The sequence below is a fragment of the Blastomyces dermatitidis genome (genome assembly GCF_000003525.1).
Source record: "Blastomyces dermatitidis ER-3 genomic scaffold supercont1.8, whole genome shotgun sequence".
Lineage (NCBI taxonomy): Eukaryota > Fungi > Ascomycota > Eurotiomycetes > Onygenales > Ajellomycetaceae > Blastomyces > Blastomyces dermatitidis.
In genome coordinates, this window is record NW_025544781.1 from 672,967 (window position 1) to 745,055 (window position 72,089).

Consider the following 72,089-nt stretch of genomic DNA (forward strand, 5'->3'; position numbering starts at 1 on the left):
GAGAATAAGTCTTCTATTTCTGAAGATTTGAAAGTTTTTCTCTTTTTATATTTTTTTCTCTTCTTTTCTATGAATGGAGATCTGAGAGGTATTCTTCTCAGTTTTCTCAGAATTTTAAGCAGATTTTGAGATAGCAGATTTAAAGACAGTAGATTCTACTGCTTGAGTGTATATTTTCTTCTGATTTGAAGAAGAAGAAGAAGAAGTAGAAGATAAAGAAGAGTCAGTGATTGTACTAGAAGTTTTCAATGTTTTTTGAACTGTGTTTAAAATTTCAAGTTTGAACTTAATTATCTCTTATAGTTGTCTAGTCTGAGCATGAAGAATTAACAGAACTTCTTCATTCTTCTCACTCAGACACTGTTTTTCAAGAATTTTGCTTACTTTTTCAAGTTTCTGTATTTCAAGAACTTGTTATTTCTCTACTTCTTCCTTCTTTCTTCTCCTTAGAATTTCAATCTCAGTAATAGCATCTGAGAAACCATCTTTTTCCACATTAACTGAGTGTAATTTTGAACTCATTTTACTCACTGAATGAAAAGTTAATCACACTGTTTCAATTGAGAGATTTATTAATCTATTTTCAAATGAAAAGTTGATCAGACTGTTTCAATTGAGAGATTTATCAGACTATTTTCAAATGAAAAGTTGGTCAGACTGTTTCAATTGAGAGGTTTATAATCTATTTTCAAATGAAAAGTTAGTCAGACTGTTTCAATTGTGAGGTTTATTAGTCTATTTTCAATTGAAAAGTTAGTCAGACTGTTTCACAAGAAGAATGCAAGACTTTTGTGTTTAAAACACCTGATTTTTTTCACACTAGTTCAGTAACTAGGTTAGATTTTTGAAGAGAATCTAATAAACTAAAATTGATTTTTAAGATAAATTAATAAAATCTTTACAAACTCTTTCTTAGAATGCAGTGAGAAAAAGTATGATATTAATTAATAATAAATCAGATAATATGACAGTTTTTGAGAGAAAAACTGATAAAAAATAAGTCAATTTTTTACAGAGAAATTGATTAAAACTATTCAATTTTATTCTAAATCATTCAATTCTTCTCACACAACAAGTGTGCAACTCAAATCAGTTAATAGAGAGTGTAAAAAAGAATTAAGTATTAATGAAAGCTCTTCAGTCACTGAAAAAGTAATTCTTACTTAAAAGAATGTGAAATTATGATAGAAAACAGCTCTGTTTTTAATTCTTTGTAAGAATATTGTGTAAAACTCAGAGAAAAACATCTTACTTTTTCAAGAGAAGTAAAAAACTAATTCTAAGATCTTTTTTTTTTTCTTTTGCATTAACTGCTGCAGAAGAATGAGATAGAAACTGTTAAGATATACACTACTGTATACTCTCTATTAAGACTTTCTCTCTTTAGAGTCTTGATATTATAGAGAATATAAGTCTGTTTCTATATAATAATATAAATATTGTCAGTGAGATGTAGAGAAACTGGTTATTTATATCTCAAAATAGAAGACTTTGTCAATAATTATATTAATATAGAGTTAATTCTCAAATTCAACAGAAATCTCGTGCTGCTGTTCTCAATCTCTTGCAGAATCACAAAATCTCATAAAAGAGAAAATAGTTTGAAAGAGATATGAATATTCTCTGATAGTCAAGCTGCTTTAAAAAGACTTAGAAATAGTCAGATTTATAATAGTCAAATGAATCTTGAACTGATTTTAAACTCTGTTTTGAGAATTTAAAAAAGAAGAATATCAAAACTGATAATTCATCTACACTGAATTTCAGCTCATATGAATATTCATGGCAATGAATTGGCTGATTCAGCTGCAAAGAAGAGTTCAGAATTAAGCAGATCTATTCAAAAAACAGTGTCCTGATCTTTCATAAAGAGAAAGATAAAAGAATCTTGTTTAAATAAGTGAAATGAAAGCTGGCAGAAACAAAAGAAGAGCATACATTATTTCAGATTTGAGATAAAATCAAAGTGAAAATCTTGTTCAATTAAATGTAAAAAGAAAATATTCTCATCTATAATTCAGCTGAAACTAGAACATGATTATTTCAAATCTTATATACAAAGATTTGATGATAGATTTGATTTAACAGAGTACTCATTCTGCAATGCAAATGAAAATCCTGAGTATATTGTAATGTATTATGCATTATACAATAGTCTCAGAGTCAGATTGAAGAAGAAGTATGATTTAAATTAATTAAATACGAGATTCTTATTCTCAACTGAGACAGGAATTAAATACTTAATAGACTTTCTATCAGAAACTCAAGCAGCTATAAGAAAATGACTAAATTCAGAAGTATCTGAATATGAAGAGGTGGAAATTGATTAGATATAGTCTGTTAAAACAGCTATACACTATCTTTTAATATTTTTATTTTGTTATAGTCTCTCTTTACTGTACTTGTTTCTTTCTGTTCTTTTCTATTCATCTATCTAATGTGTCTATCTTTAAGACTATATTTTGTTTTTCTTTGTTATGATATTTTCAAATGATTTCAAAGTATTAAAAGGTGTTGAAATACTGTAATTTATAAACAGTTTTTGTATTCTGAGCTGGAATTTTTTAATTTTATATATCTGAAATTGATAAATCTATAATAGTTGACTCTATAGATATAGAAAAAACTTTGAGAACTAAAGATTCTCAGATAGATGTCATAGTCTCTGACTGCATATATTTATAATTGAAGAAGAATAATAATAATAATCTTGCAGAATCTGTTGAATATTGAGATATTAAAACTAGATTTAATATATCTCACTGTGCAGAGATCAAAGACTCAGTCAGACCTTGAAATATACTGATTTTATAGTTGTCATATCTGTTGATTATATATCAAAGATCATTGACAAGGTATCTTTTTATATCTTTCTTCCGGAGATAGGCCAGGTTGAATGAGATGATACACAAGTGGGACTTGGCGTTGATGTCTTGATACATCAATAACAGACATGAAGATTGCACTTTAAATGTGTCTGTTGATTATGTGCTTGATAGTACTGCCAAGGTATTTTGTATCTTTCTGCCAGAGGTGGGCCAGATTGAGAAGGGCGGTATGTGGGTGAGACTTGGCATTGATGTTTTGGAACATCAAAGATAGACAGAGTTTTCACAGAGATTGCTTCTCAGATATCTCCACAATTACAGATCAGGGATCTTCCAAAATCAAGGAGATTGATGCATATGGCTAGGTCTCTTCACCTTACAATTTGTATGGCACTTTGGCCCGGGGTTGTGGTGTGGTAGGGGTGAACAGGGGATAATCCCACACAGGAGTTTCGAACAATGTCTGGTTCACATTTGGCTGGATAGCTCCACCACCACACGGGGTATGCGGTCGGCGATGGGGTCAAAATGTTCGTATGGTCGAGCGCTTTTCAATGGATCTATCAGCGGCTTCTTATTCGAAAAATCGAGCGAGTTCGTGGTGGAGCGGTAAGATGTATGATGATTCAGCTGTAAAAAAGAGTTCAGAATTAAGCAGATCTATTCAAAAAACAGTATTCTGATCTTTTATAATGAGAAAGATAAAAGAATCTTGTTTAGATAAATGAAATAAAAGCTGGTAGAAACAAAAGAAGAGTATACATTATTCAAGATTTGAAATAAAACTTAAGTCAAAATCTTGTTTAATTAAATGTAAAAAGAAAATATTCTCATCTATAATTCAGCTGAAACTAGAACATGATTATTTCAAATCTTATATAAAATATCTTAATGCACATAAGCCTCTGTGTGCAAAGATATTGCAGAGCTAAGCTCAAAACAGAAGACTCTGCAAGATTGATTTTACAGCTTATTATTAATAATAATAGAAGGGATAGAACTGTAAAAACATATAGAGATGTGATTCAAAGGTTGCTTAAGCCAGCGTACGATTACAGGCGTACACCGGCTTCTTATATATTGTAATATCGTACGCTAATTTAATTAGCAGCCGCTATGGCCCCTTTACACTTGTATGTGTATGCTAGTAGTTCGGAAGCGGCCGCGGTATTATCTGATGGTTGTACATTCTTCCGAACCACATCCTCTCTCACCAGATTCAGTCATGCCCATGTGACCATGTTGTACACCCTAGCTTCATGCGGATTAGCTCGCCACTAGTGTTTTGTGATTGTGTGACCTATTCCTGATTCAGCTAGTGTTCTGTGTATGCCCTCACAAAGAAACTTCCACTATATTACATCACTCATTCACTAACTTTTCCCATCCTTCAACCATCTTCTTCATTCCATCATCATTGAATGCCATCATCTCATTCAAGATTCCTACCCCTTCTTCTGTTCAACTCCTTTCATCTATCTCTCTATCACATTGTACGTGTTCCTGGCAATGGCCCCCTGTTCCCACAACAAGCGTCATTGTAGTGCCCATACCAGGCAGTTCATTAGCAGTAAGTGTAATGCTTCTTCACCTCCTCATACACCCCCAACTGTTTCCTTCTCAGTGAGTTTTCTGATTGTGTTTTTCTGGCACAATTTTGCATGGATGCAGATGCTGATATGTTTGTTTTTATTTGTGTAGAATCTTCACATGTTGACAGATCTGTGTCTGCTGATGATAGTGAACCCGATGTTGCATTCTTGATTGAGAACTTGAAGAACATGATAATGAAGAAATTGCTCATGTCATGTGTGGCCGGGTCTCCTGTGTCTTCCCTTGCCCCTTCTGCTGCTTCTTTCTCTGCTGCTCCCCTCTCTGTTCCTTTCTCTGTCACTTTTCAATCTTCTACACTTGTTCCTGTGTCTGGTTCTCCCGCTCCCGCTACCCCTGTTCCCGCGACCCCTACTCCCACTACTCCTGGTTTTACTGTCTCTGCCTTTGTTACTAGCTCTTCCTGTTTCAAGAAGATGTTGTATAGACTCAGTGAATCACATCTCTCAGCATGTACACTTTCACCCTTCTTACTGACTCTCAGAATGATTTATTATATAAAGACTGTGTATAACATGACTTTCTGAAGCTCAGTTGTAGATGTCTATTATTATATTTATTTTAAATATTTGTGATGAGAGAATTGTTCATTTGTATCAGAGAATTATCTCTCTCTTTAACAGTATTGAGATTGTAAGTCTTTTTCTTTTCATCTTTTTTTTTCTGATACTGATTTTTCTGTTTTTAGAAGAAATTGTTATGAGTTTTGCTGTGTATGAAGTCATGATGTTCACAGATATCAAGAAACTTTTTATAACTGTTAAATTCAATATTATGAGTATATTCATTCTGACTAATATCTTCAGAATGATTGACCTGTATCAGTCTATTCTCTGACAGTTGTCATTTAACTTCATGATGCAGATGAAGAATATCTGTATTTTCAGGAATGAAAATGCAGATATTGTACTCTTTTACACTCACAGACATGAGACTCATATGCCTTATCTGAGATGTTGTCATGAAAATGAGCTGTTCATACACTGCATTCTGCTTCCTGCATTTCTCTGTATCTCTCTCTCTCTTTCTGAGAAGTCTCATGTGTGTTGTAATTACACATACAACTCTAAGATCAGTGAGTGTTTATTCAGTAACTGTTCCCACCTCTGATTTTGTGATTTTCATATACTAACAATGATTCTTAGTTGCTCTGATGTCAGAGATCATTCTGATTGAAGATGATAATACTGCTGAGACTACTCTCTTCTATTCTCAAGCTTCTTCTGTCACTTTCTCTTCCTTCTCTGCAGGGAAGGTTGTGTGCACATCAGATCATAAGTGTTCAGTCTCAGATAACTCTCACTGTCATTCATCTGATTCTGTATCTTCTTCTTCTTCTGTTTCTTTCATCTCTGCTCTTCCTGCCCTGGCTTCTGGTTCTGTGAGTTCTGTGCTCTTCTTCAATTTCTCTACACATACATGTGCGCATTTCTATATTGGCATTTCAGTCAATCTTGTGATAAATGACATTAATGTCATACACAGAGTGATAGAGAAATCAGAGATGTGTACAGTGTTATTATAAGAGTGACTTACAGCTCTCAAATCTCTCACAGATCTTGAGTTTTGAGATTTCCTTTGTTTTTAATGTTTTTCAGATGATGTGATGTTGGAAATAGATTAAATGTGTGATATATAAAAATGAATGAGATGTATATAATAATATTTGTCTTTTATGACTGACTCTTATAATTGATAATCAATCTATTATCTCTTTTCTTATGCTTTTTCTTTATCTGCTAGTCACTACTCTTATATAATCTCTATATAATACAGTGTTCAGTGACTAGGTTCAGCAGCTTTCAACTTTTGTGATTCTGTCTCACACATTATACTGTCTCTCTTTACCTGCTCAGATCACTACAGTGAACAGCTCATTAAAACTAATCTCACTCAATCTCTGAGCATCTTCAGGGGTTGAGATGGCTTGATCTCACATGTTTGCAGATGTTTCAGATAGTTTGTCTTCTGTGATCTCTGTGATTGAACTGATATAAACAGTTGAATTCAACTCTGAATTTCTTTTTCTTCTGTGATCTGATTCATGTGCAAGTCTGCTGCTCTGAGACTGCTCTTTATCACATTGCACTCACTGTCTGCAGCATGTTATCATACAACCAGCTACAGTCTCATCACTTATTGAAGTGTGATATTTGTCTGATTTCTTCATTTCTTCTCATTCTTTTCTTATAATCATGAAAAGATTGAAATAAGTGAGATCATCTGATTCATAAGTGTCTATGATTTCTCTTACTTTGTAAGACTTTTCAATTGTAAGCTTCTTCTTTTTCAATGCTGATAATAGTGCTGTAGATAATCATAATTCACTTGAGTCTTACACTCTTGCTTTCACAAGTTATGAATCATTGATTAAGTTGTATAAGATCTGTTCCTCTGATTCTTTCAATGCATATATTCTCAGAGAATGTAATTTGAGTATTTTATATGACTCAAATCACCTAGATTGAAACTTCTCAGAACTCTCATTGTATATGAGAACTTATGTTCTTATCTTGAGACTCAATTTCTTAACAAGTGAGTCTCATATTCTTTTCAATTGAATTGCTCAGTTCAGGAGTAACTTGTTAGCTTTTGTGTGTGTGTGGCTGATCTTTTTCAATCTTGGTTCTGCATCTGTAACTGTTGCATTCACAACTGCTGTTTCTGCTGTGTCTGTAACTGTTTCCTCTCTCATCTTTTTCAAAGCATTCTCCGGGATGCGCGGATGCAATTCATACAACAGATAGAATGATGAACACTTGAAGACTGCATGCTGTTGAATCCATGTGGTCAATAGCACCTGCCCGAGATATTCATCTCATAGTCTCATAGGCTTGCTCACTAGATATTTCATCAGCATATTGCTCAAGATTTCATTCAAGTGTTTCATCTTTCTATTCATCTGTGAATGATATAGCATTGTTCTACAATGTCTTGTCTGTAACTGGCTCATGAAATGCCTCACTGCTTCTTCTATGAGATTTGCACTGTTATCAGTTAGAATCTCACACAGCATTTCATAGTTAACATAGATCTCATCATGTAGGAACTTTGTTATTACCTTCTCTGTCACCTCTGGAACTGCTTTCGCGACTGGCCAGCCAGTAGTGTAATCAATAGCAGTGATTATTCATCAATTTCTATTTAGCATTTGTAGCAATATGTCTATGAGGTTCATTCTTCATTGTTCAAACAGTTATATCATACACTTTATCTGATATTATGCTTTCTCATGTTCTAATCCTTTCTTCAATCCTTTTGTGACCTGGCAATTCGGGCACTCGTGAGTGTACATCTGAATGTTCTCAGCCATGCTTGGCCAGTACACTCTTGATTCAAGTACACTCATGAGTTCAGAGCTTTCTAAGTGACTGAATTCCTTGTGCATGTGAGTCATCAAGTCACATTGAAATGAAGATTCTAGATAGAGAGCTTCTGTGTATTCTAGATTGTGATAAAGCATAACATCATTTTTCAATTTTCTCAGCTTGAAGTTCAGAAGCATCTCTTCTACTACTTTCATAAGATACTTGTCATTCAACATCTTGTCATTCTTCAAGTGAGAGATTATGACATTCACTCATTCTGATTCCTTGCATCTTCTCAGTGTGTTTAATGTGAATGTTTCTTATACCTGGTTTGCAGAATTCTCACTCATGAAATCAGGTCTGTAACTGATTGTGTCAGATATCACTATGTCTGATTCTTTTCAGTATTTGATATGAAGATTGTACACTTGAAACTCTGAGATTCAACATGCTAAGTATTTGAAAGGTTTTATTATTGATTATAGATAGACAAGACTTTCATGATCTGTGATCACTGTTGTCATATACCTGTTATTGATATATCTATCTCATAACACCAGTGTGTGCTTGATTACTAGCAATTTCTTTTCATATACTGAGTAATTGAGCTCAGCGCCTGATAGTTTCCTATCATCATACATCATCAGATGCAGCTTGCTGTTCTTACTCATCTGTAGAAGAGCGCCTCTGATAGCTCATTTAAATGTGTTTATCTCAATGTAGAAAGATTTATTACAATCTGATTGAATAAGTACTGAGAATGTTATTACATGTTCTCTCAGTGTGAGAAAAGCCTCTTCACACACAGCATTTCAGATGATTGAATAAAACTTCTTCTTTCACAGATTTGCATTCATTTCTCTTAAGAGATCTGAGAGTGATGTAGATATTCATGTGAAATCCTTGATGAATCTGCAGTAATATGAGATCAACTCAAGAAACTGTTGTACATGATGTATGTTTCTCAGCTGCAGTCAATTCACTATGACATTCAATTTCTCTGAGATGAGGTGTATACAGTCATCACTCACTACATGTCTCACAAACTTCAACTCTTTCATTTCAAATACACACTTGATTGATTTGATGTAGAGCTTATGCTCTGCCAGAGTTGTAAGCACTTCATCAAGATACTTCAGATGTTCATTATATGAGTTTGAAAAGACTAGAATGTCATCAAGATATATGAGACATGAGGTTTCATTCTGTTTATGAAGAATTGTATTCATCATTATTTGAAAGATGATGAGCACATTTATCAGACTGAATAGCATTGCTAGGAATTCAAACTTCTCTTATTATATATTAAATGTGGTTCACAGAACTGACAGTTTGTCTACACAGATCTGTCAGTATTCTGAGAGAAGATTGATCTTTGATAGATATCAGGTGTTTTCAACTGTATTCAACTGTTGTTGAATCTGTGACAGTGAATATTCATTCTTGATTATAAGCTTATTAAGTGCTTGATAATTGATACACATCTGTCACTCTTCACCTGCCTTTTTCACAAATAGAACTGAAAAGCCCCATACACTTGATGAGAATTGTATGAGATCATGTTCTAGAAGGTCAGTGATCTGATGCTTCTGTTCTTCAAGATGTGTTTGTGACAGAGAGTATGCATTCTGGTTGACTGATTTTGTGTCCCCTGTGTCAATCTTATGTATGAATTCTTGTTCTGATGATAATTCCAGTGAAAGATCTGTTCAGAAGACCTTTCTATACTTCTTCAGAAGCTTCTTCATACACTTGTTCTCTCATATATTCTTTATCTTGATTTCCTTCACTTTCAGGTTCTGTATGACATACAGGATGCTTTCAGATAAGGTCTTGCAAATTGTTCTCTTTGCTTGTTAGTGTGTAAGCAGATTTAACTCTTCTATATCAGAGATGTGGAATGTTCTTCTCATATCAGTTGATAGAATTGTATGAATCATTTTCTTCCTATCAGTCAACTGTATATGGCATGTATGTCATTAAATCTGTGAATTGAACCTTTGAAATCAATTGAGTTCAAGAATAAGGTCATATTCCATGTTCTGCAGCTCTCACGCTCAAATATAGCAAGATCATTCTCTGAAGTGCAAGGGAACTCTTACTCTTGCAGGTGATATCAAATATCAGTTATCAGATAATCTTATATATCAGGGATTCTTCACTTAGTGAACCTCTTTCAATCTTCAGATTATATGATCATTAATATATTGTATAGAAGCTTCTGTGTCTGCTAACACTTTTGCAGCTATCTCTTGATTCTTATTCAAGTGCTCTCTATACATTAACATTTCAGGCCTCAAGGCATTGAGATGAGTGTTCACTTCATCATTCTCATCTGCACCTCATTTAAGAGCCTGCTTCTTCTTTGCATTTGCAGGATTCAGAGAGTCATCTAATGCAGGCATCTCTTTCACTTTGAAGACTTTTCATAGAATATCAGCAAGTGTCTCTGAGCTCACTGATCCTGCTAGTTTTTTAACTTTCTTGCTTCTCTTGACTGCACACACTGAGTGCAATCTTTTGCATCATGATTTTGATGTCTGCAGTTGAAGCAAGCTTGATGCTTACAACATCAAGATTTCCACCCAGGGGATCTCTTTTTCAGAGAATTCAGTGCTTTAGTGATGGCATTCAGATCTAGATTCATCATGTCCAGGTGTGTGACTTGTGTTGTAGAAGTCTGATTATTCATTCTCTGCTGAGACATACTCAATTGCAGTATTTTCTGTCACAATTGACTCACTTGTTCTCATATGATGAGGATGTTGTATGCTTCTTTCACTGTGCCTGGTTATGAGGTTAAGCATTTTCATTTCACTCTCAACTTGAGTGTAAGATCATGAATGAAGATCTGTAAACAGAAAGATGTTGAAAGCTCTTCATTCAATGTGAGATAGTGTAAACTGAAGTATGTGAAGTATGATATAAGATTGCTCACTTGTCTACACTCAGTGAAGTATTCATAACACTTATCTCACACATTCACTTTCTTAAAGTTGTGCAAGATTCATTTGAAAAACTTATTTCATATTCATGGAAATGAATATTGCTTCAGGTCTGTGAGATTCATCTTTTTATCAGTTATTCATAATGACTTCACTTTTCCACATAGAAACATGACAGATCTTAAGACTTGTTAGAATTTCATTGACTGTCTGTCTGTGAGTTCACATTTAATCTGATAATATGATTGCATCTGACTTAGCCAGCTGATTGCAGCATCATTTTTTCAGTTGTCATTGAAGCTTGATGGCTTCAACAGATCTCCTGACTTGATGTATTTCATGCTTAAATTCTCATTCTGCACAGTGGTCTTCAATGATGTGTACACTTCTGAAAAGGTCATGAATAATCATAATGAAATCTTCAGGTTCAGTATAGTCACCTGTCTATGTAAATGTTTGATCTTCTGCTGCAGGCCTAAGATCTGGTTTTCTCTATTCTTATTAATGATGGTGATTGTGTCAGCGAAGCTCTTCATAGTGAATGCTTGATTCACAGTGAATGTCAATTGTTGTTTAACTTCTGTCTCAGCCTGTCACTGTGTATACAAGACCTTGATCTTGTTTAGAATCCTTGTACATATATGAAGCTTCAATTCTAGTTCAGTGATTTCAGCTGCTTTTCTTACTGCTTCAAGTAATTTCTCTGAGAGGTTCTGCATACCTTCTGGTTCAGGTAGCAGAGAAGGGTGTTGTTTGTATTAGCTAGAGAAGATATTCATTTCAGTGGTTTTCTCATTGATTATACAATGTCTATCATTATATCACTGTATCATTATATTGTTATATGATTTCTGTTATCATTATATGACTCTGGTGATGGCCATCCCTCCCTTTTTATTCTTCTTCTGGGTAGGAAGTGAACTTCTTTGAATCTGGTTCATCACTCTCATTCTCTTTCTCACATCTCATCTGTTCGCATCTCATATGTGGCATTCATCTGGGCATGGAGTTTTCCCCCAACAAGTGAAGCAGTATTAATCAAATGCTCTTCCACTCATCACTCTTTGTATGCTATCTTTTGAGGTGTTCTAGGACCACACTGACATAATAACTACAAATCACTTTGTAGGCGGAATTATCACACTCTGGAGGAGCCTGCACTTCTCACCAGTTTTTAGACATGCTATCAGATGTGATTCAAAGGTTGCTTAAGCCAGTGTACAATTACAGGCATACACTGGCTTCTTATATATTGTAATATTGTACACTAATTTAATTAGCAGCTGCTATGGCCCCTTTACACTTGTACGCGTATGCTAGTAGTTCGGAAGCGGCCGCGGTATTATCCGACGGTCGTACGTTCTTCCGAACCACAGAGATTCATTTTTCAGTGTAAAAGCATTATCTAACTAAGCAAGAAAAAAAACAAAAAATACTCTGCTCTGCCCTGCTCTGCTGACTTATATATCATTCTCAAGAATAGTTTAAGTGATCTGAAGAAGGCTTATAATAGTTCTGAATTTGATCTTCAGAGCTGTATTCTTCTTATACACAGTCTCATTTTCAATACAAAGAGTCAAAATCTCAATATTATAACTGTCAACTGACTCAATACTTACTGTCTATTTTTTCAAGATTCTAGCTTCTGTATTCTCAGCTGTAGAATACTTTTTAAATAAGCTCTTCTTCTTAACTTTCTTTCTCTTATCATTCTTCTGCTTCTTTTCTTTCACTTTATTATTCTTCTTACTGATATTGACTATGTATAACTATTAGTTAATTGTATTAAAATTGATATATTTCATGTTGAAAAGTAACTCACTTCTATGATAAGAGCAGCAACTTTCAGTGTTATTATAATGACAACTGATACAAGCTTCATAACACTGATTCAGAGTGCTGATACAGATGGTAAAAGAGCCTTCTTCTCTGACACAGTGACTGCAGAAGACTGTAAAAACAGCATAACAGAATTGTAGAAGAAGAGTTTTATAATTTGTATTAATTTTTATATTAATCTGACAACTCTTTCATAAGACTGACTTCTGAGAATAGAATAATTTAATGAGAGTCTGTAGCTTCTTTAACAGCTTCTCAGACATTCTTTCAGTTAAATGAGTCAACAGTTGACTTGATGATCTAGAATCAGCAGATGCAGCAGAGACAGAGACAGAGACAGATACAGGCGCAGATGCAGAACTGAGAATGAGATTGACAGCTGACAGCTCAGCAGACTGAACAAGATTATTAAGAACTGTGCTGACTGTCAGAATTGCAATTTTTATTATTTTAAAGAATCTCACTTACAATGAATATGTTTCAAGATATTGTTTTCAGTTATAATAATAGTATTGATGATTTTTTGAACTTCTGATGAATTAATAGAGATAAATGACATGATTTCTGAAAAAAAAAAAAACAGCTGATAGAGATGAAAGATGAGAGATAAGATAGATTCTTCAAAGAGAAAAGAAATACTCTGAGATTCATTCACTTCTTCTTATACATGTGTTGATAGCTGTAAGAATTCAATATTTCTTATCATATAATATAACACAGGTCTTAATAACACAGATCTCAGAAGATTCTTGATCTCTCAAATCAAAGATGTTATTATATTAAATCTGAGCTATGTAGATTAATATTTAGATTGTTTCAATATCTTCTATAGACTGCTAACTACTCATTCTTAGATTCAGTGATTATAATAGAATTAACTGTAATAAATTCATCAAGTTCAATGATTAAACTCAGTGAATCTGTGAGCAGAATAGATAGAGAGAATAATAGAACAGAGAATAAAGAACTTACAGTAATGAAGAATGAGTGAATAAACAGATTAAATATAAACTGTGAAAAAGATGAAATAAAGAGTGAATAAATCTATATAGAATATAGATTAGCAGAGATCTATAAAAAGAAAAGAGATATAACTTAGTTATCTGTTAACTTTAATATCTTATATAATCAATCTTATATATCTGCATGCTTCTGCTCACTTCATCATCAGGTCAGTAAAATCTGAAATAATCAAAGAATTACTTAAACAGAAGATCTTAATATATTTTAACCTGTGAAATTGCAACATATGTGAGACCAGTCTGGAATTCAGTCTTGAAAATATCAAGAACAGCCTGATTAAGTGATAATTCTTGAGATTTATGAACTGTAATAGTATATACAACTGTAATAGAGAACTGCATACAGCTGCAGACTTGATTAACATGAGAAAAGTTATAACAGCTGTGAAAGATAGACATAAGTTTAAGATTCTCTCATTTCAAATAAGCAGGGCTGTTATATCTATCAAAATTGATTAGCAGTGTAAATGAAGAATCTTGACAGAGATTCTTCACATCTGAACTTTATACAATGTTATGAAGAATTTTAAGAGCACTGTTAACAAGGCTGCAGTCTGTTCAAATATTCTGTAGAAGTATAATTTAGTAGTCAATAAAGAGAGAAAGATTCTGATAAAGATTATTAGTCTTATCAGAATCTAACTGAGAAGTGTCTATATCAATATTTATAGTCTGAATATTAATAACAGATTGTTTATGACTTTGAATAATATCATTATTATAGACATGAATATGATACTTCTTAATGTAAAGATGAATTGCATTCTCAAAGATCAGAGTTTTATAAGAGATAAGAGCCTGCACATACTTTGAAAGAAACTCTTAATCATTCAGAGTTAACTGATCAAGCTGAAGATTTTTCAAGATCTCACAGAACTGATAGCTGATGATATCTTTATTCACTTATTATTGAATCACAGTAAGTTAAATGATTTTACTAAAAGTCAAGTAGATTTGACAGCTCTGAATGTCTTCTTTATAATCAATACACTCATTATAATAGAGCAGGGTTTGAAAAACAGATAAAAGCTGATAGAAATCTTCACTGAGAATGACACTGAGACCATCAAAATAAGCATTCTTATGAGAGAATATGTAATGACAGGTCTGATCAATTCATGAAAGTTGTTATAAATTAATCATTAACCTTTCATCAATTAATAAATAGTGAATATCCTTAAAAAGAGCCTGCAAAGATCAAAGATTTTGAGAATTGAACAGTTCATATAACATGTTCTTGTATATAAGAAGCTGAAATAACACATGCAAGGTTCAAGTATTAATGAAGTAAGCAGCTACATCAGTTGATACAGCTTGAATAATTGAGATTGAGAGATCTTGAGCCTCTGCAAGATTTTGAAGAGTTGTAGACAAAGTTATAATCAGATAAGTTTTATCAGTATCATCTTCATTATCTAGATTAATTAGTAAAGAATCTGAGAATCTGCTGTTAAGAATCTCAGTATAATGATAGAGAATAGTGTCATGAAGAAGACATTGATCAGAGTCTAGAGTCTTGAGTGAGTCATATTCATGAAGAGTAGTGTCTGCAGAAAAGTCAGTCTTCATATTGTTTTAAAATTCTGTATCAAGATTGATATAAGTGTTAACATGAGAGCTTCAATCATAGTTGAAATCTAAGAACTGATGATCAAGCTGTTCACAGTTTCAGGTATCAATGAGATCATTATTATCATACTGTGAGTTTTAACAGATGAGTAATACTTAAGAAAGATCAAGCTTCTCTTCATTATTCTGATTATCTTCAAACTCAGGTTCTGATTCTGACATGTCTTCATCATAGACATCAACTGAGTGATTATAAGAAAGATGATAATAATTAAAGATCTCTGTAAAAGAGAATCAAGAAGTGAAGAGATTAATAATCTTGAGATCTTCAATTTAATAAAAAGAATGATGAAGAAGAAGTTTGACATGAGTATAGTTCTCTAAATCAGTTTCAAACTGATAAATAGAAAAGTAGATCAACACTCAGAGTTTTACATGAGAATATCTCTTAATTTGATGACTATGAGAAAAGATTTGAAGAAATTTAAAAAATAAAAGATCTTCAAATTTAGTTAACTGCTGCTTATATTTTTTTAAAAAGAATGAATTACATTATAATTCATCAGATTCAAGAATATAGCTATGATAATATTGAGATTCAGGCTGATAATCAACTGTAATTGACTCATGAGAACTCATTTGTAAAGAAAGATTTAAAAGAAGATAATAAATCTTCTGAGCAGATCAATCATACTCATTAATGAGCTGATTCATAAGTTTAACAATCATAGAGAGCAGTGAATGACTTGAACTGACTCTTGAAATCACTTATTAAACAATCTGATGATAGAATTCTGTGTCTGTTTCAGCCTTGACAATATACTTAGACAGATAATCAAGAACAGCACAGCTGCCAGTGTAGGAAGCAATGTCAGTATTTACTAGTCAGCTAACTGTAATCAATCTGTTATAGTTATTGAGAATTGAGTCATTATAACAGAGGTGCAGCTGATAATATCTACTATTCAAAGATTTGAGAATAGCACAGTCAGTTCAGTATTTATACAGGAAGTAAAATTAATAATATAGATTATCAGTGATCTGATATTTATAAATACAGTACTTTTCACTACAGTGATAATATTGAACACAGTTGAGAATCACAGATAAATATTCAATGATATTCATCTGATTAGAATGACTGAGAGAAAGAAGTGATTATACATCTTCAGACTGAGTGTGATTAGGCTCAGAATTCTCAGTCATAATAATGAGATCTCAGTAGTTAGCAAAGACTTGATAGAAGTCTTTATTCATATCAAGTTTGAGATTCAGTGCATTCTTACACTAAAATATACTATGTGAGTGCACTGATCTATGATCTTGTCACTTGTAACAAGTTCAGTGATCTAGAATTTTGAATTTCAGATCTAGAATCTTTTTCTTGAAGATTATAAGTTATAAATGAAAGTAATATGTGACTATAGTGAAATAGTCATAAATATCTCTTACAAACTTCAACCTCTTAAGATCAGTGTCATACTTTTAAATAGCATAGTCAGAGAGATGATGTATCAGATTATCTCAGTGATGATCTGCAGCTGAGAGAGTAAGAAATAGATGTGAAGATCTAATATTTCAAACATAGACTCATAGCTGACAACATTTTAGATCTTAAAAAGAATGAATTTCACAAAGACTCTCTGTAAATCATGTAAGTGAATTCAAAATTGTAACAGATTATGAAGTGTCAGCAGTAAAAGCAGTCTGCAGCTTCTCTAGAATAAGGTTCTTAATAAGAGAATTAGTTTGATTGTAGAAAAAGTGACTCTGATTATTAATCTGTCTATGAAATAGAGAATTGAAAAGAATATATCAAAAACAGCTATAATAAGCAAAGCAGCTGTCATGATATTTAAGAAGAAACTGTGTGTAATCTGTAAGACTAATTATTCTTTATCTAGAGAGAATGAATTCAGCTTCATCTTATAAGAAAAGTGTTGAAAAGACTTAAGAAAAGAGTAAATGAGTGTTGTTAAACTCACTAAGTGATGTATTACAGACTGAAGACAGAGTGAGATAATCAATCTGTTCTCACTGTGATATTTCAAGTTCATAGCAGAGTTGCTCAACTTCAGATCATGAGATTAAAAGATCTGAAATATCAGAGTATTCAGATGAGATATTCAAGTTATCAAGATTTAAATAATTCTCATTTTCAATGACTGTCAATTCTTGCTTATCAAGCTTATGAAAAGAAATCTGACCAAAGACATCTTTATTTTTAGATAACTGATTTTAAGTCTCTTCATCAATTACAATGTTCTGATAACTGAGATGATTTTTACAGAGATAGATTAGTTATTGAGTAACAGCTTCTTTATAAATCATGAAATCTTGATAAAACTGATATTATAAGTGAGAATCTGCATTTGAATTTGAAGACTTCAATATAATAATATCAAGATTCTTAGAAAGAAGTGAGAGAGTGTCATAAACACAGCTAGTATCTCTAAGAAAGCTAATAACATAATCTTTATACTTATACTGATGTTCTCTGACTTAATGAATCTCAATGAAGATATGCATGTGTGAAATTAACATCTCTTCAATCTAACTGAGGACAGGGAGATCTGAATCAAGATTACTGAAATTAAGATTATTCTCTTGAGAGAATAAAAACAGCTTATCAGACAGTTATCTCAAATCAACAGTATAATAATGAGTATAAACATTATCTTGAAGATTCATTCTGAACTAGTAAATTTGACAATGACTACAGATCTTCATCTGTAAATCTTCAAGTATATGATGAAATTTCTGTAAACACTGTTAATTATCAGAATTAACAGCTGAATCTGTAAGATAAGTAGAACTCTGAGAATTCATTGAAGAATCTGAGACAATTGCAGCCTGTAACTGATTATATTTCTGAAGAATTGTGAGAACTTCTATATTTGATATGTCAATTGAGCTTTCAGATCATATAGAGTGCTGAGATATCAAGAGATTGCTAACACTTCTATTAAGCTAATTAATGAACAGATCTGCAGAACTCTGAGAAACAGAACTTTGAGAAGTTAAGAGTAAGAAAAATAATGTAAAAGATGTCTGTAGCAGAAGCATGCCTGTAAAAGTGAAATGAGATTAACTTGAGAATGAGTTGAATAATAATACAGATGATTGATGAAAGACTGAAGAGAGATCTGCAGAACTGAGAGATAAATTAATTATCAAAGATAACAGCTGCAGCTGTTTTCTCAATTGAGTTAAGAATGAAGTTGATGAAACATGTTCTCTATAACATCTGACAACACAGTGAGCTCTTTGAATGACAGTTTTCTTTTTACAGATTACTGTCAATGAAGATGTATCAGAACTATGAATTTCATAGTAATAAAACTTAATCTCAGATGACATGTCTGTTTCAATAGACTGTTCACAGGCTTGAGAGGCTGCTGTTGATTACATGAAGTGTTAATATGTCTGAGATGACAGAGAGAGTTCAGGCTCATTTATTACAGAATCTATGACTGTAGAAGAATCTGATTTCACTGCACACATCTGTTTACAGTTCTACACAGTGTAAAGAGGTAATCAGTGATAGAAAAGATGTAATGAGAGAAGATTTCAATACCTGAGTTCTCTGAGTGTGGCATTGAAGGCAGACAGCTATAGAAGTAGTAGAATGCTGTAAAGAAATGAATTGATCAAGACACTGGTTTCACAAGCAGCAAATGCAGGCTTTTGACATGTTATTCATTCTTGAGAATCTATGAAAGATGCTTAATCAGATGCGTTATCTATTCAAGAATCTGTACAGAGTAGGTAGTTGATGAGATGCGTGATCTATTATTCAAGAATCTGTACAGAGTAGATGATATGATTAATGAGATGAAAGATGAACGCGTTGTGAGTGTGTAGAAGTCATAGTGCAATGTCATGAAATTGTGCTTCACTTAATTCTACATCAATCAGTGAGCTGTATTCATGCTAAGAACTCTAAAAAGGAAATTCTCCACTTTTAATAACCAGGGTTTTCATCATATATTTGCTTCGCTTCGCTCTGTAAACAAAGATTTGATGATAGATCTGATTCAATACAATGCTTATTCTGCAATGTAAATGAAAATTCTGAGTATATTGTAATGCACTGTGCATTATACAATAGTCTCAGAGCCAGATTGAAAGAGAAGTATGATTTAAATCAATTAAATATAAGATTTCTATTCTCAACTGAGACAGGAATTAAATACTTAATAGACTTTCTATTAGAAACTTAAGCAGCTACAAGAAAATGACTGAATTCAGAAATATCTGAATATGAAAAGGTGGAAATTAATCAGATATAGTCTGTTAAAACAGCTATATACTATCTTTTAATAACTTTGTTTTGTTATAGTCTCTCTTTACTGTACTTTTTTCTTTTCTGTTCTTTTCTATCTACTTATTTAATATGTCTATCTTTAAGAGTATGTTCTTGTTTCTTTTGTCATGACATTTTCAAATAAGTTCAAAGTATCAGAAGGTGTTAAAATCCTGTAATTTGTAAAGAGTTTTTATATTCTGAGCTGAAATTTTCTGATTTTGCATATCTGAAATTAGTAAATGTATAATAGTTAACTCTATAGATATTAAAAAACTCTGAGAACTAAAAGTTCTCAGGTAGATGTCATAGTCTCTGACTGTATACATCTATAATTGAATAATAATAATAATAATAATAATAATAATAATTTTATATTGATTGTAGAGATATTCTTCAAATACTGTTCATATTCTCTCTCTTTAGATAGTTTACTTATTTATAAGTCTATAAGAGATTCAAGCTTTTCTCTGCAGAGAGATATCTTCTCATGATCAACTTTCTCAATATTTAATAAAGAAAATTGATTTTTAATCAGTGAATATAGTCTGTAAAGTTGAGAAAGTATTTTCTTTGAAGAATTATTTTCATTTCAATTAAGAAATCTATTCTAATTCAGTTCACTTTCTGAGTTAATTGATGAAAATGAAGAAGAGACTCTTTCTCTGATTATATAATTTAAGCTTATCTTTATAACTCTCAGAGTATAATTCATACAGGTCTTTTCAAATCTGATAGTTAAAGACAGAATTGAAGCTTCAATTTTCATTACTTTAATAGAAGATGATTTGAATACTTGTAGACTTCTTCTCAAAGCTCTGTTTTGCAGAGTTTGAAATAGTTCAGTAAAATTTCCTTGATTATTCTATTAAACTTGAACTTTATAATCAGCTATTGAGATAATACAGACTATGTATAACTGTCTCATAGTCTGAAAGAATAGATCTCTCTCAGTATTTGATAGTCTGATTACACTATTTAGTAGTCTCTCTATCTTGATAATTCTTTGTTGAATATGATATTTAAAATTCAACTGGGAGCTTAATCATACTTCTAGTCATTTGACATTCAAACTGAGTTTAATCTCTTTATTCAAAAGAGTCAGACTTAGTTCTTTCTCATTAAATCTGAGGAGAAAGTGAATTAACTCAGTTTTATTCATATTAAATTGAATTAGATTATTATCTGCTCTAACAAAGATTTTCTTTACTACTTTTTCAATCACTTCTAAATTCTCTTTGATTGTCTTTGAACTGTAGACTAGATCAATATCATCTCTATAACTTAAAGATCTTACAATTTTCATCTCTCTATTCTTGAATAAATATGCAGTGTATATTGTAAATAAAACAGATAAGATTGAAGATTCTTGCAGTACTTTTATTTTTTATCTCAGTCTTATCTTATTTCATCTTCTCAAAGAATCGTTGTATGATTCTTTTAGATATAAAACAGTTAACTTATTTTATTAGAGAAAGTGGCAGTTTTAACATCTTCAAAGTCTGAATCATCTTTGACTTTGAAACATGATCAAATGCATCTTTTATATTAATAAAAACTGCAGTTGAGACCAGATCTTCATACTTTACTAGTTAAATGTCATAAATAACTGAGAGAACAGTGTCAATTGCAGAGTATTATTTTCTACCTCTCATTTGTTCACTAAATAGAAGAGAATTACTAACAGAGAAAAAATTCCTTGTTACTGTGAAGAAAAAAGAGTCTATTACTTAGTTTTTTATTCTGTAAGATTCTTTATAATCTGCAGATCTTTTTCTGACTATATATAGATTTATCTTACATCTTTTATACAGAAGAGTTTCAGTTAACTCTTAATCATTTTCATAAGATTCTTATATAATTATCACACAGATTCATTTTACATCTTTTAATCTAAAGAGTTTCAGTTAATCTTCAATAATTTTTCTGTAAGATTCTTATGTAACTGTTACATAGATTTATTCTGCTGATGAATCACTTTCTGTGAGATCACTCTTATTAAAGAGAAGTATTTATAAGTTAATCTTTTACTTATTCTTATAAATCATCATTCTTTGACACTGTAGAGTTATAAGGAATTTTTTATTCTTTTATTAACTCTGTAGAATTGTAGAATCAAGATATTTACAGTCTGTAATCACTTTTTATAGTTAGATAGAAAGATTCAGATCTGCAATCTATAATAATTCTTTATTTACTAAAGTGATCTGACTGTTTCATAGAATCACTTATAGTATAAACAAATTTCTCTAAAGTAGTATAAATATCTCAGATCTATCTATAGAATCTTATCTTCTTTTCTCTTTTTCTATAACAGCTCTTATTTTTATAAACTGTAAGTATTCTCATTTCTCTGTGAAGTGTTTTCACTCAGATAATAGAGAGAGAGTGTTTAACAATATTTATATATTAATTCAAGAACTTCTCAAGAATAAAATTTTTTTTTCATTTTAATATCATTATAAACAATATCTGATTACTGTTAAGCTTCTTATGAGTATTTCTATAACTTCTCTGATTACCTTCTACTGACTGATGAAGCAGAGATATTATTACTTATAATAGTATCTTTACTCTTTTCAGATCTGTCACTGTATCTGATCTTCAGATCAGTAGTTAATTCTGAATCTTTCTTATATCAGTCTCTAACTCTTAGCAGTGTGGTTCGGCTCTTTACTGTAAGTCTCTATATAAGTAATTCTTACAGATTCAAGCTGACAGTTTCTGTGAAGCTTCTGATACTGCTAGTATTCTCTGCAGTCTCACAGATCTATGATCACTCTCTTTCTACTCACACAATCTCTGATCAGATATATGTAATATGTCTAGATTTTCTATTAATAGTTCTCATACTGCAGTGCATTTCCACAATTCTGATATTAGTAGAAGATGAGTCTCTGAGTACTTATAAAATTCAGATAATTAAGACAATGTAAATACTATAAATTTGTGATAAAAGTCAATCTGAGTAGATAAGTCTTCTCTCTGCATCTCAATGATTTTCAGACTGAATACTTCAGTATAACTGAGAAAGTGAATATAGCTTTGTAAGAGATATCTGATAATATATATAGATAATCAGTTCTCAAGACTCTGCTATAACTGTATATACTCTGATATATGACTTTTTTGAAGTCTGTGCATTTCTGATGACTTTTGTATCAAATACAATAATTATCTATACTGTGAGTATAATACTCTCTGCTTCTTTGAAGAGAGAAATTGATAGTTACAGAGAAATTAAGTATCACAGATATTAAAAATATAAATATAAGTTTTCTTTATTTTTTCTATATTAATCTTTAAATTGTGTTTGCAGTTCTGTTTTTATTTTTCTTTATTTTTAACTTTAATAATAACATGATTTCTTCTTCTTTTTGCATACACTGCAGACTGTTTATCTCAGTAGAAACTTATTATCTTTATAGTCTAGAGTTTATAAATAACAGTGTTAATGTCTTTATCACAATCAGATTCTTAGTAAAGACTATGTCATTCTGACTTACTAGAATTTATAGTATGAAAGTTATATCTCAGCTTCTATAGATATCTTATCTATCTGAATAATTCTCAAGTAAACTTATTTATCTTATCAGAATACTCTTATCACTGAATCTTGAATCAGAGCTTATAATCTTACTTCTCTGAGTTAATAATTTCTCTTTTAAGAATTTCTTATATTTATAAAGTAAAGAGATATGAAAAACATTGTATATCTATAACTTAGATAATAGTTTTAATCTATAGAACTGTAAACTAACTTTCTTTATAATCTTATAACACTCTATCTGTAAGAGATTCAGCTTCTTACTAGATCTCTGTGTAATAATATTTTTTAGACTTAGTCAGACTTTATTATCTTTCTTGAAACTTTTTATAATATACTTAAAGTCATAGTATCTCTTCTAATACTCTTGAGTCTTTCTCAAGAATTCACAGACTTTTTTCTGAATATTCTGAATTCTCTCAGCTCATTCACAGACATCATCACACTCTATAGTATACTCTTATAAGTTTATTAAGATTATTTATGAATAAGTCTTAGTAAGTATCTTAAAGAGGGTTTTATCTGTACTGACATGCTTTAAGTTGTTGTATATAAACTCTATGAGTAATAATCAATACACTCAGTTATTCTAATTGTAATTAATAAAGCACTGTAGATATTATTTTAATATACTTATTAGATATTCTATCTGATCATCTGTTTATTGATGAAAAGCTATGCTTAGATCTTGTAAGATCTTCAGTATAGTTATCAGATCAGACTAGAACTTTCTTATGAAAATTAATTCTCTATCTGAGATAATATTTATAAGTAACTCATACAACTGAATCATATCATAAATAAAGATATAAGTTAAATTCTTTAACTTTAAGTTCTTATAAGTGAATATAAAGTGTGTTATCTTGATGAAGTGATCTACTATCATCAGCACACTGTCAAAGCAGGTATTATATATATTCTTACTTTCAGAGAGACTTACAAGAATGTTCATTTCTAACTATTCTCAAGATTCTTATAAAATAAGTAGAGAAGTGAGTTCTTTATATAATCTGAATCACACTCTCTATGAACTCTGATAAATAGTATAAGAATTCACTATTTTCTTCACAAGTTCTTATATCTTCAGTTAGAAGTATTTTCTTATAAGTAACTTATAAGTTCTAGTATCTGTAAAATGATTCACAAAAGAAGAGTTATAATATTTTTTAATAAGTTCTATATATAGAAACTTATTTACAGATATTTAAATCTGACTCTCTCTTTATAAGAGATTATTTAAGTCTCTTTAACTCTTTATTTCTGTAGAATTGATCTCTATTATAAGCAGTTTCTGAAAATACTGAGTGTATTCATTCTTCAGTTATAGTTCTGATAATCTGAATAGAAGATCTTATAAAGACTTATACTCTGTTTTCTCTTATATCAGATCTTCTATAATACTTTTCAAAGTTTACAAACTCTTCAGATTATAGATACTCTCTTCAAGAATTCTTACAGAGATTTTCAGAGTGTTAACTCTCAGTGTTATAGAGAGTAGTTATACAGACTTCTTCTCTCTCTTTCTCTTCTTCTCTTATAGAGAATTGAAAGACTCTTCAGTCAATTTCTTTATAATACTCAGTCTGAGTATTTTATAAAGCTTTTCTGTCTTCTCTAGTCTCTCTATATCTATTATTTTGATCTTCTTAATATAGTCAGATCTGTGAGAGAATCTGTCTGCTGAGTTCTTAGTTCTCTTAATATACTCTATCTTAAATCAGAACTCACTCAGTCTCTGAACTTAGTAAATCTGCTACTACAAGAGTTTCTTAATTAAAGTAAACTGTTATAACTTATAAGCTATTATAATCAGTGCTAACAGTAATCACTGTTATAAGACTCTTAAAGTAGTGATATTAGTAATGAAATAATTTCACTATTATAACAAGCTTCTGATTATAAATATCATAGTTAATCTCTGTAGATTGCATCTTTCATAGAAAAAAGATCACTGAAACTCAGTTTTTATTTAACTATAGTTATAAGACTATTTCTGAAATTATAAAGAAGAAGATATCTATCTTCAATCTGATTAAAAGTAAGAAATTAAAGTGAAATAGTATTACTGTATTTATAAATATCTGTTTTAATCTTATAAAAACTCTATGAGCTTCTGAGATAAGAAAGTTCTTACAGCTCTTTCTTCTTAATACTCCTTTCATTCTTTATTTATGATATGACTTTTTCTTATTTTCACTCTTCAGTATATCTGTGAGAGTTAAGAAGATTCTTATAAATATACAGATAAACTATCTACAGAAATTCACAAAGTTCAGAAAGATCTGAATCTTATGAATACTAGTTAACTTCAGTTATAATAGAATAGTCTTAATTTATAAAGATTTTATCTGAATATCATCTGTAGTGATTATATATTCTAGAAAATTAACTCAATAGATACTGAAGTTATACTTTATAAGCTTAATATTTAGTTCTATCTCATCTAAAATCTTTAACACAGTTTATATATACTCAGTGTGTTCTTTCTTCTTTACAGAGTATATTATCACATTATTCAGATATATTATTATAAAGATATTCAGATATATATGAAGTATTTTATTAATAAAAGACTGAAATACTGTGAGAGTATTAGTCAAATTAAAATATATTACTAGATATTTAAATAATTTCAGTACAGTTTTAAAGATAGTCTTTTATTTATTCTCAGACTGTATTTATAACTGTGTATATATATTAATTATATTCAGTTATGTGAATATAACTAGACTGGCCGGCGGGACCATGAATTTCACATTTGGTCCCATTTGGTCTGGTCTCATACATTTCTTGGCGTGAGTCCCACCAGGACCAAGCCTCAAAAAAATCTGAAAATGGACCATTTCTGAGAGAAATGGCGTGAAAAATGACCAGATTTAATTCAAGAACAGTGAAATGGGAGTAATTTTCCAGGATAAACTGTGAAAGATGATCATTCTTTCAAAATCAGAATGAGACTGAGACTGAAGATCAAAATCAGTCTCATTCAGTTCATTCAGTGATTGCTTATATAATCAGAATTTGGTAATGATTATTGATAACACTCATGAAATAACTAAATACATTCTTGTGCAAGTTTATTCTTCACTTTCTCATGAAAACTACACTTCTCTGATATACTGTGATCAGAGGTATTAAACTGTCTGATAATTTCATGTTTTACAATCATGAGTTTCTTGATTATTTCTTCTTGTAATTGTCCCTGATGATAGTGACAAATATCTCAACTTGAGTTGAACTTTCACTTCATTCTCACCTCTGTTAATGGAATTGTCAGAATATCACGCGCCATCAGTGCAACAGTTGAATATATACTCTCAACAATTTTTCATAACTCTAGAATTGATTTAGCGTGTAAATTTGTCAGATCATCTTGAAGATAGCAGTCAAATTCAGTTTTACAAGCATGTAGTTTTGCCTGATTTTCAGTTGCAATCAATGTATGTAAGTTCTGTTTCAAAGTTAGTATTATAGTTCTATGTGATATGAAGTGTTATTAAAGATTATTACTTACTAGGGAATTGTATTTCACTGTCTTCACATCTCAAACATCTGCTTGTTCAAATCTCTGATAGTTGATATTGTAGTAGTCTCAGACTAATTTGACATATGAGTCTCATTCCTCCTCTGTTCAATCTTGAGAAGTGTAGATATTAACTCAATAGAAGGGATCTAGTAGAGCTGCTACAGCATAGTACTCTGCAAAAGATTGTTTCATTTTGCTGTAGTAATATGTCAGTTTATCTCTTGCAGCAACAATAGCCTGCGCTATAGCATCATTCCAGACTGAATTTCTTTTTGAGTGATTCAACTGCTTCTCAAGATGAGTAAATAAACTGTTATACACTCATCAGGCTGACTGCAGCATTGGTGTACAAGTGATTGAGACTGTCTTTGTTGTCTTATAAAACTGAAACAGTAAATCAATCACATATTTCAACTGAGTTCACTTCATATCAGAAAGTTTCAATATCTGAATCTTTTCTCAATCAGAGTGTTGCACTCAATGATCAATTATCTGATACAATTGAAGAGTCTGAACAGCTATCTCATATGTTGAACTTCACTGTGTTCTAACATTCTGTATCATATTCAGTGATGTGACTGATTTATTTGTTTGTTGAATATCATGAAATTGTTATTATTATTTAGAAGAGATACAAATCACATTAGCAATGTTTTGAATCTATGATATTTAAATTATTAGTCAATCTATTCAAAATTAACAGTAGCATTATCAAAAAGTGTTATCAAAAAGCAATATTAAAAAGTGTTGTCAAAAAACATTATCTTTTGTAAAGTGAATACAAAAGTTACTTGAGTAATCACTTTCATCTCATTCTCATCTCAAGAACCAGCTATCTCATTATTCTTTATCTCAATGTTAAGATTCTTTACCAGTGTTTGCATCACAAGTTGAACCACATGAGCAATGCAGAGAATATGACCTTGTTTATCATTTCAGGAATGCAAAGCCAATTTTTGCTCCAAGCTCTTCATCATAGTGTAGTTATTTGCAGCATTGTCAGTTGTAATTGTAAGAAGACTGAGACTAATATCTCAATAGTCATTTTTAATCACAGTCATTAATACCTCTGTTATATAATCCTCAGTATGACTACTGATCAATGATTCAAATTCAATTAATGTCTCTTAATAAGTTCAGTTCTCATCAATGTAATAACATGTAACTCTCATAAATGCAAGATTGTTTGTACTAGTTCATGCATTCACTGTGAGAGACACTCTTCAATGATTCTTCAACTCTGATTCTAGATATTGCATATTGACTTTGTAGTGTGTCTTGAGGTTGGACTGAAGACAGGATTGATGTGAAATATGAAGATTTGAATTAAGCATTTGAAGAAGTGTTTGGAATTCAGGGTTTTCAATTGATCAAAGAGAAAGATTCAGAGATATACACATGCAAAGTAATTGTTCATGAAAGTTATCAGATGAGAGTTGTGAAATCAGAGTACTGATACAGGATCATTTTCACATGATTTCCTTCAAATTAGAAAGTTAGTGTTATCAAAAATCATTACCTGGTAGAGCAACTTACCAGCTCAGTAGTAATTTTCTGATTATTTTTCTTTTATTGTCTGCATTCTGATGACTTCAGATGTTGAGAAATTTCTCCAGAGCCATGATCAGTTCATGATGAATGTTTCTGAATGAAGTTACAGTAATTGCAGCAAAGAGATGACTCTTCAGTAATCTGCAATGCAACCTGTTAATAATTATTTCATAGTTCATCTTGATGTTTGTGTTGAGTTTTTCATAAATTTTGTGGCCTGGAATCAGATGTAAAGAATGAAGTGATTATTCATCATGATTGAAAGAGAGCATTCTGTGTTGAATTGTAAACAATATAGACTTTGTGATTCACAGTGATTTCTTGAAGAGTTTGTGAATCTTCAATAGAAGTAAAAGAAGTGAAAGAAGTGAATTCAGAAGACATGATAATAATTTGAGAAAGATGATAATTTATTTTCAATAACTGATCACTGATGTGTGTAAGAAGAATTAATATAAGAGAAAATAATCTTGTTTCTTAGCTTAGTTATAATTTTAGTACTAACTCAGATTGGATATCATTGATGTATAAAAGTAAACAAATAATCTTGATTAATCTCTGTCATATTTCTTGAAATATATTAATATTGTGAAAGAGAGTGTTATCAAATTGCATTATTAGATGATATCATTAAAAATATATTAATATTATGAATATCAATGTTGAAAAAATGTTGATACTTATACATTATAGTGATTTGTGAATCATGATAGTTAAATATATATATATATATATATCATTCCTGACTTGATTACAACTTGTACAATAATTTTTAAAAACTCAAAATCAATTTTAATTATTAATAATTAAAAACTTAAACTTATAACTAACTAATATAAAAAGAAAAAAATCTACTTCTTCTCTTTCTCATTCTTCTTATCATTCTTCATAATTCACTTCTCATTCTTCTTCTTCTTCTTCTTCTTCTTCTTCTTCTCCTTCTCATCTGAGATGATAATCATCTCAAAATCTCTCTCTACTGTCTTCTCAGAGAAGGGTTTTCACTGCTTCCCCTCAGCCAGGTCAACCTGTGCTTCAAAATCCCACATTTTCTGATCTACTGTCTCAGGTTCCACCTCAGCAGCAAGCAGATTGACATGCTCAGAGAGCAGGGCTGCCTTCTCAATGTCCTGAATCATGGAGCGCATTCAAGACCTGAACAAGGCCTCAATCCCCTTCTCCTCTATCAGCTCCTGCTAATCAATTAGAGAACAGAAGTGTTATCAAAAATCATTATCTCTCAATAAAAAACTTATCAGTTTTGACTTCTTTGTCTCTCACTTCAATACCTTCTCAATCTTCTTCTGCTGCTGCTTATTTACAGTAACACTCTTCTTCTCTCTCTCTCTCTTCATCTTGACCTCAAATCATTCTCAGAACTTCTCCTGATTCCATCACTGCTGCATGAGGCTCTTCACTATCTTCTTTTTCAATCTCTCACAGACAGCATCATCTGCATTATTCCTATACTTAGTTCAGTCTAAATCTATCAGAAGTGTTACTTAAAATTGTTATCATTCTGCTCTCTTGCAGAGCCTCTTCAAGGCATCATAATGTGTCTTGCAATCTGTCTCCTCATGCTTGAATGCCTTCTTCTTCTCTCTCTCTAATCTATGACAGTGCTCACGCGCCTTGATGGTCTGCAGGACTGCAGAATATTTGAAGAGGAATGACATGATTGGTTTTGATGAGCATTGAGAGAGAGGTGAAGGCAGGCAATGATATGATAATGATGATGATGATGATAATGATAATGATGATAGTGATGATGATGATAATGATGATGATGATGATGATGATGATGATGATGATGATGATGATGATGATGATGATGATGATGATGATGATGATGATGATGATAATAAAAGAGGAAGTGCATCGGAATATATTATTAACTTATCAAACATAAAGAGACAAAGAAACTATTAACAGCTTTCAGAGATGTACAGAAACAGCTACAGTGTTGCATAGCAACATTATCTTCATTCAATACATGCACTATTGGTATTCTTTGTATGCATTTATCATATAATCTATATCAGGGATACATGCAGAAAACAGATCTTTGTTGCTAGAAAGAATGATTGCAGTGATTCTCTGTTTTCATATTATAAAGATAAGTTATTCTCATTTCTTTCTTCTCTCTTTTCTCTTCTTCTTCAACTCACCACTAAGTTCAAGCTGGTATGAAAACTATTAAAACACTCATAGAAACCCTCAAATTGAAGAGTATAAACTAATCAAATTTTAAATGCAGATGAATCAAATTAATTCAATAATACTAATTATTCATTCCTTTCTCAATAAAACAACAGTCGCATCTTCCTCTCCCCCCCTCCTCAAATGAAACATGGCTCGCGAAAAGCGAGTACCACGCCAGGCCATAATGACCAACATGGCCCCAGCACACAGGGCTGCATACACGCAGCGCATGCTGGACTGGGAGGCTGCCTGGGTTGCAAACTGACAGCAGTATCCCAGGGAGAGCCGTGCAGCGTGGGAAAGCCACAACCCTTGGCCACATGCACAGAGGATGGATCACCGCAGTAAGTGCATGTGCATTGCATGGAAGTAACACTTTTTGATAATACTCAGTCTCTGATATCATGAAAATAGAGTCTCTCTGTGAGATCTGTTTTTATCAGAAGTCAGAGAATCTTATATTTCTTAAGACCATCTTCACGCGCCTTGTCTGTGAAATTGATGAGAGAAATCATCAATTTCAGTGTTCTGTCCTTGATGTCATTCAAGTGACAGCAGAGTCCACTCTGGCCACACTTTTTAAGTGTATGTTTTCTAATTATTCACATTTATACAGATATATACTGATTATTTGTTAGATGATGTTAAGACAATGACTCATCACAGCTGTGTTACCCTCACTGTGAGAGATACACAGTTGGTGATGAACATTGCAAAGACTCTGAAAAGTGAGTATTTTAAGAATGCTGCAGCCCTGCAACCTTGATTTTTTTTATTTTTATTTTTTATTTTTTTCTTTTCCTTTTCTTTTTTTTTTTTTTAATGTGATTTTTTCTTGTGTTTGTTTTGTTTTTTGTTTTTTGTTTTTTTTTGTATTTTATGTTTTTTTTATAATTAAAATTATATGAATTATGATCTGTGTTTAGAAAAGTAATGATATTTAATAATACTCTCTGTTGAATTTTCAACAAATGAGCACTATGTTATGATATTATGTAAGTGAGAAGTGATTTCATAATCTCATTTAATGCCATTCTCAATAATGAGATCAGAATGAAAATGTGACTAAGAATTCAAATATATTCTTTATTCAGAACTAGATTTTTATTTGAAAAGTGAATCTGGGATCTTTAATATTTGAAATAATGTGATTTGGGATCAATGTGATGAACACAAACCATGATCAGAAGTAATGCTTTTAGGCAATGTGACAACTGTAAAGTTTGATCCTGGTCCCAGACACGGTCACACGGTCAGTCTAAATATAACAGCTCTTATGAGATGATTAATTACATTCTTAATCAGAGATAGAGAGTAGTGACTCTTTATAGTCTTAAAGTTCAGATTATAATAGTTTATATACAATCTGAAATCTTTATTCTTCTTCTTTATAAATATCACAGAGACTTCTGTAAAGATCTATGAAGATTAGATAAAGTTATTCTTCAGATTCTTCTTTATATAAGTCTGTAAGATTTCTGTCTTATAATGAGAGAGCTTATAAATTAATCTTCAGAAGAGTTTCTACTCTTCTATCAAATTTATTATCAGATTCTTCTTATAGTGAGATAAAAGCTTAGCTGTCTTAGCTGAACTGAATATCTCTATAAGATCTTAGTATTTCTCTGATATTTAAAGCTCAGTTTTCATAACTGTGAAGTTCTCAGATATTTATAAAGTTATTATATAGATAAGCTTATCTTCTCTAACTAACTTTACAGTATTAACTGATTCTATCTTTATAAGTAAGTCTGTCAATATTGATCAAAAGTATAAATCTTACTTATAAACAACTATATACAGATTGTGTCTTTAAAGATATACAAGTCTCAAGTATATATTATCTGTGATGTTTATAATAATCACAGTTTCTGTAAATCTTTTTCAAGTTTTAGAGATATCTTATAATTCAAATATAACTTTTATAACTTTCTCAGCTCTCAGATCTGAGTTCTCATACTCTGCTTATTATAAGAGCAGATTCTCAGTTTTTATTATTCAGTTTATTCACTTCATAAACTTTAGAAACTCTATAGTAACCTGTGATTCTGAGTTTATTAATACTTCTCATACTTATGATATAATAGTACTGCAGTGCAGTCTCTCTCTATAAGTATGTATTTTTATCAGAGAAGTAACAGATTCAGATATCAATTTTAAGACTCTTAAGAAGACTGTTATCTGACTCTATCTGTAACTTCTGAAATTTCTATTTTAATTTATATGAATAGTTTGTATGAAGATATTCTGATTTAAAATAGATAAAGCAGAGACTTTTTTTCTTAATCTCTTTATTATACACTCTGTTTATAGAAGCTTATAAAGCTCTCTCTCTCTACTTAGTAGTCAGATATGAATCTCTCTATATCTTATTATCTTTTCTCAGTAAATCTGTTCTCTGTTATTCTGACTCTTACAGAGCTGATTAGTGATTCACTCTTCATAGATCTGTAATTCTTACAGTAATCTGTAAGTGATGAATAAGAGTTATTAATTTCTTCAAAGTTAAGAATTTAGAGTCTTACTTAATGCGCTTATTCTATATATTTTTATTCAGTCTCTTTATAAATATTATTATTCAGATCATATTTCAGAACTCTGTTTTCACAGATTTTAATTTATATTATAATTCTATGAAGTGCTATAAGTAGTCTTTATTAGATTTCTTATCTCTTTTTCTAATATTAATAATTGCAGTTCAGATATTCTCTGTTCAACTTACAGAGTCTCTTAACTTATTCTCTAGATAGATCTTGAGAACAGATCAGTAAAATCTCTTATAATTATTCTCTAAATAATTCAGTTCATTCTTGACTTTAATATAGTAGAGATCTGTTATTATATAGATAAGAGCTTCTTCATCTTTTATATTACATAGTCAGACTTATAAGTTAATTTTAAATACAAACTTATAAAAGCTTTTATAGATTGTAATTCAGTAGATAGTCTTAAGTGATTACAGCTTAAGAAAGTTTCTTTTCAGTTTATAAGTATTTCTGAAGATCATGTCTAGAGACTCAGTTCAAGAGTGTTTACAGACAGTAAGTATTTCTTATAGAAAAATAGCTTAATTCTGTGAGAGATGCTCAAGAATATTCTTCACTGAGATTTATTTATTTGTAGATTCAGAGAGTTTCTCTATTACAGATACAGAAAATGATATTCTATAAGTAATTAATAAGTTCTCTAAGACTTCTTTAATAAGAGTTATTTATGATTCAGATAGCTGCTTCTAGACTGACCGGTAAGATCATGAATTTCACATTTAATCTCATTTGATCCGATCTCATACATTTCTTGATATGAGTCTCATCAGAACCAAGTATTAAAAAAATCTGAAAATGAATTATTTCTGAAAGAAATGATGTGAAAAATAACCAGATTTAATTCAAGAACAGTGAAATGATAGTAATTTCTCAGAATAAACTGTGAAAGATGATTATTCTTTTAAAATCAGAATGAGACTGAGACTGAAGATTAAATTCAGTCTCATTCAGTTTATTCAGTGATTGCTTATATAATTAGAATTTGATAGTAATTATTGATAATACTTATAAAATCACTAAATACATTCTTATACAAGTTTATTCTTCACTTTCTCATGAAAACTACACTTCTCTGATATACTGTGATCAGAGGTATTAAACTATCTGATAATTTCATGTTTTATAATCATGAGTTTTTTGATTGTTTCTTCTTGTAATTATTCTCAGTGATAGTGATAAATATCTCAGCTTGAGTTAAACTTTCACTTCTGTGATAGGCTGCGCCCGATCAATTATATAGACTATTCCGTACACTTCATAGATTTCTACCGCCCCATTCCCGATCGCCGATCCTCAGCCGCCACGAATGTGTATGTTTCAATCACTGATCCTCGGCCGCTATGAACATGTGTATATTCTTCCACCCTGAAGCACCACCGCGTATATCACCACATACACATATAAATATTCACTTCAATCACTGATTCTTGCACTTTCTCTTTCTTTTCTTCTCTAACATTTTTCTCTTTATTATATAAGATCTATTAATATTATATTAATCTATTCAGTGTAGATCTCTTACACTAGAAAAACATTCATTATCTTCTTATTAGAAAACAATTATTCATGCATCATCTTCTCATCAGAAATGATTATTCATTGAGAGATATTTAAATATATAATAATATGTAACAAATAGAGAAATAGTTAAATAGTTAAATGAACACTGAGTTCTCAGATAGAAGCTTGTTTATCAGTCACTCTGACTCTATAATAAGATTTTATAAAGAGAATATCAGTGAAAGATCTGAGAGTTCTGATACTCAGAAATATAAGATATTCATAAGATTACACTTTTCCAAGATTTCACAGATATCATATACTCAATAAATGACATGTCTAATGACAATGTAAGAGAACTCTTAAATGTGAGTATAGAAGTAATATCACAGTGACTCTAAGCAATATTGAAATTATAATAGTAATAAATAGCTGATATGCATGCAACTTAACAATACTAATATGAAGAGATTCAATAATTATTATAATAAGAAATTCAGACAATTTCAATATCTACAGAATTAAATACAAAAGCACTGAAAAAATGCTTAAATACTTCTATATATTTCAATACTTCTGATCTCACTCTCTACTCATTATAAAGAATGAAAATACTCACAAAACTGAGTGTGAATGAAGATGTCATCAGTTCACTAATCAATCAAGATTGATATATCAATGAATGATTAAATAATCATATGAAATAGAAGTTTCATTCATGAATGAAAGCATGTGAATCAGTGTTATAAATATCTGACAATATTATCAAATATCTTGATATTCTGTTCTGAGACACTGTCATGCAATAGAAAGTATTAGATTGATTACAGAGTGCTTAACAGAGAAACACTTCTCTTATAACATTTATTTCTAACTTTAACATTAAAATTCTAGAAGCAGGAGATCAATCTTGAGAGAATTGAATGAAAATTAGTATGCTTAAGAAGACATTAACTTTTGAACTCTTACAGACTCTTGTAAGTATAGACAAAGATCAGACTTATAAAAACTTCTACACACAGCTCTGAACATTGAATAACTATCTTATCAAGCTCAAGAGTATACAGAACAGTGATAGAAGATATTACATCTCAGTGACTTATACATCTGTGCTGAAGAATAACAATGATGCAGATATTATGAATTGAGTAGACTTAAATATCTATATATAAGCAAGAGTCTCTGTCATCTGAACAGACTTTTGAGTTTCTGAGATCACTTCTGAAGAAGTCACTGATTAATATTAATAAGAAGTGTGTATCAACTGTAACTGATCAGAGCACATTGCTTTCAACTGCTAATTAATCTATGTATCTTCTCAATTAAGAGAAAGATCAGTGTCTTCTTATTTAAAAGATGAATCAGCATCTGTCTGTGTCAATCATATTGCAGTGAAGAAAGATTCAGAAGATAACTATGAGAATACTTTGATAAAACAAAGAAAAGATTAGCTTCTATTTAAATTTGTAAACAGAAGCTTGAAGAGATCAGATGATAATGATTTAAAGAGAAAATAACAATGAATATAATTCTTGTATCTACTGTGATTGATAATATATATAATATAAAAGTCATGATAGACAGCAGTCTATATCACTATACAATGATAAAATCTTTAGTTATAAGATATTATAACCTTCAGTGTATCTCTTTATCAAAATTCTGACTTCTTGCAGAATTTAATGATCTGAAAGATGTTTATATCTGTTATATAATGAAACTAAATATAGATATGAGAGAATATCAATATGAAGATATCTATATATATGAAGTTGATAATCTCAATTATAATCTTATGTTAGAACTTATCTAGCTATCTGAATAAGACATCTTACTGAATACTTGAAACAGAAGCTTGATATTCTCTAATGATGATAGAATTCATGAAGATGATATTCACAAGACTATGAATCTTACACAGATCTCTGTCAACACTTATAAAATACTCTGAAAAAGAAGTTATCATTAAAATCACTGACAGAGTCACTGATAAGTTCACTGATAGCAGAATTATATATCAATCTATTTCATCAGTCTGATCAATATTAAAAAGACTCTAGAAAAGTTATTCTGTGTGATAATAACAGATTCTTATATAAAACTCTCTTAATAATATCATGAATATCTAGATATCTTCTGATAAGATAATATTATAAACATATCTCTCTTACAAGATTCTGAAGTGAATCACAGTATTAAGTTAGAGAAAAAGAATGATAAGAACTCTGAATCATCATAAGACTCTCTTTATAACATGTTTCAAAATGAACTTCTTCTTCTTTAAAAGACACTCAATAATCTGTTAAATAAAGAATTTATACATATTAGTAACTCTTCTGTTACAGTCTCTATTCTCTTTACAAAGAAATCAGATGAAGAACTTCAGTTCTGTGTGAATTATCAAGAATTAAACAGATTAATAAAGAAAGATCATTATTCTTTATCTCTTATCAATGAAACTCTAACTCATATTGAACAAGCTTAATAATTTATAAAGTTAGATGTTATCACTGTGTTTCATAAGATCTGCATTACTGAAGAAGATGAGTGACTTACAGTATTCTGAACATAATATAATCTCTTTGAATAAGTAGTCACACTCTTTGAACTGATCAATACTCTTAGTATATTTCAGAAGTATATTAACTAAGTACTCTGAGACTTTCTTAATGAATTTGTAGCTACTTATCTAAATAATATTCTCATCTTCACTGATGAATTCAGAAAGAAATATCAAGAGTATGTATAAAGAGTATTACAATGACTATAAGAAGTGAGACTATTAATTCATATTAATAAGTGTCATTTCAAAGTTAAGAGTACTAAATACTTAGATTTCATTATAGAAGCTGATAAGAAAATCTGAATGAATTCTGAAAAGATCTCTGCTATTCTTGAATGAGAGACTCTGTACACTGTGAAAGATATATAAAGCTTTATCAGATTTGCTAACTTCTATCAGCAATTTATACAAAACTTCTTAGATATTATGAGATTATTTACAGAACTCATTAAGAAAGATACAGTATTTCAATGATCAGCAGACACTGAAGCTGCATTTATATAGATAAAGAAGATATTTATTAATATCTCTCTACTAATAATATTCAATTCTGATTAGAAGATAGTTATTAAAGCTGATTTCTCTGACTATATAACAGAAGAAGTAATATTGTAATATAATGATAAAGATATTTTATAATCATATATTTTCATATCTAAGAAACTGAGTTCTGCTGAATGCAATTATGAGATCTATGATAAGAAACTTCTTATAATTATACACTGTTTAGAAGAATGAAACTCTAAACTCTAAAGTATCTCTGAATTTGAGATAGTCACAGATTATAAGAATCTCAAATACTTTATAACTACTTATAAACTCACTGAATAATAGATGCAATAATCTGAGTTCTTAAGCTGCTTTTATTTTATAATACACTACTGTTCTGACAGTCAGAACTTGATGATAAATGCTCTCTTATAATGAGAGTAAAATATGTCATTCAATGTAACAGATACTTACTGAATGAACTAAGAGCATCAGCTCTTGAATCTGAAGATACTAGTTGATCAAGATGAAACAACTCATGACACTATATATACTTCTCTGATTAGAACACTCTCTCTCTGGACTAATATTGATATTAATACTGATATCTCAACTTCTTCTGAATCTACACTGAATGAATTATAACATGTAACAGCTCAAACTGATAAACTTCTTCAAGCACTCACTGAAGCAGTATATCAAGAAGAACTCTGATTTCTCTCAGAACTATATATAAGAACTGACATCTCAGAATGCTTAATCAATGATAATAACACTCTATAGTTTTATAAGTGATGTTGAGTTCTCTACTCTGAACTCTTATACACTCAGATAATGTAAGAGATGCATGATTTATATATAATCAGCTATTCAGATTATAAATAACTGTATTAAATAATCTTCTGAGAGTTCTACTGATCTGAGATATTAAATAGTATCAGACATTTTATCTGAAACTGTAATCATTATTTCTCTATCATCTTATAAAAGAACTATAGAAAAGATCTGCTGAAACTGCTTAATATCTCTGATAGAATCTGATAAGATATGATAATTAACTTCACTGTTAATCTCTCTGAGAGTAAGAACTGTAGAAATGTTCTGATCATTGTAAACTGATTAAGTAAGAGTATTATATTAAAACTCTGTAACAAGATAAATACTGAACAAGTTATTAAAGCTTTTCTAAGAAGTCTATTCTATCAGATGCATGAATTACTGAGATCTATAGTATTGAATCAGAGTTATTAATTTGTAAGTACTCTCTGAACAAGAATCTGTCAAGTTCTCAAGATTATATACTGTCTGTTAACTATCTATCACTCTGAGACTGATAATGAATCAGAACAGATAATTCAGACTGTAAAGAACTATCTCTATAAGTTTTATAATCACTTATAAAATGATTGATATAATCTGCTTCTACATGCAGAGATTGCTATCAGTGAATAAGATATTATTTCAACAGATATAAGTCTGTTTTTTCTTATATATGATTATCACATAAAGATGTTGAATCTTCTAGAGATTACACAGTTCACACTGAACTTTCACAGTCTGATTCAGATCACTGATAATATAGTAATAAAACTCTGAGATGTCTGTGATTAAGCAGAGGTCTTTATAATAACTATAAAACAAGATTAAGAGAATTAAATCAATATTCACTGAGACTCTGCTGAACAATATAAGATAGAAGATCTAGTATGATTGAATCTTAAGAATATACAAATCACATGTTTATCTTATACACTAGATTACTGTTATATTAAGTATAAAGTGATAGAAGTTCTAGATAGTCATAACTACTGTCTTAACACATTATCAGAGATTCATGATATCTTTCATACAAGCTTGCTTCATCACACTGTCACTGACTCATTTTCTTCTCAACTAACTTCTGACTGACAGCTGCCAGAGATCATAGAAGAAGATAATAAGCTTAAGTAAGAGATTGAAGATATTCTTGATAAGAGATCATACAGCTGCAGTTAACAATATCTTGTGAAATAAGTCAGCTATAATCAACTGATCTGAACTCTGAGTTCTGTGTTATCTGAAACAGTGACTCTTGACTGATGAGAACTGCTTCTGAAAAGAAGGGACTAATGTGGCAGGCTGCACCTGATCAATCATATAGACTATTTCATACACTTCATAGATTTCTACCACCTCATTCCCGATCACTGATCCTCGGCTGCTATGAACATGTATGTTTCAATCACCGATCCTCGGCCGCTACAAACACACATATATTCTTCCACCCCGAAGCACCACCGCGTACACCATCACATACACATATAAATATTCACTTCAATTGCTGATTCTCGCACTTTCTCTTTCTTTTCTTCTCTAATGTTTTTCTCTTTGTTATATAAGACCTATCAATATTATACTGATCTATTCAGCATAGGCCTCTTACAACTTCATTCTCATCTCTGTCAATGAAATTATCAGAATATCATGCATCATCAGTAGACTGACTGCCGGAATTATGAAATTCACATTTGATCTTATTTAATCTGATCTCATACATTTCTTGATGTGAATTCTGCTGAGACTAATCATTAAAAAAACATGCAAAGTGACTATATATCAAATCTCAAAATAAGATCATAACTTAGAAAAAATAAGAAAGTAATCTTATTTAATTTCATTTAGTCTCATTCTTAGCATAAAGTACTATTTTTAGACATTTTAAGGTTTTTTTAGCCTATTTTTAATTTTTTAAAAAGTAATGCTTTTTGATAATACTCAAATGAGATTTAAAGTCATTTAAAGCAATAAAAATAATTTAAATTGAGAAGTGAAAATCATGGTCTTATTTGAAAAATGTGATGAGAGTAGACAGTAAGTTTCACTGAGACAGTATGAAACTACTATATAATCTTAAAACTGTGTAATAAGATCAGTTGAATTAGTAATGAGACTATTAAATATTCTGATTCTGATCTCAGACACGGTTACATAGTCAGTCTAATCATCAGTATAACAGTTGAATATATACTCTCAACAATTTTTTATAACTCTAGAATTGATTTAATGTGTAAATTCATCAGATTATCTTGAAGATAGCAGTTAAATTCAGTTTTACAAGCATGTAGTTTTGCCTGATTTTCAGTTGTAATCAATGTATACAAGTTCTGTTTCAAAGTTAGTATTATAGTTTTATGTGATATAAAGTGTTATCAAAAATTGTTACTTACTAAAGAACTGTATTTCACTGTCTTCACATTATTAACATCTGCTTATTCAAATCTCTGATAGTTGACATTGTAGTAGTCTCAGACTAATTTAATATACAAGTTTTATTTCTTCTCTATTTAATCTTGAGAAGTGTAGATATTAACTCAATAGAAGAGATTTAGTAGAGCTGCTATAGCATAGTACTCTGTAAAAGATTATTCAGTTTCACTGTAATAATATATTAGTTTATTTCTTATAGTAATAATAGTCTGTACTATAGTATTATCTCAGACTGAATTTCTTTTTAAATGATTTAACTGCTTCTTAAAATAAGTAAATAAACTGTTATACACTTATCAGACTGACTGCAGTATTGATGTATAAGTAATTAACACTGTCTTAGTTATCTTATAAAACTGAAACAGTAAATCAATCACATATTTCAACTGAGTTTACTTTATATCAGAAAGTTTCAATATCTGAATCTTTTCTCAATTAGAGTATTACACTCAATGATTAATTATCTGACATAATTAAAGAGTCTGAATAGTTATCTTATATATTAAACTTCACTGTGGCGGGCTGCGCCCGATCAATCATATAGACTATTTCATTACACTCCATAGATTCTTCCATTCCCGATCGCCGATCCGCGGCCGCTACGAACGCGCGTAGTGTACACTCCGATTCTCGGCCATTCCTGATCACTGATCCTCGGCCGCTACGAACGTGTGTAGCATACACTCCGATTCTCAGCCATTCCCAATCACCGATCCTCGGCCGCTACAAATGCATATATATTCTTCCACCCCGAAGCTCCACCGCGTACACCACCACATACATGTATAAATATTCACCTTAATCACTGATTCTCATACTTTCTCTTTCTTTCCTTCTCTAATGTTTTTATCTTTGTTATATAAGATCTATCAATATTATACTGATCTATTCAGTGTAGACCTCTTATATTATAAAAATGTTCATTATCTTCTTATTAGAAAACAATTATTCATGCATCATCTTCTCATCAGAAATAATTATTCATTAAGAGATATTTGAACACATAACAACATGTAAGAAAGAGAAACACAGTTAAGTGAATACTGAGTTCTCAGATAGAAGCTTGCTTATCAGTCATCCTGGCCCTGCAATAAGATCTTATGAAGAGAATAAGATCTTACAAGAGAATATCAGTGAAAGACCTGAGAGTTCTGACACTCAGACATATGAGAATATGATTACACTTTCACAGATATCATACATTCAATGATTGATATAATCATGTCTAACAATAATATGAAACTCTTAAACATGAGCATAGATGCAGTGTCACAGTGACTCTGAGTAATGTTAAAACTACAACAACAATAAATAGCTGATATGCATGCAACTCAACAACATTAATATGAAGAGATTCAACAATTATCACAAGAAACTCATGCAATTTCAACATCTACAGAATTGAATATAAAGACACTGAAAGAATGCTTAGATGCTCTCATATATTTTAATGCTTCTGATCTCACTCTCTACTCATCATAGAGAATAAAAATGCTTATGAAACTGAGTGTAGATGAAGATTTCATCAGTTTATTAACTAATCAAGATTAATATATTAATAAATGATTGAAGGATCATATGAAACAGAAGTTTCATTCATGAATAAAAGTATGTGAATCAGTGTTGTGAATATCTGATAATATTATGAAATATCTTGATATTCTGTTCTGAGACACTGTCATGCAATAGAAAGTATTAGATTGATTATAGAGTGTCTGACAGAGAAACACTTCTCTTATAACATTTATTCCTGACTTCAACATCAAGATTCTAGAAGCAGGTAATCAGTCTTAAGAGAATTGAATGAAGATTAGCATGCTCAAGAAGACATTGACTTTTGAACTCTTACAGGCTCTTATAAGTGCAGATAAAGACTCAACTTATGAAGACTTCTACACACAGCTTCAGATAATGAATGATTATCTTATCAAGCTCAAGAATATACAGAACAGTGACAGAAGATATTACACTTCAGTGACTCATACACTTACACTGAGAAATAACAATGATGCAGATGTCATGAATTGAGTAGACTCAAATGTCTATATATAAGTAAGAGTCTTTACTGTCTGAACAGGCTTCTGAGTTCCTGGGATCACTTCTGAAGAAGTTGCTGATTGATATCAATGTAGAGTGTGTATCAACTGTAACTGATCAGAACACATTGCTTTCAACTGTCAATTGATCTATGTATCTTCTTGTTTGAAGAATGAATCAGTGTCTGTCTGTGTCAATCACATTATATTAGAGAAAGATTTGAAGAATAACTATGAGAATGTCTCAGTGAAACAGAGAAAAGATTAGCTTCTATTCAAATTTATAAACAGAAGCTTAAAGAGATTGAATAACAGTAATTTGAAGAGAAGATGACAATGAATGCAATTCTTATATCTACTTTGATTGATAATATGTATAATATGAAAGCTATGATAGACAGCAGTCTATGTCACTATGCAATGATAAAATCTTCAGTTATAAGATATTATAATCTTCAGCATATTTCTTTATCAAAACTCTGACTTCTTACAGAATTTGATGATTTGAAAGATGTTTATATCTGTTACATAGTGAAGCTGACTATAGATGTGAGAGAACATCAACATAAGAATATCTATACATATGAAGTTAATAATCTTGATTACAATCTTATATTAGAACTTGTCTGACTATCTGAACAAGATATCTTATTAAATGCTTGAAACAGAAGCTTGATATTTTCTAACAATGATAGAGTTCATGAAGATGACATTCATAAAATCATGAATCTAACACAGATCTCTGCCAACATGTATAAAATACTCTGAAAAAGAAGTCATTATCAAAATTATCAACACAGTTACTGATAAGTTTGCTGATAGTAGAATTATATATCAATCTATTCTGTCAGTCTGACTGATATTAAAACGGCTCTAGAAAAGTTATCTTATATTATAATAACAGATTCTTGTATAAAACTTTCTTAATAATATTATAAATATCTAGATGTCTTCTGATAAGATAATATTATAAATATATCTCTCTTACAAGGTTCTGAAGTGAATCACAGTATCAAGTTAGAAAAAAAGAATGATAAGAACTTTGAACTGTCATGAGACTCTCTTTATAACATGTTTTAAGATGAACTTCTTCTTCTTTAAAAGACACTCAATAATCTATTGAATAAAGAATTCATATATATTAGTAACTCTTTCACTGCAGTCTCTATTCTCTTTATAAAGAAATCAGGTGAAGAACTCTGATTCTGTATAAACTACTGAGATCTGAACAGACTGATAAAGAAAGATTGATATCTCTTATCTCTTATCAATGAGATTGTAGCATGAATCAGATGAGCTCAATAGTTTACAAAACTAGATGTTGTTACTGTGTTTCATAAGATTCATATTACTGAAGAAGATGAATGACTTACAGCATTCTGAACACATTATAACCTCTTTGAATGAATAGTCATACTCTTTGAACTGACTAATATCTCTAGTACATTTCAGAAGTATATCAACTGAGCACTCTGAGATTTTCTTGATAAGTTTGTATCTGCTTATCTAGATAACATTCTCATCTTCACTGATGAATTTAGAAAAGAATATCAAGAATATGTGTGAAAGATATTATAACAGCTATAAGAAACAGAACTACTGATAGATATTAATAAGTGTGATTTTGAAGTCAAGAGTATCAAGTATCTGAGTTTTATTATAGAAACTGATAAGAAAGTTTGAATGAACTCTGAGAAAGTCTCTGTCATTCTTGAATGAGAGACTCTGTGTACTGTGAAAGATATATAAAGCTTCATCAGATTTACTAACTTCTATCAGCAATTTATATAAAACTTCTCAGATATTATGAGATCACTTATAGATCTCACTAAAAAAGACTCAGTATTTCAATAATCAGCAGACACTGAAGCTGCATTTACACAGATGAAGAAGATATTCATTAATATCTCTCTGCTGATAACATTTGATTCTGATTATGAGATAGTTATTGAAGCTGACTTCTCTGACTAGACTGACCGTGTGACCGTGTCTGGGACCAGGACCAGATTTTTTGATAGTCCCATTACCAATTCGACTGATCCCATTACACGGTTTTAACATTAGATAGTAGTCTCATACTGTCCCAGTGGGACTTACTGTCTACTCTTGTCACATTTTCCAAATGGGACCATGATTTCCACTTCTCAATTTAAATTATTTTTATTGCTTTAAATGACTTTAAATCTCATTTGAGCGTTACCAAAAAGCGTTACTTTTTAAAAAATTAAAAATAGTCTAAAAAAAACCTTAAAATGTCTAAAAATAGTAACTTTATGCCAAGAATGGGACTAAATGGGACCAAATGGGACCACTTTCTCATTTTTTTCAAGTCATGGTTCCATTCTAAGATCTGATATATAGTCACTTTATCTGTTTTTTTGATAGCCAGTCCCAGCGGGATTCACGCCAAGAAATGTATGGGACCAGACCAAACAGGACCAAACGTGAAATTCATGGTCCCGGCGGCCAGTCTATCTCTGACTATATAACAGAAGAAGTGATATTATAATATAATAATAAAAATATTCTATGATTATGTATCTTCATGTCTAAAAAACTGAGTCTCACTGAATGCAATTATGAGATCTATGATAAGAAACTTCTTATGATTGTACACTGTTTAGAGAAATAAGACTCTGAACTTCAAAGTATCTCTGAATTTGAGATAGTTATAGATTATAAGAATCTTAAATACTTCATAACTATCTGTAAACTTACTGAATAACAGATATAATAATCTGAGTTTCTAAGTCACTTTCATTTTATAATACACTATCATTCTGACAGTCAGAACTCAATGACAGATACTCTCTTATAACAAGAGTAAGATATATCATCTGATATAACAGATACTTACTGAATGAACTGAGAGCATCAGCTCTTAAATCTGAAGATATTAATTAATTAAGATGAAACAGCTCACAGCATCATATATACTTCTCTGATTAGAACTGATATTAATATCTTCACTTTCTCTACACTGAATGAACTGTGATATATAACAGCTCAGACTGATAAACTTCTTCAGATTCTCACTGAAGTAGTATATTAAGAAGCACTCTGATTCTCTTCAGAACTATATATAAGAACTGATATCTCAGAATACTTAATTAATGATAATAACACTCTACAATTCTGTGAATAATACTGAGTCTCTCACTCTGAACTCTTACATACTCAGATAATACAAGAGATGCATGATTCATGTATAATCAGTCACTTAGACTGTGAATAACTCTATAGAATGATCTCTCAAGAATTCTACTAATCTGAGATATTAAATAGTATCAGACACTTCATCTGAAACTGTAATTACTGTTCTTCTATTATCTCATGAAAGAACTGTAGAAAAGATCTACTAAAATTACTCAATATCTCTAATAGAATCTGATAAGATATAGTGATTGACTTCACTATTAATCTATCTGAGAGTAAGAGCTGCAGAAATATTCTGAGTATTGTTGACTAACTAAGTAAGAATATAATATTGAAATCTTATAATAAGATGAACACTGAATAAGTTACTAAAGCCTTCTTACAGAGTTTATTCTATTAAATGTATGAATTACTGAGATTAATAGTATTGAATTAGAGCTGCTAATTTATAAGTACTCTCTGAATAAGAATCTGTCAAATTCTTAAGATTATACACTGTCTGTTAACTGTCTATCACTCTGAGACTGATGATACATCAGAACAGACAATTCAGACTATAAAGAATTATCTTCATAAGTTCTGCAATCACTTATAAGATAATTAATATAATCTTCTTCTATATACAGAGATTACTATTAACAGTTAAGATGCTGTTTCAACAGATATAAGTCTGTTCTTTCTTATACACAAGTATTACATGAAAGTGTTGAATCTTCTAGAGATTACACAGTTCATACTGAACCTCTGTAGTCTGATTCAGATTGCTGATAATATAATAATGAAGCTCTGAGATATCTGTGACTGAGCAGAGATCTTCATAACAACTGTGAAATAAGATTAAGAAGATTAAACTAATATCTGATGAGATTCTGCAGAGCAGTATAAGATAGAAGATCTTATATAATTGAATCTCAAGAACATATAAACTACATATTCATCTCATATGCTAGACTACTGCCATGTCAGGTATAAAGTGATAGAAGTTCTAGATAGTTATAACTATCACCTTGACACATCATCAGAAATTTATAATGTATTTCACATGAGCTTGCTCTGCTGTGCTGTCACTGATCTGTTCTCTTCTCAGCTAATGTCTGACTGACAGTTATCAGGTATCATAGAAGAAGATAATAAGCTTGAGTGAGAGATTGAAGATATTCTTGATGAGAGATCCTGCAGTCACAGCTGATAATATCTTATAAAATGAGTCAGCTATGATTAACTGATCTGAACTCTAAGTTTCATATTATCTGAAACAGCAGCTCTTGACTGATGAGAACTGCTTCTGGAAAGAGAGGGCTAATGTAGCAGGCTGCGCCTGATCAATCATATAGACTATTTTATTACACTTCATAGATTCTTTCATTTCTGATCACTGATTCACAGCTGCTACAAATGTGCATAGTATACACTCTGATTCTCGGCCATTTCTGATTGCCAATCCTCGGCTGCTATGAATGTGTGTAGTGTACACTCTGAGTCTCAGCTATTCCTGATCACTGATCCTCGGCTGCTATGAACACATATATATTCTTCTGCCTCAAAGCTCCACCGTGTACACCACCACATACGCGTATAAATATTCACCTCAATCACTGATTCTTGTACTTTCTCTTTCTTTCCTTCTCTAATGTTTTTATCTTTGTTATATAAGACCTATCAATATTATACCAATCTATTCGGCGTAGGCCTCTTACATTTACTATATTCTAACATTCTGTATTATATTTAGTGATGTGACTGGTTTATTTATTTATTGAATATTATAAAATCATTATAATTATTTAGAGAAGATATAAATTATATTAACAATGTTTCAAATCTGTGATATTTAAATTATTAGTCAATCTATTCAAAATTAACAGTAGTATTATCAAAAAGTGTTATTAAAAAGTAATATTAAAAAGTGTTATCAAAAAATATTATCTTTTATAAAGTAAATGTAAAAGTTACTTGAGTAATTACTTTCATCTCATTCTTATCTCAAGAATCAGTCATCTCATTATTCTTCATCTTAATATTAAAATTCTTTATCAGTATTTATATTACAAGTTGAATCATATAAGTAATGCAGAGAATATAATCTTATTTATCATTTCAGAAATACAAAGTCAATTTTTACTTTAAGCTCATCATTATAGTATAGTTATTCACAGTATTATCAGTTATAATTATAAAAAGACTGAGACTAATATCTTAATAGTCATTTTTAATCACAGTTATTAATATCTCTGCTATATAATTCTCAGTATGACTACTGATCAATGATTTAAATTCAATTAATATCTCTTAATAAGTTCAGTTCTTATCAATATAATAATATATAACTCTTATAAATGTAAGATTGTTTATACTAGTTTATATATTTACTGTAAGAGACACTCTTTAATAATTCTTCAACTCTGATTCTAGATATTATGTATTAACTTTGTAGTATATCTTAAGATTGAACTGAAGACAGAATCAATGTGAAATATGAAGATTTGAATTAAGTATTTTAAGAAGTGTTCAGAATTCGAGATTTTCAATTAATCAAAGAGAAAGATTTAGAGATATATATATATAAAGTAATTATTCACAGAAGTTATTAGATAAAAGTTGTGAAATCAGAGTACTGATACATAATTATTTTGATATAATTTTCTTTAAATTAGAAAGTTAGTATTATCAAAATTTATTATCTAATAAAGTAACTTATCAGCTCAGTAATAATTTTCTGATTATTTTTCTTTTATTATCTGCATTCTGATAACTTCAGATGTCAGAAAATTTCTTTACAGTTATAATCAGTTTATAATAAATGTTTCTGAATAAAGTTATAGTAATTATAGTAGAGAGATGACTCTTCAGTAATCTGCAATACAATCTGTTGATAATTATTTCATAGTTTATCTCAGTGTTTATGTTGAGTTTTCTATAAATTTCATGACCTGAAATCAGATATGAAGAATGAAGTAATTATTCATTATAATTGAAAAAGAGTATTCTGTATTAAATTGTAAATAATATAGACTTTGTAATTTACAGTGATTTCTTGAAGAGTTTATAAATCTTCACTAGAAGTAAAAGAAATAAAAGAAGTAGATTAAAAAGATATGATAATAATTTAAAAAAGATAATAATTTATTTTCAATAACTGATCACTGATGTGTGTAAGAAGAATTATTATAAGAGAAAATAATCTTCTTTCTTAGCTTAGTTATAATTATAGTACTAACTCAGATTAAATATTATCAATATATAAAAGTAAATGAATAATCTTGATTAATCTCTGTTATATTTCTTGAAATATATTAATATTTTGAAAGAGAGTGTTACTAAATTATGTTATCAGATAATATTATTAAAAATATATTAATATTATGAATATTAATGTTGAAAAAATGTTAATACTTATACAATATAGTGATTTGTGAATCATGATAGTTAAAAATATATATATATAGTATTTCTGATATTGATTACAACTTGCACAATAATTTTTGAAAACTCAAAATTAATTTTAATTATTATTTAACAGCTATCAAGTCTATAACTAAGTAATATAGAAAAGGAAAAAACTTTTTCTACTTATTATCTTTCTTCTCTTTCTAATTCTTCTCATTATTTTTCATAATTCATTTCTTATTCTCATTCTTCTTCCTCTTCTTCTTATCTGAGATGATAATCATCTTAAAATCTCTTTTTACTGTCTTCTTAGAGAAGAGTTTCTGCTAGACTGGCCGCTGGGATTATGAATTTCATGTTTGATCTCATTTGATCTGATCTCATACATTTCTTGGCGTAAATCCCGCTGGGACTACCTATCAAAAAAACATGCAAAGTGACTATATATCAGATCTTAAAATGAAACCATGACTTGAAAAAAATGAGAAAGTGATCTCATTTAGTTCCATTTGATCTCATTCTTGGCATAAAGTTACTATTTTTAGACATTTTAAGGTTTTTTTTAGACTATTTTTAATTTTTTAAAAAGTAACGCTTTTTGGTAACACTCAAATGAGATTTAAAGTCATTTAAAGCAATAAAAATAATTTAAATTGAGAAGTGAAAATCATAGTCTCATTTGAAAAATGTGACAAGAGTAGACAGTAAGTCTCACTGAGACAGTATGAGACTACTATCTAATGTTAAAACCGTGTAATGGGATCAGTGAAATTGGTAATGAGACTATCAAAAAATCTGGTTCTGGTCTCAGACACGGTCACACAGTCAGTCTAGTTTCTGCTGCTCTGTCTCAGTCAGATTAATCTGTATTTCAAAATCCTGCATTTTCTGATATGCTGTCTCAGATTTCATCTCAGCAGTAAGCAGATTAACATGTTCAGAGAGTAGAGCTGTCTTATCAATGTTCTTGTAAGAGGTCTACGCTGAATAAATCGGTATAATATATAGGTCTTATAATACAAAGTGAAAAATGTTAAAGAAGGAAAGGAAAGAGAAAGTACAGAAATCAGTGATCAGAGTAAATATTTATACATGTACATAGTGAAGCTACAGGACGGAAGAATAGAAATTCTGTAGATTTTCAGCTGAGAATCGAGGTGGTAGAAATCTGTAGAGTGTAATGAAATAGTCTATATAATTGATCAGGTGCAGCCCGTCACATTAACCCTCTCTTTTCAGAAGCAGTTCTCATTAGTCAAGAGCCGCTGTTTCAGATAACACAGAGCTCAGAGTTCAGGTCAGATAATCATAGCTGACTCATTTCATAAGATATTGTCAGCTGCAGCTGCAGGATCTCTTATTAAGAATATCTTCAATTTCTTACTCAAGCTCATTATCTTCTTCTATGATTTCTGATAGCTATTAGTCAGAAGTCAGTTGTGAAGAAAATGAGTTGATTGTGATATAGCAGAGTAGACTTGTATAAAACATATCATGAATCTCTGACAGAGTATTAAGATAGTAGTTATAACTGTTTAGAACTTCTATTACTGTGTATTTCATAAGATAATAATTCAATGTATAGAATGAGTATGTGATCTGTATATTTTTAAGATTTAATTATATAAGATTTTCTATCTTACACTGTTCTGTGAGATCTCATTGAATATTAACTTGATCTTCTTAATCTTATTTAGTACTTGCTATGAAGGCTTCTGCTCAGTCACAGATATCTCAGAGCTTTATTACTATATTATCATTGATCTGAATCAGACTGCAGAGATTCAGTATGAACTGTGTAATCTCTAGAAGATTCAACATCTTTATGTGATAACTGTGTATAAGAAAGAACAGACTTATATTTATTGAAATAATATCTTGATTATTAATAGTAATCTCTGCATGTAGAAGAAGATTATATTAATTATCTTATAAGTGATTACAGAACTTATAGAGATAATTCTTTACAGTCTGAATTATTAATTCTGATACATTTGCAGTCTTAGAGTGATAGACAGTTGACAAGCAGTGTGTAATCTTGAGAACTTAATAGATTCTTATTCAGATAGTACTTATAAATTAACAATTATAATTCAATACTATAGATCTCAGTAATTTATATATCTGATAGAACAGACTCTGTAGAAAAGCTTCAGTGACTTGTTCAGTATCTATCTTATTACAAGATTTGAATATTATATCTTTACTTAATCAGTTTATAATGATTAGAATGTTTCTATAATTCTTACTCTCAGAGAGATTAACAGTGAAGTCAATTATCATATCTTATCAGATTCTATCAGATATATCAAGCAGCTTCAGCAGGTCTTTTCTACAGTCTTTTTATAAGATGATGAAAGAATAACAGTTGCAGCTTCAGATAAAATATCTAATACTGTTTAATATCTCAGATCAGTAGAATTCTTGAGAGATCATTCAATATAGTTATTCACAGTCTGAATAATCAGTTATACATGAATTATGCATCTCTTGCAATATTCAGATGTGTAAGAATTTGAAGTAAGAGATGCAGTATTATTTACAAAATTATAGAGTATTATTATTATCAATTGAATATTCTGAGATATCAGTTCTTATACATAGTTGTGGAAAAGATCAGAGTGCTTCTTATTATACTACTTCAGTAAGTGCTTGAAGAAGTTCATCAGTTTGAGCTGCTGTATGTCATAGTTCATCTAATATATATTTGAAAGAAGTTAAGATATCAGTGACAGTTCTAATCAGAGAAGTGTGTATAGTGTCATGAGCTGTTTTATCTTCATCAACTAGTATTTTCAGATTCAAGAGCTGATGCTCTCAGTTCATTCAGTGAGTATCTGTTACATCAGATGATATATCTTGCTCTTGTTATAAGAGAACATCTGTTATTGAGTTCTGACTGTCAGAATAGTAGTGTATTATACAATAAAAGCAGCTTAAGAACTCAGATTATTATATCTGTTATTCAGTGAGTTTACAGATAGTTATAAAGTACTTAAGATTCTTATAATCTATGATTATCTCAAATTCAGCAATACTTTGAAGTTCAGAGTCTCATTCTTCTAGATAGTGTATAATTATGAGAAGATTCTTATCATTGATCTCATAATTATATTCAGTGAGACTCAGTTTCTTAGATATGAAGATGCATAATTATAAGACATCTTTATTATTATATTACAATATAGCTTCTTCTATAATATAGTCAGAGAAATCAGCTTCAATAACTGTCTTATAATCAGAATTGAATATTATTAGCAGAGAGATATTAATGAACATCTTCTTTATCTGTATAAATACAGCTTCAGTGTCTGCTGATCATTGAAATACTGAGTCTTTGTTAGTAAGTTCTGTAAGTAATCATGTGATATCTGAGAAGTTTTGTATAAATTGCTGATAGAAGTTTATAAATCTGATGAAGCTTTATACATCTTTCACAGTGTATGAGATCTCTTATTCAAGAATAGCAGAGATCTTCTCAGAATTTATTCAGATTCTCTTATCAGCTTCTATGATAAAGTCTAGATATTTTGTACTTTTAATCTCAAAATTATACTTATCTATGTTTATCAGTACTTCTGCTTTCTGTAGTTATTGTAATATCTTTCATACATATTCTTGATATTCTTTTCTAGACTCATTAGTGAAGATGAGAATGTTATCAAGATATATAGATATAAATTCATCAAGGAAATCTTCAAGTACTCAGTTGATATACTTCTGAAGTATACTGAGAGTATTAGTCAGTCTGAAGAGTGTGACTACTTATTCAAAGAGATTATATTGTGTTTAAAATACTGTAAGTCACTCATCTTCTTCAGTGATATAGATCTTATGAAATATGATGATAATATCTAACTTTATAAAGTATTAAGCTTGTTCAATATAAGCTAGAGTTTCATTGATAAGAGATAAAGAATAACAGTTCTTCTTTATTAATCTATTCAATTCTTGATAGTTCATGCAGAATTGAAGTTCTTCATCTGATTTCTTTGTAAAGAGAATAGAGACTGTAATGAAAGAGTTACTAATATATATGAATTCTTTATTTAACAGATCATTGAGTGTTCTTTGAAGAAGAAGAGATTCATCTCAGAACATGTTATAAAGAGAGTTTTATAGTAATTTAGAGTCTTTATCATTCTTCTTCTCTAACTTGATACTGTGATTCACTTCTGAGTCTTATAAGAGAGATATATTCATAATATTATCTTATCAGAAGATATCTAGATATTTGTAATATTATTAAGAGAGTTTCATATAAGAATCTGTTATTATAATACAGAATAACCTTTCTAGAGTCTTTTTAATATCAGTCAGACTGATGAAGTAGATTATTATATAATTCTGTCATCAGTGATCTTGTCAGTGATTCTATCAGTGACTTCTTTTTCAGAGTATTTTATATACATTGACAGAGATCTGTGTCAGGTTCATGATTTTATAAATATTATCTTTGTAAATTCTATCATTGTTAGAGAATATTAAGCTTCTTGTAAGAGATCTACGCCGAATAGATCGGTATAATATATAGGTCTTATATAACAAAGAGAAAAATGTTAGAGAAGGAAAGAAAGAGAAAGTGTGAGAATCAGTGATTGAAGTGAATATTTATACATGTATGCAGTAGCATACACAGTGAAACTTCAGGGCGGAAGAATAGAGATTTTCATACATAATGAAGCTTTGAAGTGAAAGAATAGAAATTCTGTAGATTTTCAGCTGAGAATCAGTGACTGAGAATCAGAGCAGTGAAAATCTGTGAAGTGTAATGAAATAGTCTATATAATTAATCAGGCGCAGTCTGTCACATTAGTCTCTCTCTCTTTCTTGATCATATGTAGCTCTCATCAGTCAAGGGCCATGGTCTCAGATAATACAGAACTCAGAGTTCAGATCAGATGATTGTAGCTGACTCATATTATAAGATATTATCAGCTACAGCTGCAGGATTTCTTATCAAGAATATTTTCAATCTCTTATTCAAGTTTATTATCTTCTTCTATGATCTCTAACAGCTGTCAGTTGAAAGTTAGTTGAGAAGGAAATGAATTGATGACAGTGCAGCAGAGTAAGCTTGTATAAAAGACATTATAAATCTCTGATAATATATCAAGACAGTAGTTATAACTGTCTAGAATTTCTATCACTTTATACTTTGTATAACAGTAATTCAGTGTGTAAGATGAGTGTGTAATCTGTATATTCTTAAGATTCAATCATATCAGATCTTCTATCTTATATTACTTAATAAGGTCTCAGTAAATATTAGTTTAATCTTCTTAATTCTGTTTAGTGCTTACTATGAAGGCTTCTGCTCAATTATAGATATCTTAAAGTTTTATTACTATATTATCAGTGATCTGAATTAAACTATGAGAGTTCAGTGTGAAATGTGTAGTCTCTAGAAGATTCAGTACTTTTATATAATATTTATATATAAGAAAGAACAGGCTTATATCTGTTGAAATAATATCTCAGTCATTGATAGTGACTTCAGTATGTAGAAGAAGATTATATCAATTATCTTATAAGTAATTACAGAACTTATAAAGATAATTCTTTACAGTCTAACTTATCTGTTCTAATATATCATCAGTCTCAAAGTGATAAGCAGTTAATAAACAGTGTATAATCTTGAGAACTTGACAGATTCTTGTTCAGAAAGTACTTATAAATTAATGACTCTGATTCAATACTATAGATCTCAGCAATTCATACATCTGATAGAATGAGCTTCTTAGAAAAGCTTTGATAACTTATTCAGTATTTATCTTATTACAAGGTTTTAATATTATATCTTTACTCAATTAATTCACAATGATCAGAATATTCTTATAATTCTTACTCTCAGAGAGATTAACAGTGAAGTTAATTACTATATCTTATCAAATTCTATCAGAGATATTAAGTGATTTCAGTAGATCTTTTCTACAGTTCTTTCACAAGATGATAACAGAATAATAGTTGCAGTTTTGAACAAAATATCTGATACTGTTTAATATCTCAGATCAGTAGAACTTGTAAGAGGCCTACGCTGAATAGATCAGTATAATATTGATAGGTCTTATATAACAAAGAGAAAAATGTTAGAGAAGAAAAGAAAGAGAAAGTGTGAGAATCAGTGATCAAAGTGAATATTTATACATATATGTGATGATGTATGCAGTGATGCTTCAGAGTGAAAGAATATACACATGTTCATAGCAGCTGAGAATCAGTGATCAGAATATACATGTTCATGACAACTGAGAATCAGTGATTGAGAATAAGGTGATAGAAATCTATGAAGTGTACAGAATAGTCTATATAATTAATCAGGCACAGCCTGTCACATTAGTCCTCTTCTTTCAGAAGCAGTTTTCATCAGTCAAGAACTGCTGTTTTGAATAACATGAAACTTGAAGTTCAGATCAGTTGATCAGAGCTGACTCATTTCACAAGATATTATCAACTGCAGCTGTGTGATCTCTCATCAAGAATATCTTCAATCTCTCACTCAAGCTCATTATCTTCTTCTATGATCTCTGGCAGCTGCCAGTTGAAAGTTAGTTAAGAAGAGAATGAATTGATGACAGTGTGACAGAGCAAGCTTGTGTGAAAGACATTATTAATCTCTCATGATGTGTTAAGATGATAGTTATGACTATCTAGAACTTCTATCACTTTATACTTGATATGGCAGTAATCTAGTGTATGAGATGAATGTGTGATTCATATATTCTTAAGATTCAATTATACTAGATCTTCTATCTTGTATTGTTCAGTGAAGTCTCAGTGAACATTGATTTAATTCTCTTGATCTTGTTTTACAGTTGTCATGAAGATCTCTGCTCAATCATGAACATCTCAGAGCTTTGTTACTATATTATTGATGATCTGAATCAGACTGCAGAGGTCTGATATAAACTCTGTAATCTCTAGAAGATTTAACACCTTCATGTAATAACTGTGTATAAGAAACAACAGACTTATATACAGTTATACATAGCCTGTATTACCTCAGTAGCTGATTACGGAGTTCAAGTTTGATGGAACAATCAAGGAAACTTCACTGAACTCTTTCAAAGTCTACAAAACAGAGCTTTGAGAAGAATTCTGAGAGCATTCAAGTCATCTCCTATTAAAGCAATGGAAATTGAAGCTTCAATTCCACCTCCTGCTATTCAATTTGAAAAGGCCTGTATGAACTATGCTCTGAGAGTCATGAAGATGAGCTCAAATCATATAATCAGAGAAAGAGTCTCTTCTTCATTTTCATCAGTTAACTCAGGGAATGAACTGGATTGAAATAGATTTCTTAATTGAAATGAGAATAATACTTTAAAGAAAATGCTCTCTCAACTGTATAGACTATGTTCATTTATTAAGAATCAATTTTCTTCATTAAATGTTGAGAAAATTGATCATGAGAAGATATCTCTCTGGAGAGAAAAGCTGAAATCTCTCATAGACTTACAAATAAGTGAACTATCTAAAGAGAGAGAATATGAACAGCATTTGAAGAAGATCTCTACAATTAATATAAAAGACTCTATTCTGATTTACTCAGATGGCTCAAAAAATAAGAATTTGAATAGATTAGGCACAAGCATTGCTTATACAGAAGATAATATTAATTTTATCTCAGATTTCTGGAATTTAGGCTGTGAATCTGAAGTCTTTGATGCTGAACTATTTGCAATAGTGAAAGCTTTCAAACTCATTGAAATAAAATCTCATAAAAGAGAAAATAATTTGAAAGAGGCATGAATATTCTCTGATAGTCAAGCCACTTTAAAAAGACTTAGAAATAGTCAGATTCATAATGATCAAATGAATCTTGAACTGATTTTAAACTCTGTTTTGAAAATTCAAAAGAGAAGAACATCAAAACTGATAATTCATCTGCATTGAGTTCCTGCTCATATGAATATTCATGATAATGAATTGGCTGATTCAGCTGCAAAAAAGGGTTCAGAATTAAGCAGATCTATTCAAAAAACAGTGTTCTGGTCTTTCATAAAGAGAAAGATAAAAGAATCTTGTTTAAACAAGTGAAATGAAAGCTGGCAGAAACAAAAGAAGAGTATACATTATTCAAGATTTGAGACAAAACCAAAGTGGAAATCTTGTTCAATTAAATGTAAAAAGAAAATATTCTCATCTATAATTCAGCTGAAACTAGAACATGGTTATTTCAAATCTTATATACAAAGATTTGATGATAGATTTGATTCAACAGAGTGCTCATTCTGCAATGTGAATGAAAATCCTGAGCATATTGTAATGCATTGTGCATTATACAATAGTCTCAGAGTCAGATTAAAGAAAAAGTATGATTTAAATCAATTAAATATGAGGTTCTTATTCTCAACTGAGACAGGAACTAAATACTTAATAGACTTTCTATCAGAAACTAGAGCAGCTACAAGAAAATGGCTGAATTCAGAAGTATCTGAATATGAAGAGGTGGAAATTGACTAGATATAGTCTGTTAAAACAGCTATACATCATCTTTTAATAATTTTGTTTTGTTATAGTCTCTCTTTACTGTACTTGTTTCCTTCTGTTCTTTTCTCTATCTATTTGATATGTCTATCTTTAACACTATATTCTCTTTTCTTTTGTCATAATATTTTCAAATGATTTCAAACTATCAGAAGGTGTTGAAATACTGCAATTTGTAAACAGTTTTTGTATTCTGAGCTGGAATTTTCTGATTTTGCATATTTGAAATTGATAAATGTATAATAGTTGACTCTATAGATATAGGAAAAACTCTGAGAACTAAAAGATTCTCAGGTAGATGTCATAGTCTCTGACTGCATACATCTATAATTGAAGAATAATAATAATAATAATAAAGAACAGACTTATGTCTGTTAAAATAATATCTTATTCATTGATAGTAATCTCTGCATGTAGAAGCAGATAATATCAATTATTTTATAAGTAATTACAGAACTTACAGAGATAGTTCTTTACAGTCTGAATTGTCTGTTCTGATATATTATCAGTCTCAGAGTGATAGATAGTTAACAGATAATATATAATCTTGAGAACTTAACAGATTCTTATTCAGAGAGTACTCACAAATTAGTAGTTCTAATTCAATACTATTAATCTCAGCAACTCATGCATCTGATAGAATGAACTCTGTAAGAAGGCTTCAGCAACTTGTTCAGTATTCATCTTATTATAAGATTTTAATATTATATCTTTACTTAGTCACTCAACAATGAGCAGAATGTTTCTACAATTCTTACTCTTAAATAGATTAATAGTGAAGTCAATTACTACATCTTATCAGATTCTATTAGAAATATTAAGTGATTTCAGTAGATCTTTTCTACAGTTCTTTTATAAGATAATGAAAGAATAGTGATTGTAGTTTCAGATGAAGTGTCTGATACTGTTTAATATCTCAGATTAATAGAACTCTCAGAAGATCATTCTATACAGTTATTCACAGTCTGAATGATCAGTTATATACAAATCATGCATCTCTTACATTATTCAGATGTGTAAGAATTTAGAGTGAGAGACTCAGCATTGTTTATAAAATTGTAGAGTGTTATTATCATCAATTAAATATTCTGAGATGTCAGTTCTTACACATAATTCTGAGAGAAATCAGAGTGCTTCTTATCATACTGCTTCAGTGAGTACTTAGAGAAGTTCATCAGTTTAAGCTGCTGTATATCACAGCTCACCTAATATAGATTTAGAAGAAGTTGAGATATCAGTGACAGTTTTAATTGAAGAAGTATGTATAGTGCTATGAGCTGTTTCATCTTAATCAACTAGTATCTTCAGATTCAAGAGCTGATGCTCTTAGTTCATTCAGTGAGTATCTGTTACATTAGATAGTATATCTTACTCTTATCATGAGAGAGTATCTGTCATTGAGTTCTGACTGTCAGAATGATAGTGTATTATAAAATGAAAGTGACTTAAGAACTCAGATTATTGCATCTATTATTCAGTGAGTTTACAGATAGTTATAAAGTATTTGAAATTCTTATAATCTATAACTATCTCAAATTCAGAGACTCTTCAGAGTTCAGAGTTCTATTCTTCTAAATAGTATATAATTACAAGAAGTTTCTTATTATAGATCTTATAATTGTATTCAGTAAGACTCAGTTTCTTAGATATAAAGATATATAATTGTAGAATATCTTTATTATTATATTACAATATCACTTCTTCTATTATATAGTCAGAGAAATCAGCTTCAATAACTATCTTATAATCAGAATTGAATATTATCAGTAGAGAGATATTAATGAATATTTTCTTCATCTATATAAATGCAGCTTCAGTGTCTGCTGATTATTGAAACACTGAGTTCTTCTTAATAAGTTCTGTAAGTAATCTTATAATATCTGAGAAGTTTTACTCTGTCAGATACTCTGTAATTAATCTAATACTTTCTATTGTATGACAGTGTCTCAGAACAGAACATTGAGATGTTTAATAATATTATCAGACCTTCATAACACTGATTCACATGCTTTTATTTATGAATGAAACTTCTGTTTCATATGATTCTTCAATTGTTTATTGATATATCAATCTTGATTGATTAGTAAACTGATGATATCTTCATCTACACTCAGTTTTATAAGTATTTTCATTCTTTATGATGAGTAGAGAGTGAGATCAGAAGTATTAAAATATATAAAAGTATCTAAGCATTCTTTCAGTGCTTTTATATTCAATTCTGTAGATGTTGAAATTGTCTGAGTTTCTCATTATAATAATTGTTGAATCTCTTCATATTGACATTGTTAAGTTACATGCATATCAGCTATTTATTGCTGATGTAATTTCAATATTACTCAGAGTCACTGTGATATTACTTCTATACTTGTGTTCAAGAGTTCTCTTCTATTATTATTAGATATATTATTCATTGAGTGTATGATATCTGTGAAATCTTGAAAAAGTGTAATTATATGAATATCTCATATATCTGAGTGTCAGAACTCTCAGATCTTTTACTGACATTCTCTTTATAAGATCTTATTACAGAGCTAGAGTAACTAATGAGAAAGCTTCTATCTGAAGACTCAGTGTCTGCTTAACTGTTTAACTGTTTCTCTATTTCTTATACATTATTATATGTTTGAATATCTCTTGATGAATAATTGTTTCTGATGAGAAGATAATACATGAATAATCATTTTCTAATAAGAAGATAATGAACATTTTTCTACTGTAAGAGGCCTACACTAAATAGATTAATATAATATTGATAGGTCTTATATAATAAAGAGAAAAATGTTAGAGAAGAAAAGAAAGAGAAAGTGTGAGAATCAGTGATCAAAGTGAATATTTATACATATATGTGGTGATGTACACAGTGGTGCTTCAGAGCAGAAGAATATACACACATTCATAGCAGCCGAGGATCGGTGATCAGAACATACACGTTCATGACGGCCGAGGATCGGCGATCGGGAATGAGGCGGTAGGAATCTATGAAGTGTACGGAATAGTCTATATAATTGATCGGGCGCAGCCCGTCACAGAACTCTTGAGAGATCATTCAGTATAATTATTCATAACCTGAGTGACTAATTATATACAAATTATGCATCTCTTGTATTATTCAGATATGTAAGAGTTCAGAGTGAGAGACTCAATATTATTCACAGAATTATAGAGTGATATTATTATTAATTAAATATTCTGAGATATCAGTTCTTATATATAGTTCTGAGAGAAGTCAGAATGCTTTTTAATATACTGCTTCAGTGAGAATCTGAAGAAGTTCATCAGTCTGAACTGCTGTATATCACAGTTTATTTAGTGTAGAAGAAGTGAAGATATCAGTATAAGTATCAGTTCAGAGAGAGAATGTTCTAATCAGAGAAGTATGTATAGTATTATGAGTTATTCTATCTTGATCAATCAATATCTTCAGATCTAAGAGCTGATACTCTCAGTTCATTCAACAGATATCTGTTATATTAGAAGACATATCTTACTCTTGTTATGAGAGAGTATCTATTATCAAGTTCTGACTGTCAGATCAATAGTATATTATAAAATGAAAGTGACTTAAGAACTCAGATTATTATATCTATTACTCAGTGAGTTTATAGATTATTATAAAGTACTTGAGATTCTTATGATCTATGATTATCTCAAATTTAAAGACACTTTACAGTTCAGAGTCTCATTCTTCTAGACAGTGTATAATTATGAAAAGTTTCTTATCATAGATCTTATAGTTGCATTCAGCAGAACTCAGTTTCTTAAATATGAAAATGTATAATTATAAGATATCTTTATTATCATATTGTAATATAGCTTCTTCTATAACATAGTCAGAGAAGTCAGTTTTAATAACTGTTTTTTAATTAAGATTAAATATTATTAGCAGAGAGATGTTGATGAACATCTTCTTCATCTATATAAATACAGCTTTGATATCTGCTAATCACTGAAATACTGAATTCTTTCTAATAAGTTCTGTAAGTAATCTTATAATATCTGAGAAGTTTTATATAAATCACTAATAGAAGTTAGTAAATCTGATAAAGCTTTATATATTTTTCACAGTATATAAAGCTTCTCATTCAAGAATGATGAAGACTTTCTCAGAATTCATTTAAATTCTCTTATCAGCTTCTATGATAAAATCTAGATATTTGATACTCTTGACTTCAAAGTCATACTTATTAATATCTATTAATAGTTCTGCTTCTTGTAATCATTGTAATACTCTTCATACATGTTCTTGATATTCTTTTCTGAACTTATCAGTAAAGATGAGAATTTCATCAAGATATACAGATATAAATTTATTAAGAAAATTTCAGAGTACTCAGTTGATATACTTCTGAAATGTACTGAAGACATTGATTAGTTCAAAGAGTGTCACTATTCATTTAAAGAGATTATAACATATTTGAAATACTGTAAGTTATTCATCTTCTTCAGTAATACAGATTTTATGAAATATGATAATGATATTTAATTTTATAAATCATTGAGCTTGTCTGATATGAGCTAGAATTTCATTGATAAGAGATAAAGAATAGCAGTTCTTCTTGATTAATCTATTCAATTCTTAATAGTTCACACAGAATCAGAGTTCTTTATCTGATTTCTTTACAAAGAGAATAGAAGCTGCAGTGAAAGAGTTACTAATATATATAAATTTCTTATTCAACAGATCATTGAGTGTCTTCTGAAGAAGAAGAAGTTCATCTCAATATATATTATAAAGAAGATCATATCATAACTCAGAGTCTTTATTATTCTTCTTTTCTAACTTGATACTGTGATTTACTTCTGAGTCTTATAAGAGAAGTATATTTATAATATTATCTTATCAGAAGACATCTAGATATTCATGATAATATTGAAAGAGTTTTGTATAAGAATCTATTATTATAGTATAGAATAACTTCTCTAGAGCTTTCTTAATATTAGTCAGACTGATGAAATAGATTGTTACATAATTCTGCTATCAGTAATCTTTTCAGTGAGTTTCTTTTCAGAGCATTTCATAGGCATTGACAGAGATCTGTGTCAGATTCATAGTCTTATGAATATCATCTTCATGAATTCTATCATTGTTAGAAAATATTAAGCTTCTATTTCAAGTATTCAATAAGATACCTTATTCAGATAGTCAGATAAGTTCTAATATAAGATTATAATTGAGATTATTCACTTCATATATATAGACATCTTCACATTAATATTCTCTGACATTCATATTCAACTTCACTATGTAATGATTACAAATGTCTTTTAAGTCATCAAATTCTGTGAGGAGTTGAGGTTTTAATAAGAGAATATACTGAAGGTTATAATATCTTATAACTGAAGATTTAATCATTGTATAATGACATAGACTGCTATCTATTACAGTTTTCATATTATACATATTATCAATCACAGTAGATATAAGAATCATATTCATTGTCATTTTCTCTTCAAATTATTATCATCTGATCTCTTCAAGCTTCTGTTTATGAATTTGAATAGAAGTTAATATTTTCTCTGTTTCATCAGAGTATTCTTATAGTTATGTTCTGAATCTTTCTTCAATGCAATGTGATTGACATGAACAGACATTGATTTATTCTTTGAGTGAGAAGGCATGTAGGTTAATCAGCAGTTGAAAGCAATGTGTTCTGATCAGTTGCAGTTAATACACACTTCTCATTGATGTTAATCAGCAACTTCTTCAAGAGTGATCTCAGAAACTCAGAAGCCCGTTCAGACAGCAGAGACTCTTGCTTATATGTAGATATTTAAGTTCACTCAATTCATGATATCTGCATTGTCATTCTTCAGCATAGATGTATGAGTGACTGAAGTGTAACATCTTCTGTCACTGTTCTGTATACTCTTAAGCTTGATAAGACAATCATTCAATGTTTGAAGTTATACATAGAAATCTTCATAAGTCTGATCTTCATCTACACTTACAAGAGTCTGTAAGAGTTTGAAAGTTAATGTCTTCTTAATATACTAATTATCATTCAGTTCTCTCAAGATTAATCATCTGCTTCTAGAATCTTAATATCAAAGTCAGGAATGAATATTGTGAGAGAAGTGTTTCTCTGTCAAGTACTCTGTAATCAATGTAATGCTTTCTGTTGCATGACAGTATCTTGAAACAGAATATCAAGATATTTGATGATATTATCAGACATTTACAATGCTGATTCACATGCTTTCATTCATGAATGAAACTTCTATTTCACATGATCTCTCAATTATTCATTGATATACTAATCTTGATTGATTAGTGAATCAATGATATCTTCATCTATACTTAGTTTCATAAGCATTTTCAATCTTCATAATGAGTAGAGAGTGAGATTAGAAGTGTTAAAATATATGAGAATATCTAAGTATTTCTTCAGCATTCACATTGTATCTATATTCAATTCTGTCAGTGTTGAGATTGTCTGTGCAGAGATTTCTAGTTGAGATAATCATTGAATTTTCTCATATTGATGTTATTGAGTTTCATGAATATCAGCTATCTGTTGCTATTGTAATTTCAATATTACTCAGAGTCACTGTGACATTGTATCTATACTTACATTCAAGAGTTCTCTCATATTATCATTAGACATGATTATATTGATTATCAGATATGTGATATCTGTGAAATCAGAAGAGATGTAATTATATGAATATCTCATATATCTGTGATATTAGAACTCTCAGCTCTTTCACTGATATTCTCTTTGTAAGATCTTACTCTCTTTGTAAGATCTTATTACAGAGTCAGAACAACTGATAAGTAAGCTTCTATCTAAGAACTCAGTGTTCACTTAACTGTTTGACTGTTTCTCTATTTCTTACATGTCATTATGCATTCAGATATCTCAGTGAGTAGTCATTTCTAATAAGAAGACAATGAATGTTTTTCTAGTGTAAGAGGCCTACACTGAATAGATCAGTATAATATATAGGTCTTATATAACAAAGACAAAAACATTAGAGAAGAAAAGAAAGAGAAAGTGTGAGAATCAGCAATTGAAGTGAATATTTATATGTGTACATGATGACATATGCAGTGGAACTTCGGGGCGGAAGAATAGAGGTTTTCATACATGGTGAAGCTTCGGGGCGGAAGAATAGGAATTCTGTAGGTTTTCAGCTGAGGATCAGTGACCGAGAATCAGAGTGGTAGGAATCTGTGAAGTGTAACAGAATAGTCTATATAATTGATCGGGCGCAGCTCACCACACTTCTATTTCAAGTTTTCAGCAAGATACCTTGTTCAGATAGTTAGACAAGTTCTAATATAAGATTATAATTGAGATTATCAACTTCATATATATAGGCATCTTTATGTTGATGTTCTTTAACATCTATAATCAACTTCATTATGTAATAAGTACAAATGTCTTTTAAGTTATCAAATTCTGTAAGAATCTGAGATTTTGATAAGAGAATATACTGAAGAATGTAATATCTTACAACTGAAGATTTAATTATTACATAATAACATAGACTGCTGTCTATCATGACTTTCATATTATATATATTATTAATCACAGTAGATACAAGAATCACATTCATTGTTATTTTTTCTTTAAATTATTATCATCTGATCTCTTCAAGCTTCTGTTTATGAATTTGAATAGAAGCTAATCTTTTCTCTATTTCATCAGAATATTCTTGTAGTTATCTTTCAAATCTCTCTTCAATGCAATGTGATTGATGCAGACAGACACTGATTCATTCATTAAGTGAGAAAACACTGATCTTTCTCTCAAGTAAGAGAGTATATAAATCAATCAGCAGTTGAAAGTGATATATTCTGATCAGTTACAGTTGATGCATACTTCACATTGATATCAGTCAGTGACTTCTTCAGAAGTAATCTCAGAAACTTGAAAGTCTGCTCAGACAGCAGAGACTCTTACTTATATATAGATATTTAAGTCTACTCAGTTCATGACATCTGCATCATTATTGTTATTCTTCAATACAGATATAGATGTATGAGTGACTGAAGTGTAATATCTTCTATCACTGTTCTGTATATTCTTGAGCTTGATAGAACAGTTATTCAAATTCTGAAGTTGTGTGCAGAAGTCTTTATAAGTCAGGTCTTTATTTACACTTATAAGAGTCTGTAAGAGTTTGAAAGTGTAAGAATAAGTGCTCGCAGGCGATTATTCGGGTGTTTGCAGCTTGGCGTGATATGTACTGTTAACTACTAGAAGTGTTTGCAGTAGGAAGATAAATGTAGAGATCAAATGTATAATAGCATTCAAGCTGAGTTGTGAATAGTATTCATGAACTCCAGTCTATATAGTTGTGTGTAGCCAAGGGCCGCTAGCCCTATTGATTATGCAAGAGATAGAAATAGAGATAAAGAATCTGTGAGAAGCAGGATTTCTTACATACTCTTCTCTCTCTAAGACTTCATTCACAAAGCCTTTCACTGAGTGACTTCATAGTCAGCTCAGCACTGCAGTGATACTCACTAAAAATCCTTCATATTTATAAAAAACCTCAGTGAGGAAAAATCCCTTGTTATTATAAAGAGAAAAGAGTCTGTCACTCAGTTTCTTGTTTCATGAGATTCTTTATAATCTACAGATTCTTCTCTGACTATCATACAGATTCATCTTACATCTTTTATACAGAAGAGTTCTGATTGACTCTCAATTATTTTCATAAGATTCTTATATAATCATCACATAGATTCATCTTACAGATGAATTACTCTCTGTGAGATCACTCTTATCAAAGAGAAATATTTGTGAGTTGATCTTTCATTCATTCTGGCAAATCATTGCTCTTTGACACTGTAGAATTGTGAGGAATTTTTCATTCTTTTATCAACTCTGTAGAATTATAGAATCAAGATGTCTGCAGTCTGCAATCACTCTTTATAGTCATATAGAAAGATTCAGGCCTGTGATTCACAATTACTCTTATTTACTAGAGTGATCTGACTGTTCTGCAGAATCACTCACAGTGTAAGCAAATCTCTCTAGAGTAGTATAAATATCCCAGATCTGTTCACAGAATCTCATCTTCTTTTTCCTTTTTCTGTAACAGCTTTCATCTTTATAAACTGTGAGTATCTTCATTCATCTGTGAAGTGTTTTCACTCAGATAATAGAGAGAGAGTGTTTCTGACAGTGTCTGTATATTAATTCAAGAACTTCTTAAGAATAAAAATTTTTTTCAATTTCAATCTCTTCATAAACAATGTCTGATTACTGCTGAGCTTCTCATGAGTGTCTCTATGACTTCTCTGATTGCTTTTTACTGGCTGGTGAAGCAGGGGCGCTGCTGCTCATGACTGTGTCTTCATTCTTCCCAGCCCTGCCACTGCACCTGATCTTCAGGCCAGCAGCCAACCCCCTGCCTTCTTCAGGCCAGCCTCTGGCTTCAAGCAGTGCAGTTCCTCTCTTTACTGTAAGTCTTCTTACAAGTAATTCCTTGCAGATTCTAGCTGACAGTTCTTATAAAGCTCTCAGTGTTATCAGTGTCTTCTATGGCTCTGCAGGCCTACAATCACCCTCTCTCTGTTCACACAATCTCTGACCAGGCATATGCAAATATGCCTAGGTTTCCTATCAATGATCCTCGCGCCGCGGCGCATTTCTGCAATCCCATTATCAATGAGAGATGAATTCCTGAGTATCTGCAAAATCTGAGTAATCAAGGCAATGTGAATGTCATGAATTCATGACAGAAGTTGACCTGAGCAGATGAGCTCTCTCTTCATATTCTTATTATTTTCAGGCTGAATACTCCAGTATAACTGAGAGAGTGAACACAGCTTTGTGAGAGATATCTGATCACATGCACAGATAGTCAGTCTTCAAGACTCTGCTGCAACTGTATATACTCTGGTATTTAGCTTCTCTGAAGTCTGTGCATTTCTAGTGATCTTTGCATCAAATGTAACAATTATCTGTATCATGAGTATAATACTCTCTACTTCTTTGAAGAGAGAAATTGATAGTTGTAGAGAGATTGAGTGTTGCAGATGTTAATAATATAAATATGAATTTTCTTTATTTTTTCTTTATTAGTCTCTAAATTGCATTTATAATCCTGTTTATTTTCTTGTTTTTTAACTTTAATAAGAATATGTTTTCTTCTTTCCTTGCATACACTGCAGACTGTTCATCTCACTAGAAACTTATTATCTTATAGACTAGAATTTATAAATGATAGTATTAATATCTTTATTACAATCAGATTCTTAGTGAAGACTGCATTATTCTGACTTATCAGAATTTACAGTATGAAAGTCATGTCTCAGCTTCTATAGATATCTTATCTGCTCAGATGATTCTTAAGTGAACTCATTCATCTTATCAGAATACTCTTATCACTGAATCTTGAATCAGAGCTCATGATCTCACTTCTCTGAGTTAATAATCTCTTTAACCTGATATTCTCTTTCACTCTCTAGTGCTTCATGAATAGAGTGATGAGTCACAGAGTTCTCTTCTGAGAATTTCTTATATTTATAAAGCAAAGAGACATGAAAAACATTGTATATCTATAACTCAGATGACAGTTCTAATCTATAGAATTATAAGCTAACTTTCTTCATAATCTTATAAGACTCTGTTCATAAGAGATTCAGCTTCTTACTAGATCTCTGTGTAATAATGTTTTCTAGACTCAGTCAGACTCTATCATCTTTCTTGAAACTCTTTATAATATACTTGAAGTTATAGTATCTCTTCTGATACTCTTGAGTCTTTCTCAAGAATTTATAAGCTTTCTTCCAGATCTTCTGAATTCTCTCAGTCTGTTCACAGACATCATCACACTCTATAGTATACTCTCGCGGGTTCATCAAGATCATCTGTGAATGAGTCTCAGTGAGTATCTCAAAGAGAGTTTTATCTATGCTGATATGTTTTAAGTTGTTGTACACAAACTCTGTGAGTGATAATTAATACACTCAGTTATTCTGATTGTAATTAACAAAGCACTGCAGATACTGTTCTAATATACTCATCAGATATTCTGTCTGATCATCTGTCTATTGATGAAAAGCTGTACTTAGATCTCATGAGATCTTCAGTATAGTCATCAGATCAGACTAGAACTCTTCTGTGAAGATTGATTCTCTATCTGAGATAATATTCATAGATAACTCATGCAATCAGATCACATTGCAGACAAAGATATGAGTCAAATTCTTTGACTTCAAGTTCTTGTGAGTGAGTATAAAGTGTGTTATCTTAATAAAGTAATTCACTATCATCAGCACACTGTCAAAGCAGGTATTATATATATTCTTGCTTTCAGAGAGACTCATAAGAGCATTCATTTCTAGCTGTTTTCAAGGTTCTCATAAGATGAGTAGAGAAGCAAGTTCTTCATATAGTCTGAACTGCACTATTCATGAATTCTGATAAACAGTATAAGAATTCACTATCTTCTTCATAAGTTCTTGTATCTTCAGTCAGAAGTATTTTCTTATAAGCAACTCATGAGTTCTAGTATCTGTAAAATGATCTGCTAGAGAAGAGTCATGATATCTTTTGATAAGTTCTATATATAGAAACTTATTCATGAGCATATAAATCTAGCTCTCTCTTTACAAGAGGTTATTTAAGTCTCTTCAATTCTTTATTTCTGCAGAGTTAATCTCTGTTATAAGCAGTTTCTGAATATACTGAGCATATTCATTCTTCAGTTGCAGTTCAGACAATCTGAATAGAAGATCTTATAAAGACTTATACTCTGTTTTTCCTTATATCAGGTCTTTCATGATACTTCTCAAAGCCTGTAAATTCTTCAGATTATAGATACTCTCTTCAAGAATTCTCACAGAGATTCTCAGAGTGTTAACTCTCAGTGTTATAGAGAGTAGTTATACAGACTTCTTTTCTTTCTCTCTCTTCTTCTCTCACAGGGAATTGAGAGACTCTTCAGTCAATCTCTTCATAACACTCAGTCTGAGCATCTTATAAAGCTTTTCTATCTTCTCTAGTCTCTCTATATCTGTTACTCTGATCTTCTTAATATAGTCTAATCTGTGAGAGAATTCATCTACTGAGTTCTTGGTTTCCTTAATATATTCTATCTTGAATCAGAACTCACTCAGTCTCTGAGCTCAGTGAATCTATCACTGTGAGAGTTTCTTGATTAAAGTAAACTGTTATAAGCTATTATAATTAGTTTTAACAGTAATCACTATTATGAGATTCTTGAAGTAGTAACATCAGTGACAGAAGGATTTCACTATTATAAGAAGCTTCTGATTATAAATGTCATAGTTGATCTTCACAGATTACATCTTCTATGAGAAAAAGATCACTGAAACTCAGTTCTCATTTAACTGTAGTTATGAGACTATTTCTGAAATTACAAAGAAGAAGACATCTGTCTTTAATCTGATTAAGAGTAAGAAATCAAAGTGAAACAGTATCACTGTATCTGTAAATATCTATTTCAATCTTATAAAGACTCTGTAAGCTTCTGAGATAAGAAAGTTCTTACAGTTCTTTCTTCTCAATAATCTTTTTATTCTCTGTTTATGAGATGATTTCTTCTTATTTTCACTCTTCAGTATGTCTGTAAAAGTCAAGAAGATTCTTATAAATACAAAGATAAACTGTCTATAGAAATTCACAAAACTCAGAAAGATCTGAATCTCATGAATACTAGTTAACTCTGATTATAATAGAATAGTCTCAATCTGTGAAGATTTCATCTGAATATTATCTACAGTGATTATATATTCTAGGAAATTAATTCAGCAGATACTGAAGTTGCACTTTATAAGCTTAATATACAGTCCTGCCTTATCTAAGATCTTCAACACACTTCACACATGCTCAGTGTGTTCTTTCTTCTTTATAGAGTACATTATCACATCATTCAGATATATTATCATGAAGACATTCAGATATGCATGAAGTATTTTATTAATGAAAGACTGAAATATCACAGAGATATTAGTCAGATCAAAAGATATCACTAGATATTTAAACAATCTCAGTGCAGTTCTAAAGACAGTCTTTCATTCATTCTCAGACTGTATTCATAGTCATATATATATATTAATCACATTCAGTTGTGTGAATATGACAGCTTCTGTGAGACAGTTAATCACATTCTCAATCAGAGATAGAGAGTAGTAGCTCTTTATTATCTTGAAGTTCAGATTACAGTAGTTTACACATAATCTGAGATCTTTATTCTTCTTCTTCACAAATATCACAGAGACTCTCACAGAGGTCTGTGAAGATCAGATAAAGTCATTCTTCAGATTCTTCTTCATATAGGTCTGTAAGACCTCTGTCTCATAATAAGAGAGCTTATAGATTAATTCTCAGAAGAGTTTCTACTCTTCTATCAAATCTATTATCAGATTCTTCTTACAGTGAGAAGAAAGCTCAGCTGTCTTAGCTAAGCTAAACATCTCTGTAAGATCTCAGTATTTCTCTGATATCTGAAGCTCAGTTTTCATAACTGTAAGATTCTCAGACACTTACAAAGTCATTATATAGATGAGCTTGTCTTCTCTAATCAACTCTACAGCATTAACTGCTTCTATCTCTGTAAGTGAGTCTGTCAACACTGATTAGAAGTATAAACCTGACTTGCAGACAGCTATGTGTGAATTGTGTCTTTAAAGTTATACAAGTCTTAAATACATATCATCTGTGATGTCTGTAATAATCACAGTTTCTGTAAATCTTCTTCAGATTTCAGAGAGATCTTGCAATTCAAAGATGATTCTCATAAGTCTCTCAGTTCTCAGATCTGAGTTCTCACACTCTGCTTGTTACAAGAGCAGATTCCCAGTCTTCATCTTTCAGCTTATTCACTTCATGAGCTTTAGAAACATCACAGTGATCTGAGATCCTGAGTTTATTAATACTTTTCATACTTGTGAGACAGCAGCACTGCAGCACAGTCTCTTCTCACAAGCAAGCATTTTCATTGAGAGAGCAACAGATTCAGATGTCAGCTTCAAGATTCTTAAGAAGGCTGTTGCTGACTCTGTCTATGACTTCTCAAATTCCTATTTTGATTTGTTCAGACAGTTTGTGTGAAGATGTTCTGATTTAGAATAGATGAAGCAGAGTTTCTTTTCCTTGATCTTTCTATTATACACTCTGTTCACAGAAGCTTATGAAGCTCTCTCTCTCTGCTCAGCAGTCAGATACAAATCTCTCTATACTTTGTTATCTTTTTCTAACAAATCTGTTCTCTGTTGTTCTGATCCTCACAGAGCTGATTGATGATTCACTCTTCACAGGTCTGTGACTCTCACAGTGATCTGCAAGTGATGAATGAGAGTCATCAGTTTCTCCAGAGTCAAGAACTTAGAGTCTTGCTCAATGAGCTTGTTCTACATGTCTTTATTCAGTCTCTTTATAAACATCATTATTCAGGTCTTGTTTCAGAGCTCTGTTTTCACAGACTTCAATTCATATCA

General features: G+C 30.5%; 2 protein-coding genes across 2 annotated transcripts; one reads left to right on the forward strand and one right to left on the reverse strand.

Annotated features, from left to right (window-relative positions):
• Positions 1 to 29,566: 29,566 nt before the first annotated feature.
• On the reverse strand, positions 29,567 to 29,728 carry BDCG_17469 (uncharacterized protein; the record flags this gene model as incomplete). The annotated part of the gene is made up of 1 exon (XM_045426589.1): positions 29,567 to 29,728. One exon carries the CDS (start codon positions 29,726 to 29,728, stop codon positions 29,567 to 29,569), a length of 162 nt encoding a protein of 53 aa, XP_045281994.1.
• A 12,685-nt stretch (positions 29,729 to 42,413) lies between these two features.
• BDCG_17470 (uncharacterized protein) lies at positions 42,414 to 42,626 on the forward strand (the record flags this gene model as incomplete). Its single annotated transcript, XM_045426590.1, has 1 exon — positions 42,414 to 42,626. One exon carries the CDS (start codon positions 42,414 to 42,416, stop codon positions 42,624 to 42,626), a length of 213 nt encoding a protein of 70 aa, XP_045281995.1.
• Between the last annotated feature and the right edge of the window lie 29,463 nt (positions 42,627 to 72,089).